Source organism: Bos taurus, chromosome 16 (assembly GCF_002263795.3).
Source record: "Bos taurus isolate L1 Dominette 01449 registration number 42190680 breed Hereford chromosome 16, ARS-UCD2.0, whole genome shotgun sequence".
In the NCBI taxonomy this organism is placed as follows: Eukaryota; Metazoa; Chordata; class Mammalia; order Artiodactyla; family Bovidae; genus Bos; species Bos taurus.
The window spans coordinates 38,864,021-38,936,109 of NC_037343.1; the positions used below are offsets into that span (position 1 = coordinate 38,864,021).

Below are 72,089 nucleotides of genomic sequence, written 5' to 3' on the forward strand. Positions count from 1 at the left end.
GGCTTAATATTTTTCAAAGTAAAAATTAGTTTGTTGCCAAGAGAAGATTTTATATAAAAATTTGAGGTTGTGATTTCTATTAAAAGGAATTTCAGTTCAGTTCAGTCACTCAGTCATGTCTGACTCTTTGCGGCCCCATGAATTGCAGCACGCCAGGCCTCCCTGTCCATCACCAACTCCCGGAGTTCACTCAAACTCACGTTCATCGAGTCGGTGATGCCATCCAGCCATCTCATCCTCTGTCGTCCCCTTCTCCTCCTGCCCCCAATCCCTCCCAGCATCAGAGTCTTTTCCAATGAGTCAACTCTTCGCATGAGGTGGCCAAAGTACTGGAGTTTCAGCTTTAGCATCATTCCTTCCAAAGAACACACAGGACTGATCTCCTTTGGGGTGGACTGGTTGGATCTCCTTGCAGTCCAAGAGACCCTCAAGAGTCTTCTCCAACACCACAGTTCAAAAGCATCAATTCTTTGGCGCTCAGCTTTCTTCACAGTCCAACTCTCACATCCATACATGACCACTGGAAAAACCATAGCCTTGACTAGACGGACCTTTGTTGGCAAAGTAATGTCTCTGCTTTTTAATATGCTATCTAGGTTGGTCATAATTTTCCTTCCAAGGAGTAAGCATCTTTTAATTTCATGGCTGTATTCTATTATTTTATTATTGCCAGTGCTTCTGTAATTATTTCTCTTCTTGTGCCCTAGGCTAACATCTAAAACCAATTTTAAGCTTTTTCAAACATGTTTTACCAGCTCCCTCTGCTGACATTTTCTGAAAAGATGAAGCTGCTTAAATTCCTTATAAATTCTGAATTTTGAAATCATACTTTTAGGGTTAGGGAACTAACCCTACTTGGGAGAACTTGATGACACAACAGTCACCTAATTGGCCTTCTTCTATGCACAGTTCCTGTAATAGTTCAAGAGACTAATTCTCAAGAGTCACAATTTGGTTAAGCAGAACGCCCAAGTCACTGGGGATTGTGGTTTGGGGTGATTTGGCGCCCTCTAAAGGCTACCGTGAGAAGAGCAGCCGCTTACCACGTGCTCCCCTTTAAGTTTAGAGCTCCGTCGGAACTGTGACGTTTAGGAGGATGGGCGAAAGGGGCAGAAGTCGCTTGTGGCTTTCCAATCCGACAACTCTATTCTAATTCGTCATTGAACGCTCCCTCGAGATCACGGAAGTTTCAACTGGTGCCCTACACAACTTCTTTTTTTCCCTCAGCGAGTATATTTCCTGTCATCAGCATGACAGGAAAAACGGCAGTTTTTGTTTTAAACTGAGAGCACTTTGATTAAAGTCAGCATTCCTTTTATTTTTTATCTTCTTTTAGAGCAAAGACTTTGGATTTGGATTTTTTTTTTTTTTTTTAAGACAAACACTGTCTTTGGCTATTGGCTTTGAGAAATAATTTGTAAAATTACCTCTCTGTGCCAACAAGGTAAGTGTCCTGGATTTTTTTTCTTTTAATGGGGAAATGTTTCCAGAAGCTGATTTCACAGAAGGTAAATATTCCCCTTGGTGAGTGCACTCCTTAGAACTAAGTGTGATCCTCTCTTTGCAGAGTCTCTTGATTAGGGTTAAGGCAGCAGAATTAGGGAGAAAACCAGGAAGCAAAGGAACTTCTTAAGGAAACAAAGTTATGCTGTAGGAAGAAGCCACCCAGAAGGAAGATGTGGAGAGAATAACAGAATCGTGGGACTGTCTGTGATTCCAGGCTCCTTTCTGATTTCATCTTTTGGATGAGATGGAATTGCCTGTCACTGAGAAACACAAAATATTCCACAAGTGTCAGGTTCGGAAATAGGGTAGCAAAGGAAGAACACTGGTAGAGTGAAATAATAAGAAATATAAACAGATCGAAGTCCAAATTCATATAAATCATATCAGCTGTATGATTTGCTAATCATCCAAGTCTCTCCATGTCTCAAAAATGACTGCTACATTTTATGGTGTGTCAGGTATGGGATAGGGTTTTCCTGTTGTTCAAAAATCCAACTCAGTTGATTAGGGCTTCTTCTATTAAGGAACTAAATATCAGCAACCTTTGACCTACAATGGACCTTACGATTATAGCACACTCTTACAGTTTACAAAGAGCTTAGCAGTACTATGTCCTCCTAGACCGTCAAACCTGCAGTATTCTCGCCTGCCTTTCAATTTATGTCTATTTGGGGCATCAATTATCTGGCACTTGGGTGTTTTTGCTCAGGAAAAACACAGCCTAGTACGTGTCTTTAGCTAGGTCTCCAGGCGTAGATAAGCAGCCCAAGAATGTCTGCAAGCATTTGTACCCAGAGCATGCTGCTGTTATAGGACATATTGCCTGATACCATATGTGTCAGCCCCTGTCTATATAGTGGCATCTTCTTGTGGACAGTCACTGGGTCTGTATTTATTACTGTTATTTAGTCACTGATTCTTAATTATTCTGGGGGCCCCCAAACTTGGCTCAGTATCTGCCCTTAGAGTTACATAGAGTGCATGTGTGGAGTGAATTAATTTGCTGCCAGTCTGTTCACTGCAGCATATTTTGCATTTTAACCAGATCACTTAACAACTATTTCTTTCATCTTATTATTGCAAAAACACAGCACAGCGAGATCTGCCAATTCCAGACTTCTCCCTTGTGCCCTGGAAGTGTATGTGTTCTTATCGGTGGAGGCCATTTATTTATGAATAAAAGCTATCTAGACCTTTTACTCGGAGAAGGCAATGGCAACCCACTCCAGTACTCTTGCCTGGAAAATCCCATGGACTGAGGAGTCTGGTAGGCTGCAGTCCATGGGGTCGCTAAGAGTCGGCACGACTGAGCGACTTCACTTTCACTTTTCACTTTCATGCATTGGAGAAGGAAATGGCAACCCACTCCAGTGTTCTTGCCTGGAGAATCCCAGGGACAGGGGAGCCTGGTGGGCTGCCGTCTATGGGGTCTCACAGAGTCGGACACGACTGAAGTGACTTAGCAGCAGCAGCAGCAGCAGCAGACCTTTTACTCTCCAGTCCAAAGGAAGCCATAGGTGTGTTTGCCTATGTGTTTCCAACTTGTTGATAAATTTTATCTGTGTGAGACGTCTTTTCCAGAAAGAAGAGAGGAAAAGAGGGAATGGTTAGGGAGGTGGGAAATGAATCCTGTAAATATTTGGTGCTAGGCAGTTTTGTGTAATTATTATCACAGTTTCAGACTCAAACGATCCTTCCGTGTGACTGTGTTTCTTATTTGCAAACAGTAAATCTTAAAGTGTGTAAGTGGGTTGTTTGGGGGGGCACATGGCTCGTCAGTTGCAGAGACAGAGTTCAAACCCAGTTCTGCTGCCTCCAGAGTCCATTCTTACTGCAGACTACTCAACTCTCCCAAAATCAAAAAGAGACTCCTAAATAAACCAAAAGTCTCGAGGGGGAAGAGTGTAAATTTTGCTTTAAATAATGAAGCCAGGCAGGAAGTTCTCAACCTTACAAAGGGCGGGATGGCAAGTAAGATTTTGAAACAGGCAAGCCTGGAAAAGCCCTCTGATGCTGCAAGTCCCTATGTCCTCCTCTGGAACCAGGTAAGTCTGAGGGTTCCAAGGGCTCAGAAGTCTTCTTCTGCCCCTGTAAAGTCACTAACTCCCTTTGTAATTGTGCCAAGGGGTTATTTTTTATTTTTTTCCCAGAGCTTTCCCCTTTCTCACTTGTATTAACTGCCGCGGTCCAGCCCCGGCTGATCCAGGGTATTCGAAGGGGAGACGGCTTCAGCGAGTTCACTGGATACAATAGCGTATAGCTTTATTTAAATATTAATTAGAGATATAAATAGTAACAAAATGAGGATAGCTCAGTAGGAAAATTCAGTGGAGAAAAGAGGCTGAATAGCTTGGTTTAGGCAGAAAATCAATATAACCTATGACATCAGGTTAGCTCTGACCACAGAGGCCGCAGGTGCCCTCTCGAATAGCGGAAGGTGCCCCACCTTAGGCACCTTCTCGAGTGGGTCCTAGAAGCCCAGGCAAATAAATGGTCGCAGAGGACCTCCACGCTCCAGATGGAGACTCAGCTGGAATGTGAAAAGAAAGAATGACATGGGGAGACCAAGCTTTGGTGAGCAAGGCCCGTAGCTTTATTTTCAACAGGGGCTTTTATACCATAAGTTGTACATAGAGGATAATAGGGGGTTTGAAACCATGCAAAGTCAGCAGTCTTTGATCCTTATCAAAACCAGGGTTTCTTTCCTGCAAATTTATCGTATACAAATGGTTTAGGTGATGTACATCATCTTCTGGCCAGAAGGCCTATTAACATTTTATGACTCTTGACAAAGGTTTGTCAACCATAAGACTTATTTTCTCTGAGTAATTATTTTAAGGTTTGGGGCCATCCTCCGGAGGTGTTACATAAAGTTGCATTCCTATAGGGCAGAGGTGTAGTGGGTTTACAACAAAGGAAAGAATTTATTACCTTAAGGGTCTAAAGTTGCTAACACCAAGGGCACTACTTATTTTTTCTACATACCAACTATATTAATTAATACACATTCAAGGATACAATACAGGGGATGTGGAAACTTGGCAGCAAGCATGGGCTCATCAATGAAATCTTACTAGTTTTATTCTGACAGTTTCTAACTCTCTGAGAGGCTCTAAGCTATTTGAATATCTTAAGCTTCCCCGTGCCGTGCCTCTCGAGGCTGAGAGACTGTAAACAATCGTATGCATAGCTGTAGGAGTCGGGGTAAACTTGTCAGGCGAGTTAGAGAGCTATCTAAGGGGTTTGGATTTAAACACTCCTAATGCCCAGGAGCTTATTAACTGGAGCTGTAAGTTAACTCTTTATCAGAGAGAGTGAGATGGTGGTGGGGGACAGCCCCCAGTAAAGTCAGAGGTGAGAGCACAAAGCAGTAAAGTAGGCAGACTCTGGTTTTGGGGGGTAGATGCTCGAGAATTTCCAGGGGGACTCCTGAGGCTCGATCCCGCCTTTGCGTATGCCGAGCCTCCTTCCTCATGACCTTTGCCACGGGTGGAGCTCCTCACGCTGGCTCCCAGCAATTAACCATACCTCTTTATTTTCTATATTTTGGTGCTTTGACAGTTAAGGCCTTGCTGATGCCAAAGGGGCTGCTGCTCCCAGGCTTAGGCAGTTCCTTGAGGTAGTAAACCACCCTCCTGGGAGGGTGACCTTTTGAATGCAAACCAACCAATCCTGAGCCCTTTTCCTCCAACCACCTCCTTTACTGACACTCACTCTTCTTGTGCCTGGGGATTCTGATTTGGCTATAGAGAAACTGCAAAGCCCTGAGGACAAACCCCCCACCACAAACCCAACCAGAAAGCATGGCAGCAAACCTGAGCTCAAATTAGGGAAGAGGCTCAGGAGCAGAAATCATGGGACACTTCAGACTCTCATCCCAGTGAGATGTGCACATCCAGACTCATACTCAGATATCTAGAGTCTCTCTCGACTCAGCCTCTTACTAGCAGACTGGCCTTAAGTCATGTTCAAAGACTCAGCAGTTACACCTGAGTCCACCTGACACTTCAAAGCCTTCCATGCGGCATAAACCTGATTCGCTGGAATTAACTTAGTGTTAACCCATCTGATCAAAGAAAAATGTATGTTGACATCTGCAGATGCCCAAAACTACAATTTTAAAAATCTGATATAAATTGTCATGACACCTTCATGCTTCCTCCAATCTTTCCTGACAAGGATAACATCCCCATTTCCATGTGATCTCATCTTGGTCTCTAGAATGTGCCATATGGATTTCCCTGGGGACTTAGTTCTGTATTACAGTCAGTCAAGCTTTCATTGTTCAAAGTTAAGAACTTCCCCTCAATTAATGTAGTATCTTTTTTGCTGGCAGGACATGACCCATAACTAGCTACTCTTTAGGACTTTAGATGCTTTAAATAAAAATGAACATTTTTGCTGGTTGCAGTTCCTAGGATTTTGGGAGGGTTAGGTGATAGCAAAGTGTTTTTAATACTGAGGGAATATAAAGTCTTAAGGGGATCAAGACCTTTTACTCCTCAATCCAAAGGAAGCAACAGGTTGTGTCTATCTATGTGTTCCCAAATGTTGATAAATTTTATCTGTGTGAGCTGCCTTTTCCAGAAAGAAGAGAGGAAAAGAAGGAAAGTCATTAGGGAAGTGGGAAATGAATGCTGATTAAGTATTTGGTGCTAGGTCTTGGCTTAACTAGCTAATAATAAGAGCAAAATTTAACTGAGTACTTACTATGTAGCAGACACACTTCTACAACTTTTCCAACATATCTCGGTCATTTAATTTCAGGACAATGCCTATTTTAGATAGGCATTATTATTTCCCCTCTCATTGTACTGATGAGAAAACTGAGGCACAGAAAGGATAAACAACTAGCCCAAGATAAATAAATGAAGCCAGCATCCTGGCTGAAACAGTCTTATTTCAGAGCCCTCATATTTAGCCAAATTATGATTCTGCCTTAGCTCAGAAACAAAAGGAGGGTATCTATATCATTGTGAAAGTTGAATTCTGTGACAAGGGCTCCCTTCTAGCCTTGTCAAACAAAGAAGCTCTGCTTAATCTGTATCATACAGAACACACCATGGCCAAGAGAGTTGCAGTGATCGGAGCTGGTGTGAGTGGCCTGTCCTCCATCAAATGCTGCTTGGATGAACACCTGGAGCCCATCTGCTTTGAAAGAAGTAATGACATCGGCGGACTATGGAAGTTTACTGTGCGTAGTTCATACCCTCCCACCTTCACCAACTATAATCTGGCCATTTGCTTTGTCCCTGCCCAGGCATGGTGGCTGTAGTCTATCTTGGTGATCATTAAGAGCTTCCCAGGTTGCTCAGTGGTAAAGAATCCGCTTGCCAAAGAAAGAGATGAGGGTTCGATCCCTGGGTCAGGGAAGATCCCCCAGAAAAGGAAATGGCAATCCACGCCAGTATTCTGCCTGGGAAATCCCACGGACAGAGGAACCTGGTGGGCTGTAGTCCATGGGGTCTCAAAAGAGATGGACATGAGTGAACACACATGCATGGTGATCATTAAGGGAGCCACTCATTGCAGCATCACAACTTTGTGTATGGTGTTGTGCTGACCCCACGCAGGACGCAGTCTGATAGGTGATGAACCTGAAGAATTGGCAGGGTAGGGGCAAGAGAATTTGGAGGAAAGAGGAAGAAAGAGTTAAGTCTGATACACAAACATAGGATTGAAAGTTATGATGATTTCTGCACCAGGAACATTCTAAGACAAAGTAGCAGAGTATCACATTGGGTAAGCTGAATCTCACTGGTGAATGTGAAGCAGATGGCACCTTAAGAAGGACAGAAGTTGGCAGCAGGGGATGGATCCCCAGCCCCAAGGCATTGTTCATGTCTTTTGGAAGAGAATTGGCAAGGAGAGGCAAGAATCCAGACCTTGTTAGGTCTAGGGGGTAGTTTTTACATTATCAGAAGAACAACAACCCAGGCACTATTTCTCTTAAGAGTGGAGTGTGCAGCCCAGGGTGTATGCTCAAGGTTCGGCCAGCCATTAGGTGACTTGAGCATCAGGAAGTAGGGCTGGAAATGACTAAATGTCACATGATAGGTTGTTGCTGAGTCGTGAAAGACACTGGAGATTCTTGGCCTTCATAGGAGAGGAATTCAATCCAGGGCCAGTGATGAGGCTTAATTGCTCAGAGCTTTTGTGTGATAAAGTTTTATTAAAGTATAAAAGAGAGAGAAAGCTTCTGACATAGACATCAGAAGGGGGAAGAAAGAGTGCCCCCTGCTAGTCTTTAGCAGGAAGTTATATAGCTACTAGCAGGTTGCTAGTTAGAGAAAGGAAATGTCTCAAAACTCAGAGACTGGCACCAGGCCCCTTACCCACAACATTCATTTTGAGATAACATTGGCACAAGGTGAGTTGTCCCAGGCCATAAAGTGATTGGCATGAATCTTGGAAGAAAGGCAAGCAAATACCTAGCAAATTCTAAGCAAATACATAGTCTCATTAACATAGCTTAAGAGAATATTTACATGAATAAAACATACTGGTTCTGAGCCTTAGGCAAACCTACTTGAAGAAAGACAGAGTCTAGGGTAAATATAGTTCATTAACATAACTTAAGAAAAATATTTCCATAAGAAAAACGCATTGGTTACCTCAAGGTTTGAAAAAAGTTGAGTTCAGGTGGAACCAGGTGTCGTCGTGGCAACACAGAATTTTAAAGGAACTCTTTCAATTTTGTATAGAGAAAGGAAAAAAATCTGACTTGTGTAGTTTGTTTCCTCCTACCACTTAAGAGAGAGATAAAAGACGTTTGACATTTGCAGCCTATTTCCTCCATTTGGAGACCCCTAGCCTTCCTACCTGCTACCCTCTCACACATGCCTCTGGCCAGAATTGGTCCTGGTTACTGGGAATATCAGGGTCTTCAGTGGGAATAAAGGGATCTGCCCCTGGTAGGGTATAAGGTGTCAAAAGATGGAGGCCCAAGTAGTAAGTGCTTCAGGGGGAAGGGAAGAGCAGCATTTGGCAGGAGCTCAGGGCTGGGGAGGTACTTCACACTGGTATGAATGAGGGAAGCTTGCATGGAGGAAGTGGCATTTGCCAGTCTTGGATGAATGGTGAAGAAAACAGAATAAGCAAATGTATGTAAATGATCACAACTCTAGGATTATAGTGTACTGTGCTGTGCTTAGTCATTCAGTCATGTCTGACTCTTTGTAACCCTATCGACTGTAGCCTGCCAGACTCCTCTGTCCATGGTGATTCTCCAGTCAAGAATACTGGAGTGGGTTGCCATGCCCTCCTCCAGGGGATCTTTCCAACCCAGGGATCGAACTCAGGTCTCCCGCATTGCAGGCAGATTCTTTACCACCAGGGAAAGAATTTTCTGAGCCATCAGGGAAACCCATAATATACTGGGGGGAAAAAAAAAAAAAAAATTTTTTTTCTGGTGTACTGTGGGCCTCATTAAGCCACCAAAGGTCAGTATGGAAGAAAATATTCGGTCTGGTTTGTGTACTTTTCTGCTATTTGACCCTATTGTTGCAGGAAGGGGGACCCCTTCCAGGGCCCAAAACTGGGCTCTTGCCTAACACTCGGAAATGAATTGTCCAAGGAGACACATCTACTGACAAAGCAAGAGATTTTATTGGGAAAGGGCACCCGGGTGGAGGGCTGTAGGGTAAGAGAACCCAGGAGAACAGCTCTGCCCCGTGGCTTGCAGTCTTGGGTTTTATGGTGATGGGGTTAGTTTCCGGGTGGTCTTTGGCCAATCACTCTAATTCAGAGTCTTTCCTGGTGGTGCACGCATCGCTCAGCCAAGATGGATGCTAGCGAGGATTCTTGGAAGTGGACGAATACACGGCGTCTCCTTTTGGGAGAAAGACTTCAGAGAGACTTGTAGCCAGGTAGCCAGTTGCCTAGTTTTATAAAAAGTAAGGTTGCAGTTACTAACTTCCAGCAGACATTGTTTTGAGAATGGTGGCATCCAAGCCTGACACGACTCAGCAACTAGGCAACTCTTCCATTTGGTGGTGGCTTATTAGTTCCGTATTCCTTATCAGTATCTCCTGTCATAAAACAACTCATGCAAATGGTTACTATGGTGCCTGGCCAGGGTGGGCAGTTTGAATCAGTGTGCTTCCCCTAACACTATGGTTGGCTTGGTTTCCTTCTCCTATTATAAACTAATGATATAAACTAGTGATATAAACTAATTTTAGAAAGTAATATCGCTACTGTATAGCACACAGAACTCTACTCAATGTTCTGTAGTGACCTAAATGGGAAGGAAATCGAGAGAAGAGTGGGTGTATGTGTATATATGACTGATTCAGTTTGCTGTACAGCAGAAACTGACACAACGTTGTAAAGCAACTATACTCCAATAAAAATAAATTTAAAAATAAAAAAATAATATTGAGTTAAACAAAAGAAAAAATACAGGACTTCCCTGGTAGTCCAATGATTCAGACTTCACACTTCCTCTGCAAAGGGCGTGGGTTCATTCCCTGGTTGGGAAACTAAGATCCCATATGCCATGAGGCCAGGCCAAAAAAAAAAAGAAAAGAAAAAATATAAATTAAATATAATATCAATACTCCTGAGCACTAAATAAATTAACACTATTTAAATTTTGATGTAATTTCTTTCAGTCATACACATATTTTTTTCCAAAAATGCAATGGTAATATTCATTTCCATTCATTCAAGTATTTGTGATGTCCCTCTCCCAGGACACACAGGGAACAAGATAGACAGGGCCCCAACCCTCCTTAGAATCTAGTGGGAACAGAAACTGTAAACACATCATTGTAATGCAGTGTCATCGATTCTGTGCTCAAAGTACAGGGTACTAGGTTGGGGCAGCAGGTACGATAGCTACCTTGTGAAGATCTATAGGGTTATGGAAGGCTTCTTAGAGAATGTGATAGCAAAGAAAGAGACTTGAAGAAGAAATAGAGATTAGCTTTGAACAAGTTCATTGGTGTCCTTAATATAGGTCTTTTCATTTTGTTTTTGGATGGCAAAGACCAAGATAAGACAAGGAGTTGAGGAGTCCAGGAGAAAACAGAGGCTGTCAGTGTGTGATGACCCCCTTCATGAAAATTGAGATGAGACAGAGAGAGACATGGTTGTAAGAGGATTTTGTTTTAGCCACACATTCCAGGAAACAAACTCACTCAGAAGGACAATGCAATAGTGGAGTGCAGTTTATTACACCGGCGGGCCCAAGGCAGAGTCTCCTCTTAGCCAAGGACCCCGACGAGTTTTTGTGAAAACCTTATATACCCTAAGTGTACGTGCCCAAACCCACCTCCCCAAATTCCCTGAAACTAGTCTGAACAAAGGAAAAGAAAGATACAATCAAAGTTAACCTGTGATTCGTATGCCTTAAGCCTAGGTAGTTAACAGTGGACAATTATCAATAGGCCTGTGGTCATAGCCCAGTAAGCATAATAGAATGTATGATTCTATTCAGTTACACAGATAATTAGGGTATTCTTTTAGGCATGGAAAATCTAGGTATGAGCCCTGGGACTCTTCCTTCCGAGGGTTTGGTTTTCCAGTTGGTATATCGTTTCCATAGATACTGGGCATATAGCTCAAGTCCACAGTCCTGCCCAAGATGGAGTCCTGCCTTCAAGATGGAGCCTGTTCTATTTCCTCCTTCAATATAAGTTGAAAGCGGGGGTTGTTTTGAAAATTTGAGTCTTCAGTATTTTAAGTGTGGATGAGAAAGAGTGGTTGAATATATACATAGACAATAACTAGAAAACTTTGTGAGGAATTCCTTAAGCAAAGGCAAGAAGAAGAGGCCCAGAACCTGAGAGGAGGGAGTAATCATGGCAAGGGAAGAAGGAGAAGACAAGGAAGATGGACCATGGGCCCACGTTCATGGAACTGTTTAAAGACACTGTTAGTCCTGCAGAGCCCTGTTAAATGTTGCTAGCTTCTTTGTAGTTTGACGAAGATATTATATTTAACAATTCAACCCCACCAGTGATTTTTTATATCTATAGCAGGGGGATCCAATGCTAAATTTTCCAGAAACTCTTTGGAATGACATGTAGAATGCTAGCTGCTGGTGATCTCTGTTCTCTTCCTCCTATCCCCCTCAGCCCACCCCATCAAGTTAACTGTGCTTGTACACAGGAAACTTCTAAAGATGGGATGACTAGGGTCTACAAGTCATTAGTGACGAATGTCTGCAAAGAAATGTCATGTTACAGTGACTTCCCTTTCCAAGAAGATTATCCTAATTTCATGAACCATGAAAAATTTTGGAACTACCTCCAAGAGTTTGCTGAGCACTTTGACCTTCTGAAATACATTCAGTTTAAGGTAAGATGGCTTGGGTTATGGAAGGTTAATGAATAGGGGCTGGCCCATTCACCAATCTAATTCAAATGGGATGCCTAAGAAAACTTCTTCTTAATTTTCTCTCTATATGAATAAGGCAGATAAAAATCCTGCTGTTCATGTTTTACTGAAGTCACTAAAATACTGAATTTCCTGGTTCTTTTTCTAAATCCAAAGTCTCATTCAGGATGAAATTTAGAATTTTTTTCAGAGGAAAGGAAAACTGGATTTTATTCATGAAACCCATTGGAAAGAAATAACTAGAAGTCTGAGCCACAGAAATTATAATGGGTCAAAACTCATTTTCCTAAATTTTTCCAACATTCAATATTTTAACTCGTCTTCTTCTCACCAGAAATAAAAACTGAATGTTTCTTCCTTGCAGTGAAATCATTCGGATGTTTTGGGTCCTAATCTTTATGACCACTTTTGAGACTTTGCACAAGTTATTTAACTTCTCAAGGGAGAAGATAAACCAATATTGAAAGGCCTTCTAACATGAGACTTACTAGACCCACTTGAAATAACAAACACGGTTACCATACAGTCATTGCATGAAGTCCCGAGATGACTGGTGGAAAACGAGTGTCTGTCTTTTGCTTTCAGACCACCGTGTGCAGCATAACAAAGCGTCCTGACTTCTCTGAAACTGGTCAATGGGATGTTGTCACAGAGACAGAGGGGAGGCAGGACAGAGCTGTCTTTGATGCTGTCATGGTTTGCACTGGACATTTCCTGAATCCCCGTTTACCTCTGGAGTCATTTCCTGGTGAGTCATTTCTACATGAAACCATGCCTGCTCTTCCAGGTTCTATGGGAAGTTACTGATTTGTAATTGGAAAAACTTTCTCATGATTCTAGACAACTTTATGTTTACCCTCAGAAATAATATGTACCAAATAACTTTGAAAGACTGAAGTACTATACAGGTGTCAGGGTTTTTTATGTACTTATAAATATAAATGCTGATGTTATCATTTAAGTTTTATCATGCCTATCTGATTCAAGTTTAGTGATCACATAGGGCTCAAAACCATCAGATCTGTCATGAAAAAGGATAGGATTTGAATTTTATCATTAAATTACAGGTCATTTGAATCAGAAGTGAACTGAAATTCAATAACTTAAAAGAAGTGACAGTATAAGGAAATTTGAGAGAATTTTTTTTAGGAACTAGCCCAGAAATGATACATATAAAGAAATATTGTCACCCTTCAAGATAATCATTTCAGACTTCCCAAGTGGTCCAGTGGTTGGGAATCTGCCTGCCAAAGCAGGGGAACGGATTTGATCCCTGCTCCAGGAATAGCCCATGTGCTGCAGGGCAACTAAAAGCCCACACACCACAACTACTGAAGCCCATCCATCTAGAGCCCAGGCTCCGCAACACGTGAAGCCACTGCAATGAGAAGCCTGCGCACTGCATCTAGATAGAAGATAGTACACTCTCACCGCAACTAGAGAAAGCCCACCTGCAGCAGTGAAGACCCAGCACAGCCAAAAATAAAAGTAATTAATTTTTTAAAAAATCATCACAATAATAATCCATCCACCTCCTAAACTATCCACACAAAGCAGTTCTAGAAATTCCCCTTTGTAAATGCTTTTGATTCAATAGCACATTCTTTTTAATATACTCACAATTGGCAAAACTCCATCTTTTGAGGTCAAATGAGGATTACTAAAATGTAGCAAAACTACTCTTCTTCTGTTACTTATAAGTGGCCCTAAAGGCAGTGGAGTATGAATTTTTGAAACTTCTCTGAGGAATGAAAAGAACTTTTAGGAAAGGAAGATGTAAAGAACAAAGTTTGCCAGCCTTAGCCAATAAAATATGAAATAAATCTGATGAACATAATCTCAAATTAACAAGATATTCTATTTTTTTAAATATTTTAGGGGTCGAGGGAGACTTCAATATATAATTTTGCAAAGAAGCAATGTTGTAAATTGTGGGCCAGCTTCAGGCTTGCTGTTAATCTAAGGGCTAAACAGACAATCACCTGGTACTAAAGGAATATATAACTGACTCATAACAATGTTTCTATGGGGAAAACTTTAATGACCTCAGAGAGGTAGGGGAGGAATTATTATAAGAGAAATATTGAGGCCCCCCTCTATTTTGCCCTAAAACCCAGTATTGGCAAAGGAAAAAACTCACACATACAGATTTTAGAGACTTATCCTGAGGGGGGTTTTGGTTTATGACCAGACTTTAGAAGAGTCTGTTGCATGGGACAGCAAGAAAGATAATCCCAATTTCCTCCATGTTTCCAGAGTGAGGTACCTTGGTGAGTGGATATGGTGTAAGGTTTCTGGGAAGTTCCAGTTTGCCGAGTCAGACACAACTCAGCGACCAAACAATAACAACAATGGTTCCCTGCAGACAATGGCCCTGGATAAGTAGCATTTAGCATAATGGTTATGAACAAAGTTCTGGATCCAGACCCTGGTGCTCTTTGCATAATCTTGGATAAACATAACCTGCCTAAGCCTCAGCAAAGTGGAAATACAAATTCCTATTTCAGAATATTGATGAGGATTAAATGTGAAATACTATGAAATATAGCCCCAAAGGAAAAAATAACCCAAAATATTGCACATAGTTGGTGAACGGCAGGCAGAAACAGAATGTAAATCTGTTTCCTGTATGAAGATTCTATGATTTGACACTGATACAACAGGGCCTCCTCATACTTGGGCTAGACCAATACAACCATGAGACCCTAAAATCTAATAAATAATTTTGGCTCCTTCTTGGGTCCTTCAAAACATTATATGACAAACATGATTGTTTCCCAGAACATTGGCTTGCTTTATTACTGTTGTTGCTTTTGTTTTATATATTTTAAAATACCAAAGGGGAAAAAAGGGGGTGGGATGAATTGGGAGATTAAAATGGACATATATACACTATTGATACTATATATTAAATAGATAACTAATGAGAACCTACTGCATAGCTCAGGGAACCCTCCTCTTTCTCTATGCTCTGTGGTGACTTAAATGGGAAGGAAATCCAAAAAGGAGGGGTATATGTACATGTTTAGCCGATTTGGGTTTCCCAGGTGACACTAGCGGTAAAGAACCCGCCTGCAAGTGCAGGAGACGTAAGAGACATGGGTTCTATCCCTGGGTCAGGAAGATCCCCGGAGGAAGGCATGGCAACCCACTCCAGTATTCTTGCCTGGGAAGTTCCATGGACAGAGGAGCCTAGCGGGCTACATACAGTTCATGGGGCAACTGAGCGACTTTCACATGACATGACATAGCTGATTCACTTTGCTGTAATGTAGAAACTAACAACATTGTAAAGCAACTATACTCCAATAAAAATCTTTACAAACAAAATTTAAAAATAAAACAGTATAACACAGAGCCCACAATAAACTCTCTGTAAACAACAGCTACTACTTTATGAATCATGACCTTTTTTGTAAGTTATTATCCACTATCTGAAAATTGCTTGAAAGAAACCTGTGATTCCCCAGATTAAGAAGTGTTTCTCCCTCTTAGTTAAGTTATAACCCTGGCCTCAGTTATAACCTCAGAGAGCTGAATCCTCCCAGAGCCCACACAGGAATCACAGGACAGGGAGCACAAAGTCCAGTTCTGCAGGTCACCACTCATCATTCTTCTCTCTCCCACACTCAGAAGTTGTGTAAGAGTGACTCTTTAAATACTAGTTACAGATTAATGATCACAAATGCCTAGTTATACTTAATCAAGTATTAACAAATGTCATCGAACTTTGTCAGTGGTGTACATGGACTTCAAATGCCTGGTCTTCCTTCTCCTAAGGTAGTAGCTAAGCATTTTCTAACACATAACATTAGGGGGATAAGTATAAGATGAATAAACCACAGTAGCAAAGTACTCCAGAGATATTTGGTGACAAGGCAAACCAAGCCTTACACCCCTGGGCAGACCCCCTTTTTCTGAATTAGTAGTTTTGATTTACCAAATAGATTCCTTTGGAGGGAAGGGCAATGCATTATTGACATAATCATTGATTTAGAATTACCTATGCATGCTACACTTTTTCTTGGGTGCCCTACTCAAATAGGCAGTTATGGAGAATCTATTATTTGAAAAGCATTGTGTTAGGTACATACAAAATCTATGAACCAAGGTCGAGCCTTCAGCAAGCTTCTCTCCAGCCAAACCCCAGTAAATGGATTGAAGCCCCACTCCCTAATGCATTTGGGGCACAGGCTTTTCCCTCTTCTTGAAACTATCTAGTGCTTCCCTTTTCAAATTCCTAATCATCTTTCTAATGGCATTCTTTGGAAAAAAAATTCACCTCCTCCAGGATGCCTGCCCTGGTTCAGTCCAGGCTGATGCCCCATTGGAGCCATTATAACACCTCCTGTTCTGTGAAGCAGTATAGTAGCATGCTTGTCAGCCAAGCTCCAGGGGCAGATGACTCCAGGGGCCTGACTTCTCCAGGCACTGCTACTTACTGTATGGCCTTGAGCAAGTTGCTTAACCTCTGTGTCTTTTTCTCAGCATTAGTAAAACTGAATCATAATATTGTTCACCTTGTAGGGTTGTTGTGAGGTTTAAATTAATTAACATATATAAAGTCCTTAGCAGAGTGTCTGGGACTTGCTAGTAAGGGCTGAGTAAATGTTAGTTGCTGCTGCTGCTGCTAAGTCGCTTTAGTCGTGTCCAACTCTGTGCGATCCCAGAGATGGCAGCCTGTTAGTTAGCTATTGTCTGTTTACCTATTTCTTGCTCAAGGATGAAGTCCTTGAGCTTAGAGACTGCCTTTTATCCTCACATCTCCTAAGCCTAAAACAGGAAACAGTGCCTTGAGTTGTACAATGTTGAAAGTAAAGGTCGTGTAAGGTACAGTTATTAACCAATTGTGTTTTGTCTCGTAATATGCCTGCAGGACTCATCTGTGGGGCTTGTCCTTCTCCCGCCCTTGGTTGCAATTGCAGGCCATTCCCACCAATTTTATGCTCACTCTCAAATAATAAAAAGTCCTCTGTCATCTTTTTTTTTTTGTCTTTGCCACACAGCATGCAGAATCTTAGTTCCTTAACCAGGGGCAGGGATCAAACCCATGCCCCCTGTTGTGGAAGCACAGAGTCCTAAGCACTGGACCTCCAGGGATTTCCCCCAACTTCTCATTTTTATAACTGAAATATTCTATGTTGTGTAATAGTAAAAACTTGCAGTTACCTGTAATGGTGAGAGGTTTCTCCCCTTCCTCAGCCGGTGCCTGCTTTGTGCTGACTGCGGCCATAGGAAAAAGATAGTGTACTTGGCTACTCTCTTCCTCTGACTGTTCCCTCTGTTCCTCTCTGACTCTCTTCCTCCTGCAAGTCCTTTGCCCACCTGCTCCAGTCTCTGGCACTTCCAGAATTGAAGTCAGGGGAAGGACATGAAGAAGTACAGGGGCAGGAAAGTTTTTTATTGACCGGCACCAATGAGGTGCTAGTTCTCTCAGGCCTCGGGGGTGTTTAAGATCCATGCTTTGTGGGGTTCTCTCCAAGGCTCTGCTCCAGAGACTAGCCAGCCCCACTACTAGGGATCTCTCAGTGCAGCCCCTGTTAATAGACCAAGCACTCTGGGGCTGCCCAGTTGACAAGTCCTTCAACCCTAGCTCCTCCCCAGGTCATCTGCATACAAACTAGGTTAAGGTCTCATTGCCAGTCCAGATGGCTACCATGTGCAAAGTCCCTTTAAACTGTCATCAGACAGGCTCTCTCCTACATAGCTTCGTCTGGTCCACAGGAAACATGCATTCCACACTGTCAGCAGTTAAATGAAAAACCTGCTACCAGCAAGTTTTTCCACCACCCCTTGCAGGCAATTGCTGTCACGACCTGTCAAACGTAGGCCACACACCATTCTCTGTGCTCCATAGATTCCAAGGGTCGAGGTCACACAGGGGTCTCCCGGAAGCTCCTCAAATCTGGCTTCATGTCAAGGGGACCAAAAATGCAACAGCGCTTTAAATCCTTTCCTGAAAGTCTCCTGTTTCCAACCTCTGGCCACTTCGACTCAATCCTTGAAAGTGAGTAAGGGGCTAAGGATGACAGAACTGGTCTGCATACACCTTTGCAAATTCTGCCTAGCTGGTTTAGCAGGGCCCTAGAAATGTGGCAACTATTGCATTTAGTTTTCAGCTTTGGGGTCCTCAGCAGGCAAAGACTCCCAATTAAAATACTGTGTTTTATATAGTAGCTCTTCAATAAATGTAATTGAGTAAATGAATGAATCAGTGACTGGAGATTGATAAGGTGAGACAGTTTTCATCTTTTTACATGAAAATTGCAAAAGTACTTGAAGTATTAGGGTGAGAGGCTGAGGAGTCCTCTAAAGTGCAGAGCCCCCCTTTCTGATTCTTTGTCGTCTTACCGATCAGTGGGTCTGAAGGTCGCTGGCCCCATAGCTCTTGTTCCCTCTGCCACCTCTCGTAATTTCCATTGTTGCATCTGTGACCACTGACCCTTTATAGCTGGTCCCCAAGAAGGGTCCTCCTGCCTGATGTTGCTTGGAGCCTAGAGACCAAATTCGGTTCAGAAGCACAGGAGGCTTTACTCTTTGATTGGAGAATGGAGAGGAGTGCCATCTGGCTGTAGAGAATAGCTCTCCTGGAACGATCGTGGGCGGGGCTGCTTTGTAGCGTTCTGTAGCGGGGAGGGGGCGGAGTTCTTGCCAGACAGGTGCAGGCGTGATGTTCAGGCTCCAGCTCCAGATTGCAGGGCAGAGCAGCGTTCCCGCAGAAGGCCCACCACCGCCAACATTTCGAATTCAGTGACGTCCACACACTTCTGCATACACCCCGGTGCTGAGGAATCTGTACAGTTTAGGAGTGTGTTAGTCACTCGGTCATGTCCAACTCTGTGTGACCCTCTGGACTGCAGCCCACCAGGCTCCTCTGGCCATGGGATTCTCCAGGCAGGAATACTGGAGTGGGGTGCCATGCCCTCCTCCAGGAGATCTTCCAGACCCAGGGATGGAACCGGGGTCTCCCACATTGCAGGCAGATTCTTTACTGTCTGAGCCACTGGGGAAACCATTTTCATACTAGGAGCTCAGGTCTAAAGGGCCAGGTGTGAGGCCTCTGCATGTGGCACCCTGTGAGCAAGTGACACTAGACTGAGCATAAAGGAGAAGAAAACAAGATTAGACTTTATCACCCAGAATGGGCTCTGCCAACCACACATCCCTCCTCTGTCTTTTGTCCTGTTCCTCATCCTTGAGGGGTATTAGGGGCTCAGGTCTGTCTTCTGTGATTCCGTTCAGTTCAGTTCAGTCACTCAGTCGTGTCCGACTCTCTGCGACCCCATGAATCACAGCACGCCAGGCCTCCCTGTCCATCACCATCTCCCGGAGTTCACTCAAACTCGAGTCCATCGAGTTGGTGATGCCATCCAGCCATCTCATCCTCTGTTGTCCCCTTCTCCTCCTGCCCCCAATCCCTTCCAGCATCAGAGTCTTTTCCAGTGAGTCAACTCTTCACATGAGGTGGCCAAAGTACTGGAGTTTCAGCTTTAGCGTCATTCCTTCCAAAGAACACCCAGAGATCTCCTTTAGGATGGACTGGTTGGATCTCCTTGCAGTCCAAGGGACTCTCAAGAGTCTTTTCCAACACCACAGTTCAAAACCATCAATTCTTCGGCGCTCAGCCTTCTTCACAGTCCAACTCTCACATCCATACATGACCACTGGAAAAACCATAGCCTTGACTAGATGGACCTTTGTTGGCAAAGTAATGTCTCTGCTTTTGAATATGCTATCTAGGTTGGTCATAACTTTCCTTCCAAGGAGTAAGCATCTTTTAATTTCATGGCTGCAGTCACCATCTGCAGTGATTTTGAAGCCCAAAAAAATTGCTTCCTGTTAATTCCAGGCATCCCCACAACCCTGAGTGGAGGACCAGAGCATCTTCCCAGCTGCCTTTAGATGTGTTGATGGTCACCAGGCTTCAACCCTAACTGTTCGTATCACTGAGTGACAGTTTGTCTAACCTTTTGGAGACAGAGGACACCAGACAATTTAACATACATGGCCCAAGTATTAGCAAGAGCAAATCTTTCCTAAAAATGCAAGTATCTAGGTCTTTTGCCTGTAGGCAAGCATCCCCCAATGTGGAGGCTCACTGCTGTTGCCTGTTTTCCTGGCCACACTTTGTTTTCCGGAAGAGAAGCTTCAGGTCAGAGAGGTTCAATTGAGTAGTCGGGGGCGGCGGGGGGGTTGTTGCCCTGGGGTGTCCTTCCACAGGTTGGGGCTCAGGAACCTCTTCACTCAAGGGTGATGTGCCCAGGGGGTAAACCCTGCAACTTCAGGGTAGAGTGTGGGTGTTAGGATCACCAAGTGGGGTCTCTTCCACTTAGAACTCAGCTGGTCTTCCAGGTTTTTAGGTGCACCCAGTCTCTTAACCAAAATGGGTAGAGAGCAAGGACAGGGGGTGGGGTAATCACTTGGTTACCTACCTGGGGGGCATACTAGAGTTGTTCCATTTCAAGTTAAGGTTTCCCTTCTTTGGGGCGGGGGTGGGGGGGTGGGGTGGGTGGTCAGTGGGGTAGTGGGTGGGTCTACCACACATGAGTTCAAATGCACTTAACTCTAACTTATCCCTTGGGGCTAACCACATAGGGAGTGGGCAATTGGAAGCTACCTAATCCAGTTTTCTTGAGCTTCCTGACACAGCTTGGCTAAGGCCCATTTCAAGCTCTGTTTAGATCTTTCTACCCTCTCCAACAATTAAGGCCTCCAAGCTAAAAGCAGGATCTACCCATGGCACTCATTATCCCTTTCATCATTTGAGACACAGTACTGGATCATTATTGCTTAGAAAGGACCCTGGGAGCCCAAACCTAGGAATTATTTCTGTTAATAACGCTTCTGTGTGTGTATGCTCAGTTGTTCAGTCATATCTGACTCTTTGCAGGCCCAGGGACTGAAGCCCGCCAGGCTCTTCTGTCCATGGAATTTTCCAGATAAGAATACTGGAGCGGGTTGCCATTTCCTACTCCAGGGGACCTTCCTGACCCAGTGATCGAACCCACGTCTCTTGCCTCCTGCATTAGCAGGGGGATTCTTTACCACTAGTGCCACCTGGGGAGCCCTAATAATGCTTCTATCCACCCAGAAAAAGAGTCTGCTTGCACCAAGAGATACCTGAAATTGCTGGGTACTCTCGCCATGGCAGTGAAATCAGCTTGCCAGTCTTCCCCAGGATATGTTCCTCTGGTCTGAACAGACCTGATCTGGAGACCTCTGAGAGGTCTGGTGTTGGGGTTGTTCATTGTGCAGATGGGGCAGGTCTCAACTATCTGACTGATTATACTTCTCGTGCCAGAAGTGACCATGAACTCAGAGAACCAATTATATACCCAGAGTGAGTTACTTGATGAGCCCCCCTGAAGATTGACAAGCTGCAGTTTGGGAAAAGAACTATTGCCTGTGTTCATTACCTAGCTACCCATGGCCTCCTAGATCTCTAGTGAATCCCCATTTCCAGGTGTGTCTAATTCTTCCTTTGTGCAGACTGAGGAATAATTGGATGGATCTGGCCTTTGAGGTATGGGGATGTGGGGGGATAGTTGCCAGGTTATTGGTTCTGGGGCCGCCCTTTGGGCAATTGCACTCGTCTTGTTGTTTCCCTTTATTGCCTCTGCATTCTTCTCTTGGTGACCTCTACAGTGAACCACTGCCACGTTTTTTGGAAGCTATACTGCTTCAATATGCTTAAGCCATTTTCACCTGTTTATTCTCTGCAGCAGACATGCCTTTCCTTCCAAATAGCCCCATGCGTGTAGAATGGCATACACATCCTGGGATTCTGTGTGAACATCAAAGATCTTCCCCATCCCAAAGGCTCCAGCAAGGCCTTTTTAACAGAAGTCCCTGGGGTAGGCTTCTCGCCTCTAAGACATAGGCCTGGGAGGTCTCTGCTCATCCTGCCAGGCTTTTTCCTTCTCTCATAAAACTGCTCCTGTCCATGAATCATTCCTCTTTGGCATGTGGGAGATGCTCATTTCTTAGGTCAGGACAACTGGAATAGATCATGTCTTCTATATAATAGTGCTCCAGGGGCCCTGTTTCTGTGGGTAGCAGGATTTAGCCTGTCAGTTTTTTATGGAAACCACTGGATTGTCTAAAAGCATAGCCTGAACTTGAATTGACTTTCTGGGGACTAGCCAAAGTCTAAATCTGGTATGGAGTTCATATAGTGATCAGCTGACCAAATGTTAACTTCTCAGCTTCCTTTAGCCAGGTTGTAGTAGCTGCCACTGCTGGGAGGCAAGAAAGCCACCTCTTAGCAGTTTGATCTAATTGTTTAGAGATATAAGCAACCACCTGAGTAAGGGGTCCCCAGTTTTTGAGCAAATACCCCAAAGATGATTCCCTTTATCTTATGAATGTAAAGGTCAAAGAGTTTAGCTAAATTTTAGAGAGCCAGAACAGGGGCCTGAAGTAATTGCATTTTCAGTTCTTGAAAGGTCTTTTTACATTCTGAATTGCATTAAAAAAAATCATCCTTTCTTTTTAATTTTTCATAGAGTCCCAGCTATTAGACCACAGTTAGGAATCCAGACGTGGCAAAACCCAGCCATCCCCGGACAAACCCCTAAGCTGTCTTCTAGTTTTAGGAGGGGCGAGGCTGCCAATGCTTTCTACACTTCTCTTACCTTCTGTAGGAATGAAGCCTAGGTAGGTCACCCTAGTGTGTGGTATTTGAGCCTTTTTCTTGGATACCTTATATCTTTTATCCCCCAGATGGTTCAAGGTGGTTACAGTATTTTTATCAAAGGCCTCCTCAGTAGGGCTGACGATCAGAATTTTGTCTACATTGGAGGAGGCTTGGTGTAGATCTTTTAGGTCTTTAGTTAAAGTCCATCCAAAGATGGTGGAGGAATTTTTGACCCTTTAAGGCAGGACTGCCTAGCAGTATTATTGTTTTCAATACATGTAAAGCATCTTTTAAATCTGATACAGAATTCCAGGTCCCAGGGGACAGTATAGTAACCAGCAGTGTGTAGTATTAAAGACTACTAGATGTATATCCTCGGTGGCTTCACTGATTACCCTGAGAGTCCTGTACCATATGTTATTTCCCACTGGGTGTCTTTATGAGTAGAATGGAGGTATTATATGCTGCTATACATGTTCTAATAAGGCCCTGGACAGTTAGGCCATGTGACAGGGCAGTACGGAACAAGACTTCCCAATGGAGGGGGTTCTGTTTTCTATTTGGCCATTTATATACACATTTTAGATGGATTATCATGAAACTGGCTCCTGCAGCTTATCCTACCCATCCCTGGGCTCAGACCTCAGATTTACTTCAAGGAGATTAACTTGCTCTGTCTGGGAAAGTTTGTCATCAGTCATTATTAACATTATTATCTTGTGCCCTTTGTCTAAGGGGACACCAATCTCCAATTTGTTTCCCATTAGGTGTATAGTAGCCCCCAATTTATTAAGATATCCCTTCCTGGCAGGAGTATGGGGTGTGTGGGAACACACATGAAGGAGTGGCTGAGCCTATGTTTGCCCACTTTACATTCTGATGGTCCTATGAATATCCATTCGTGAGCCTTTACTGACAGCCCCATAATTCTACATGTCTTGTGACTGAGTGTTCCTGATTTGATGTTCAGAACTGAGTAGGTAGAACCAGTGTCAACTAAGAATTTGACAGGCTTTCTCCCTCTGTCGAATGTCCACTGGGGCTCCTGGGGTCAGCTGGAGTGCCAGCTTAGCAGCTCCCTGCCCCCAACATTCTTTTGTCTGACATTCCCTTCCCATGACTCAAGATAAGTGGTAGTATAGATTTGGAGGCACTACCTGTAGCACCTGAAGGAATGCCAAAGATTTTCTGTTGACTCTTGATTGATTTCCCTAATCTTATTCCAATGCACAGGTTTCTTTCCTACAGAAACACTCCTGAGTCAGGGGGTGATACCCAGAAACTTCCAGTTCTGCAGAATGCACCCTAATGAGCTATCCTTCCATATGGCAGACATTTGGTTCCCCATAACTTAGATGTTCTGTTTTGGGTTTGTTTCAAACTATCAAGGGGAGCAGTTGAAGTGATTTGCTGGCACACAAATTCCACATGATTTGACATAAAAAGACTACAACTACTACTAAGACTTCCAGTTCAGGAAATTTGGAACCAGCACCCAACTGTTAATGGATTCCTCAAAAGACTAAAATGGGAGGTGTCAAAATGGCATGGACTCCAATCTAACTGGGGGTTAGACTGACCCTTTTGAGTCAGTCCCCAATAATATTCCTGCCCCAAATCATTCAAGCCAATAAGAACGAGACCAAGTTAGATCAAAAGCAAAAGTAAGTTTTATTCTCTCATCAGAGAATGGAGATGTGTGAGACTGTGCTCTCAAGAACATCTTTCCCCAACAGGCCTGCTTTATAGGTACCTCATCAGTAGGAAAGAGTGTGGAGTTCTTAAGGTCAGGCCCAGCCATGCTGCCCATGGCTCCAGATCGTGGTGCCAGGTGCAGCATCTCTGCCCATGGTACCCTGCCACCATCTCAAATTGAGGCATCCTGCACAGCACTTCTGCACATGTTCTGCTGAGCTAAAGGATGAGGCACAGCCTTTTCACACTAGGAACTCTAGTCTGAAATGCTGGGTACAAGGCCTCTGCACAGGATATCATATAATCAAGTGAAACTAGACTAAGTACAAAGGAAAAGAAAAAGGTTAGACTTTATTACTCAGATTCTACTTGTATTTCTTGGGAATTGTTAATGGACTTTGCCAGTGACAGCCACCACTGTAAATAGCTCTGCTTCCACTGTTACTACAATTCTTAGTTTTCTATGAACCCACAATTCATGTCTGTTATAGATGCCAATAAGATAACTACCAAAAAAAAAAAAAGATCAAGAGAAGAAATATTTGGTAGCCCTTTTCATATACAGTATATAAATATCATAATAGTGATACTTCTATTGACAGTGTTTGGAGCTTGAAAGATCAGTGAGAAATACAAATATAAATAACAAAAGAACAAAGAATAAATAAGCATGCTGCTGCTGCTGCTAAGTTGCTTCAGTCGTGTTCGACTCTGTGCGACCCCATAGACGGCAGCCCACCAGGCTTCCCCGTCCCTGGGATTCTCCAGGCAAGAACACTGGAGTGGGTTGCCATTGCCTTCTCCAGTACATGAAAGTGAAAAGTGAAAGTGAAGTCGCTCAGTCGTGTCCGACTTTTTGCGACCCCATGGACTGCAGCCCACCAGGCTCCTCCGTCCATGGGATTTTCTAGGCAAAAGTACTGGAGTGAGGTGCCATTGCCTTCTCCGATAAATAAGCATACATTATAATAAAACAGTAAGTGTATGCGTGCATGCTCAGTTGTGTTCAACTCTTTTCAACGCCGGGAACTGTAGCACACCAGCTCCTCTTTCCATGAGATTTCCCAGGCAAGAATACTGGAGTGGGTTGCCATTTCTTCTCCAGGGATCTTTCCAACCCAGGGACTGCACCCAAGCTGGAAGGTGGATTCTTTACCACTGAGCCACCCAGAAAGCTCAATAAGTATGTGATAAAACACAAAGTAAAATAAGTGCTAAGTAACAAGCCTAAATAACACGAATAATTATTTACATGAAAACATGCTACAAAATTTCTTTTTGCAAAAAAGGAGTTTTAATTCAATCTGTAAATATGTTATTAATGTATTCATAAATCAATTCTGACAGAATATACTGATGGGTAAAATAAAGCATCAACAATTTATTGGGTTGTCCAGTAAGTTTGTTTGGGTTTTTCCATACAATCATACAGAAAAACCCAAATGAACTTGGCCAACCCAATGCTTCTTGTCTAGGATGTTCAGGGTCATGCATGAGATGTTTCTTATTATCGTCTACAGTAAGCTTGATTTCCCTAAGTAATTGCTTTCAAATGGAACACACAGAAATATTTAAGTTCTCCTATGTTTTTAACAAGACATGTTGTACTATACCAATATCTGGGCTTACAGTATCCAGTGGGCTAGCAGATGGTATACTGATTCTACTTCCTGCAACTGGCAGCAGAAGCAAAGGGCTGCCATGTTTCTGAGACGTCCCTTTTCCCAAAGATCCTATGCCTACCAATTAAAGGAGTTATAACTCTAGATATTTCTGATCCCTCCTTCCCCTCAGGAATCCATAAGTTTAAAGGCCAGATCCTACACAGCCAAGAGTACAAGATCCCAGCAGGCTTTCAGGACAAACGCGTCTTAGTGATCGGTCTTGGAAACACCGGAGGAGACATTGCAGTGGAGCTCAGTCGAACCGCAGCTCAGGTACACCATCTCTGAATCTGCACTCCCACCCCTAGCATCACTTCTGGCATCCGGAAGGTGGTATTCAAGGGTATAAAACAAACTGGCCAAAATATGTGGAAATTATGTGGAACTGCTGAATTCCACATTTGCTAAATTATGTGGAAACAGAGTAAATGGGAAAAGAAAACCTTGAAAATCCATAAAGCCTTTCGTGATGCATGCGTTACAGAACTGCACCATCTCCAAGAAGGGTCGAGGAGAACTGTATGGATGCCAAACCACTAGGCATTTTTCAGAGGCGCTCCTGGAACAAGGTCAAAGGGGCAAATTGCTCCGCCCACACCAACTGTCTTTCTTTTACACACTCTCAGTATTCCGGAAAAACTCCCACATACAGAGAAAGGGGAGTTTGGTTTCTGAACATCTCTTCAATTAGGAGCAGATTTATACTTTGTTTTGAGGTAAAAGCACCTCTTACTTTGCCCAAGATGTATACATAATGATTTTAGAAATCCCAAGCATAGGTTCACCAATTAGAAATCTACTCCACTTTATCATAAGTTATAGGACAATGATTAGATGTGGAAATAGTAGATTTTTATTTAATTCAGCTAATATTGCTATCTTAAAACTCACTTGAAATTCCATGTTATTTATGTAAAAAATTGCCAGATAAACAGCATGTATCTACTATTCTTTAAACATGATGAGAATATTTAACTGATACATAGATTAGTCAAAGTGATTTATGAAAACAATGACAGCGGTTGGAATAACTAGTCATTTGTAGGTAGTGTTAGTCACTCAGTCATGTCCTACTCTTTGCAACCCCATGGACTGTAGACCACCAGGCTCTTTTGTCCATGGAATTCTCTAGGCAAGAACACTGGAGCAGGCTGCCATTCCCTTCTCCAGGGTATCTGCCTGACCCAGGTATCTAACCTGGGTCTCCTGCATTGCTGGCAGATTCTTTACCAACTGAGTCACCAGGGAAGCCCAGTCATTTGTAGATCTGTGTACAAATTCACTAGTCCTCTGTTGTTATAAGACTAGAATGTTATAAAACCATTTGAAATATATTGAAGAAAAATACTACAAAATGATGTACATGTATTTAGCCTTCTTGCCTTGTTTTTAGGTACTTCTCAGTACTAGAACTGGTACCTGGGTTATCAACCGCTCTTCAGATGGGGGCTACCCACTTAATATGATGGTTACAAGAAGACACCATAATTTTATTGCACAAGTTCTGCCCTCCTGTATTCTGAAGTGGATTCAAGAGAGGCACCTCAATAAAAGATTTGACCATGCGAATTACGGACTAAATATTACTAAGGGGTATTTGATTATATTTTTAATTAATGGTAAAGTTATTTAATCAATATTTCTCATTCTCTTTAATTCAGAACTTAAAATGTTCAATAATTGTGACTTTGCCTTTGTTTATCCTTTTCTAAGCTTATTTTCTTAAGACAATGTCCATCAGTACCACAGGAGGTCTTGAATTAGGAGTATTCTCTGTCTGGTAGCAGACTAGTAAACGAAGAAAATGAAGGATGGAAACTTTATTTCCATCCTTATTTCCAGTTTGAAAATCAGGATTAAATTGGCCTTGAGTGTTCTCAGGTTGGCTACCATTCACAAGTAAATGAGAGCACCAGTGAGTACACATGGCCAGTTCTCACTGACCTTTAATAAATGTCCACACTGGCTGAATGATTAGAGGTATGAATTGCCAAAAGGAATTCCTAGAATTATATATATTAATATACATCTGTATAGACCTACACATTGGCAAGGAAAAAGAAAACCTTGGAAATGCATATAAAGTTGTGATTTTTATTAAATGCTTGACCCAAATAATTTTTTCTTTGGTAAGATGGCTTTCACTTATAGAAAAAAATGAATAACAATGAATGATTCAATATATAAATTTTATAGACATCATGTCTGCTGCAATTAGGTAGAATGATGCTCATAATGAAAATATGAAAATGTTCATAATGAAAATATGTTCACTATGAAAATCCATTAGTAAATAGATATAATTTTTTTAATTCAAAAAGTTTTTTGCAATTTCCTCTTTGCCAAATGTCAATCTTTTGAGGGTTGGGTGATGTGAGATCCAAAAATGATTATCAAATGGATTGTCATATACTTGATCCTGACATTGCTCCAGAAATTAATTCCAAGAGAGAGAGAATTTTAAACCCCACAGGAAACAATAGGTTTAGTCAATTTCTACATGCCTTCTACTGGGAGCAGGAAAACAAAACTTGTTATAGAAACAGCAAATGACAACTTGAGAACTGACACTTGCTGTCAAGTGACAACTTAAGAACAGACAACTTTGAATTAGACATTGGTCAATTTACTCCCTTGACTTGGCAGATAATTATTTTGAACTGACTAAATAAATCATTTGCTAGTGTCTCATAAATATAGCTACAGTGAATAATTTTCTCCTCTGTGTCAAAGGAAAAAACCAAAAAAGATTGTGAATGATGAGCTGCCAACCTGTATCCTCTGTGGGACAGTCACTATTAAAACCAGCGTGAAGGAGTTTACAGAAACCTCTGCTGTCTTTGAAGACGGGACAGTGGAAGAAAACATCGATGTTGTGATCTTCACTACAGGATACACATATTCTTTTCCCTTTTTTGAAGAGCCTCTCAAAACCCTTTGTACAAAGAAGATATTCCTATATAAGCTGGTCTTTCCCTCAAACCTAGAGAAGACAACATTAGCTATGATTGGCTTCATCAGCCTTACAGGATCCATCTTAGCAGGCACAGAGCTCCAAGCGCGATGGGCCACAAGAATATTCAAAGGTACCTGGACTCCACTTAAAGCCCAATGTGAACAACTGAGTCTTGAAATCAGTCCCTTGAAATTTATCTAAAATCCAACAAATGTGAGCTAAAGTACCATAAAATATCCCAAAAAAATTTAATGAAGAATTAATTTTGTATGTGACTGTGCTTGTATCACTAATGTGAGTGGAAAAAGAGGATTTGACTCTGTGGATAGGATAAATCTGGAGAACAGAATAATCACACTTCTCAGAGTAGCTGAGGAAGTACTCAGGATCCCATTTTATTCTGCTGTAGTCGAATCAAATCTAGTCTAGTCTATTTACTCCTGTCTTTCCATTTATCACTAGCAGTAGAGTTTTATATTGCCTCTTAAGAAATATATTGAGAGTAATATACCCTGTGAATAAAGTTGGGGTCTCAGAAGATAGTGACTTTTAAGAAATGCCCATAAAAACTGTAGACACTGGGCACTAACGGCTGTCAGTTATCACTGTCAGAACACAGGTGACAGAGTCAGGGCTGCCAGAGTCCAACCCCAGTCCAATCCCAACTCACTAGCTTTGCAAGAACCTCTTTAAATCTCAGCCCCTTTGTTAAAATGGGAATAATAAAACCTCTTTCATAAGGGTTTTGTAAAATGAATAATGTCTACAAAGCAATTAACACAGTACTTGGCACAGAGTAAATGCTCATTAACTGATAGCTGTCATTCTTACTTTTCCTATTGTTATCACACCTCTCCAGGGCAAGTTTTAGATTCGTAAGCATTGTAAAGAATTGGGTTTGTATTATTACATTTGTAAAAATATAAACAATAATCACAGTTGAGCCAATAATTTGTCCTTTAGCAGAATTCTGCCCTTAATAATAAAAATCACCAACAATTTATAAATACCATATAATACAGTATCAAGTAGTACTGACTTCTCTCACGCTGCACAAATGTAGTGTATATCAACTATATTTTAAAATGTTCTCCTAAATTGACAGACATGGTATTTTAATGGGGTGGTGGGGGGAGGTGGAGTGAAAGGAGGAGAAAGTGATTAGGAATCTCATTTATTTGTATTACACAAAAAATTCCATGGCCTTTTATTAAACTATCCAAATGTTTATTTAAGGCAAATTAAAGTGCTTTTATGGCATTTTCCAATTATATTAAAAACACAGAAGACTCTTAAGTACCTGGGTTTTTTGGGGCGGGGATTAATTATTTTTTTTAATTGGAGAATAATTGTTTTACAATGTTGTGTAGGTTCCGCCATACAACACTATGAGTCAGCCATACTCATACTATGAGTATACGTATATTCTCTCCCTCTTGAGCCTCCCTCCCACCCCCCCAACCCCATCCCACCCCTCTAGGTTGTCACAGAGCACCAAGATGAGTGCCAGTTTCCACTAGCAAATTCCCACTAGCAATCTACATTTTACATACGGTAATATATGTTTCAGTGCTATTCTCTCAATTCGTCCCACCCTCTTCCCCTGCTGTGTCCACAGCTCTGTTCTCTATGTGTCCCTATTCCTACTCCAAAAATAGTTTCATCGGTACCATTTTTCTAGATTCCATATATATGACTTAATATATGATATTTGTTTCTCTCTTTCTGACTTACTTCACTCTGTATAACAGGTTTCAGGTTCATCCACCTGGGTTGGGATGACCCCCTGGAGGAAGGCATGGCAATCCACTCCACTATTCTTGCCTGGAGAATCCTATGGATAGAGGAGCCTGGTGGGCTACAGTCCAAGGGTCACAAGAGTCAGACATGACTGAAGCAACTTAGCATGCACACATGCACCTCACTAGAACTGATGCAAAGTCATTCTTTTTCATGGCTGAGTAATATTCCATTGTATATATGTACCACAACTTCTGTATCCATTCATCTGCCAATGGACATCTAGTTTGCTTCCATGTCCTAGCTATGGTAAATAGTGCTGCAGTGAACATTGGGGTACATGGATACATGTGTCTTTTTGAATTATATTACCTGGGTTTTTAAAGTATTTTATAATGAGCTCAAAAATGCTTATGAGAATGATAGAGCTGACAAAACAAACCTTGATTAGACCACACCACAGTAGTGACTTCATGCATCTCCAGAGACCCTGCAAGAGACCAGGTACCACCAAGTTAAGTCTTTACAGCTTTATACAGGATACAATGATCCCAGTGGCAAGTACACTCCAGGGCTAAGTCAGAGCTTTCTCATGTAGATTCATAAGTACCCAGGTTAAGTGAGTTCAGAGAGGGATTTTACCTCCAGAAAATTATCCTCTGTGCTCTATTCCCATTCTGTACTGTGTGCTGTGCTAAGTCGCTCAGTCCTGTCTGACTCTTTGTGACCCTGGGGACTATAGCCTGCTAGGCTCCTCTGTCCATGAAGTTCTCCAGGCAAGAATACCAGAGTGGGTTGCCATGCCTTCCTCCAGGGAATCTTCCGACCCAGGGATCAAACCCACATCTCTTGTGGCTCCTGCATTGCAAGCAGATTCTTTACCACCTTGGGAAAGCCCCAATCCTATTCTAAGCTTCTGCAATCACATGTTCTGAGGTTGGAGCAGTGGGAGGCCAGAAATGAGGGGGAAGAGAACTCAAAGGAAGAACCACATGTGACTTTGGTGATGTTTCTGGCTTTTCTCACAGGACTCTGTAAGATACCACCATCTCAAAAACTGATGGCTGAGGCCATGAAGAAGGAGCAGCTCATAGAAAGGTATGAAATATACCCTGCTACAGGGAAAATTTACCATTATATTCCATTACAAAACATTTTTTTTCAATATAAAGGCCACTCCTAGGGAAGCAGTGGGGCAGGTTAGAAATAATTGCATTATGAGCCAAAAGAATATATTTTTAGTGCTAACTCTTCCACCAGCTAGATTTGTGGTCCAGTGGTTAAGACTCCATGCTTTCACTGCAGGGGGCATGAGTTCAGTCTCTGGTCAGGGAACTGAGATCCCTGCATGCCACACAGTGCTGTCAACAAAAAAAATTGATTTTTGGCTTTAGATGATGTGCCTGGTGGGGACATCAGGTCACCTCAGCAGAACACAGAACCTGGCCCTAGACAATGGCCATCCTTTGTTTACTTGGCCCCAAACCCTGTTCTCTTTGTTCTCCTACTTCTCAGGCTATTCTTTCTCTGTATTTACAAGTGTCTCTTCTTCCTCACTCCTAAACATTGGTGAACCCCAACCTTAATTCTCAAACCTCTTCTTACTTCTGTTAACACTAGTGGGTGACCTCCCCAGGCCTATAGCTTTAAATGACATCATGTACTCATGGCTCCCAAACTTGGGTCTTTAACCCAGATCTCTCCTTGGAACTCCAAATCCTAAACCAACTCCCTCTAGGTATCTCCACTTAGATAGGTAATAGGTATCTCAAAATTTTTAAAAAACATTTTATTTATGTATTTGGCTGCCTCAGGTCTTCACTGTGGCACACAGGATCTTCATTGCATCATATGAGATCTTTTGCTGTGGCACGTGGGCTTTGTTGCTCTGTGACTTGTGGTATCTTAGTTCCCTGACCAGGGACTGAACCCATGTCCCCTGCTTTGCAAGGCAGATTCTTAACCACTGGACCACCAGGGAAGTCCTGGTATCTCCAATTTAACATGTCTAGAAACTAACCACCAACCTCCACCTGCACATGGGCTACTCTGAGACTTTCCCCATCTCGGTCGATGGCTACTTATTGCAGTTGAACGTCAAAAACCTTGGAGTGATCTTTTCTCCTCTTTTTCTTTCACATCCTCAGCAAATACTGTTAACTCTTACCTTCAGATAAATTCAGAATCCAGACCCCTCTCACACCCTGGCTTCTAACCACCCCAGAACAGGCCACTGTGGTCTCTCACCAGGACAAATATACAAAAATCTATTATAAAATTTAAAATGTATCAAAACTTGCACACATAAACACAGATCATACATTGTGCCATTCACAAGCAAGAGAAATATAAACAAGTGTAAAGCATGCATGTGTGCTCAGTCACTCAGTCGTGTCTGACTCTTTGTGACCCCATAGACTGCATCCCTCCAGGCTCCTCTGTCCATGGGATTATCCCGGCAAGAATACTGGAGTGGGTTGTCATTTCCTCTTCTTGGGGATCTTCTCAACCCAGGGGTCAAACCCGTGTTTTCTGCATTGGCAGGCAGACTCTTTACCACTGAGCCACGTGGGAAGCCCAAACAGTGTAAAGATGCAGCGTTAAATCATAGCAGCATCAAATTACCTGTAGCACTACTGCAGTAGTTTCATTGCTCCCCTCCTTTGCTATTGTGATGAGCCCAGGTGTTTCACCTAGCTGCTTAGTATGTCATATGACACTAATCATCCCTGCATGAACAGTTCATCTCTCCAGCAAATTTCGTATCACAGTAAAAAGTGATCTCTCACATTCCTCATGTATTTTCCATCGTGATTAGTGCAATAATGTAAACCTTGAATCACAACACGGGACCCATTAGAGTGCCACAAGTGATGCTGGAAGTGCTCCCAAGAAGCAGGAAAAAGTCCCGAATTTACAAGAAAAAGCTGAATTGCTTGACATGTACTATAGACTGAGGTCTGCAGCTACAGTTGCCTGTCATTTCACAATAAATGAATTCAGCATAAGGACCATTATAAAAAAGAATATTTGTGAAGCCATCACTGTACCTGTGCTAGCAGGCATGAAAACCTTGCACTTTTTCTGAAATACTTTTTTATCTTGTGTTGAAAATGCAGTTAGCATTTACCAACATGTATCTGTCTACTTTCTCTTGTTTAAAAAAAGAAAAAAAAAACTTAAAAAAATGGGGTTATAGAAGGTCAGCAAAGGGTGGGTTTGAGATGTTTGGGTGGGTTAAGTGGGCATTTTGACAACATGGCTTCTTCTTTGGCATGTTTAATTGTGATGTTTAACGGACATCCTTGCAGTTTAAGATGACACTTTTAAAATAAAATTCTCTCCTAATGATGACTTGAGCCCTGCCACTCATGGGAGAATCAGCAGAACCTGTAGGATCTTATTTGCAATTGACATTCTCTATTGTAATTTTGTTCCTGTTTATTTTTAAATTTTTCTTTTTGTTTCACTGGAAAGGAAAGATGATGCTCAGTTTTAAACGTTAAAAGTGTACAAGTTGCTTTGTTACAATAAAACTAAATGTGTACACACACACAAAAAAAAGAAAATGCAGCTTTTATGTGTGTGCAGGATTGCTATAAGAAAGGCATACTTATAGACTTTTATAGATTTGAAAAATAGTGAAGTCATTATATGACAACTGAAAGCAAAAGAAACGTGCAGAAGTGTTTAATGCTAGAGAAGGATGGTTTCCTGATTTTAGAAAGCAGGGTCTTTAAAAAAAAGTCAAGATAACAGGAGGAGCAGCTTCTGTTGACCAAGAGGAAGCAGACAGAGTTCCAAGATGCCGTTAAGACAGTCACTGGAGAAAAAGGATATCTGCCTGAAACGGTGTTTAATGCAGACAAAAGTGCCCTATCCTGGGGATGGCGGATAGCAGAATGCCACAAAGGACATTTATTATTAAAGAGGAAAACTGAGCATGAGAATTTAAGGCAGGAAAGCATAGGCTAACTCTCCATTCATGTGTAAATGCAGTCGGGTTTATGGTCATGATAGTTGTTCAGTCGTGTCTGAACACACCTGCCAGGCTCCTCTATCCATGGAATTCTCCAGACAAGAATACTGGAGTAGGTTGCCATTCCTTTCTCAAGGGGGGATTCACAGTCACGACTGCCCTTAACTGTAAAACTGCTAACCCCCCAGCCTTGAAGGGAAAAGATAAATACCAGCTACCCATCTTTTCATTGTACAACAAGAAGGCGTGGACAATGACAACCCTTTTTCTGGATTAGTTCCTTCACTGCTCTGTCCCTAAAATCAGAAAGTACCTTGCCAATAAGTGACTGTCTTTAAAAGTTCTTTTGATATTGGATAATCCCCTGGCCACCCAGAACACAAAGCATCTGAAGTGCTCTATGGAAATGATTGTCAGTGCTATGGTAGAGAATCCCAATAGAGAAAATATCATGAAAGCCTGGAAGGATTACACCTTTGAAGATGCCATCGTGGTTATATAAAAAGCTATGAAAGCCACCAAGCCTGAAACAATAAATTCCTGCTGGAGAAAACTACGTCCAGATGTTGTGTGTGACTTTGCAGGGTTTACAACAAAACCAGTCAAGGAAATCATGAAACAGATTGTAGATATTGGGGGGGGGGGGGAAGGTGGGAGTGAAGGGTTTCGGTTCAGTTCAGTTCAGTCACTCAGTCGTGTCTGACTCTTTGCGACCCCATGAATTGCAGCATGCCAGGCCTCCCTGTCCATCACCAACTCCTGGAGTTCAAGATAAGGATTTTAGAGAAATTTGAGAGCTAATAGACCCCACGCCAGAGGAATTAACAGAAGACAATTTGATAGGGGGATGAGTGCTTCCAAACCAGGGCAAGAGGCTGAGGAAGAAGACATAGGAGAAGCAGTGCCAGAAAGCAAATTGACATCAGACAATCTGGCAAAAGGATTCCAGTTATTTAAGACTGATTTTGACTTCTTTTACAGCATGGACCCTTCTATAATACAGGCAATGAAACTACAGCAAATGATGGAAGAAAAATTGGTATCATATAGAAACATTTTTAAGAGAAGTGAAAAAGCAAAAAAGTCAGACAGAAATTACAGTGTATTGCCATAAAGTTGGAGAAGGCAATGGCACCCGACTCCAGTACTCTTGCCTGGAAAATCCCATGGACTGAGGAGCTTGGTGAGCTGCAGTCCATGGGGTCGCTAAGAGTCGGACACGACTGAGCGACTTCACTTTCACTTTTCACTTTCATGCATTGGAGAAGGAAATGGCAACCCACTCCAGTGTTCTTGCCTGGAGAATCCCAGAGACGGTGGAGCCTGGTGGGCTGCCGTCTACGGGGTCGCACAGAGTCAGACACGACTGAAGCGACTTACCAGCAGCAGCAGCAGCCATAAAGTTACACAAGTATTTCCGTAAAGTCACACCACATGTGCCTGTCTCTGCAGCCTCCCCTTCCACCTCCTCACCTCTTTCCTCTCTGCCACCCTGAGACAGCAAGATCAACCCCTTATCTTCCTCCTCCTCAGCCTACTAAATGTGAAGATGACAAGGATAAAGACCTTTATGATGATCCACTTCCTCTTAATGAATAGTAAATAATCATCATGCCCCACTGTTAATAGATTTATCTGTTGTATATGTGTCTTAATGTGAAAATCTAAAACCTGCACAGCAAGAACTGAATGAGAAGTTTTTGTGTCATCATCGTCATCACTGCTTAAGTATTTATCATATAGAACTTCATGTGTGAGACTTGTAGGGAGTGGATAGCCCATCCTTACATAGGCATAAGGTGAGTGACATGTACAGTAATATAAAATTAATAATGTGTTAGCTTTCTTATTGGTTTCTAACTTTGCTTTCAAAGAATTATATTACTATACAATACGCCTCTTTCTTTCATATTTGGAGAAACAGTCCATCAGCACAGGTAAGTGGGTTTTTTTTAATGTAACAATGTTTCCAATACTGTACTATGAATATGACTATAATACCATATATCATAAAAACTTTATAATGATTATTCATTATTATGTAGGCTAGGCTTCCATGAAACAATCATATTGCTACTGCTTCTTCATTATCAATGTATGATTCATTATACTTGTAAATCAATATGAATTTCTTCTTCACATTATCTTTTCATTTTTGATGTCCAGTGTTAGGAATACAAATAACATCTACAGTGTTTTGTATCATATAAGACAATATTGATGTAGGTACTGATAGATGATTCATCTTATAAACAGACAATATAAACTTATGGTATTGATGAGTACAGTACGGTACTGTAAATAAATTTTCTCTTTCTTATGATTTTCTTAATATCATTTTCTTTTCTCACTTTAAGAATACAGCATAGGATCATATAACATACACAATATGTGTTAACCTGTTTATGCTATCAGTATGGCCTTTAGTTTACTAATAATTTATTAGTAGTTAGGTTTGAGGGGAATCAAGTTTCACTTAGATTTTCAACTATATGGGGGATTGATACCCCTAACCCCCTCATTGTTCAAGGGTCAACTGTACTCACATCTGTGTCATGTTCAGTTCTGCTACACCAAGTATGATCCTCTCAACTCACAATTAACATCAATAAAAATAATTCAGGTGGTTATATATGTGATGCTTTCTGATCATGTTTATTTGTTCAATAACTGTGGTATCTGGACTGATCTGATTTTACCCTCATATCAAATTCAAGAACCTGAAACATTGTTTAAAGCTCCTCTTCACATCATCTTCTTCTGACATCTCCTTTAACAAAATTAATTACACTCACAAATACCCTATGCAAATAAACTCCTTTTACTTTTTCTCCCCAACACAGGAAAACATTCCCAACTTGGTTTGACGCCAATAGAAAGAAACAAAATGGTGGGAGGTGGAGAAACTCATAACTTGAAAATCAAGTGATCCATCTTCTTCCCTCTCAGGGGTTTGATGAAAGATCCCGGTGCAGACAAAATTGACTACATTTCCTACATGGATGACCTCGCTTCCTTCATAGGCGTAAAGCCCAACATCCCACTCCTGTTCATCAAGGATCCCAGACTAGCATGGGAAGTTTTCTTTGGACCATGTACTCCTTACCAGTATCGCCTCATGGGCCCCGGGAAATGGGATGGAGCCCGAAATGCCATCTTGACCCAGTGGGACAGGACACTGAAACCCTTAAAAACTCGAACCATTCCTGGTTCCTTCAAACCTGCCTCCATGTCACATTATTTGAAAGCCTGGGGGGCACCTATACTGCTTGCTTCCTTTCTACTGATCTACAAATCTTCAATTTTTTTGAAATTGGTGCCAGAAAAACTACAGGACAGGTTATCCCCTTAATTAATAAGTATTTGGTGAGGATAAATCTGATGGGTTATGAGGATTGTACCCAGTCATATTAATTCTGTTCCCAAATATCTTGTGTTTTTCCCCTCTCCTCTCCAACATAGCTGTTATCATACAAGTTTAGGTCTAATCATCTCTTACCTTAATTACTGTTCTATCTTCCTCTCAAGTCTCAGTACCTCCTTTCTTGCCTCCTTTACTTAAGCAGTTGTTCTCAAATAAAAAATACTGTCATCGTTTCCATCAAGATCTTGGTAGGGACAAGACAGAACTCAAATTAGCTAATTTGTGGAAACTTTAATGTAAAGATTATGTCCAATGGTTTGAGCAGAGTGTAGGAAAATCATAAGTAGAATGAAATACTCCCAGACTAGTAACCGTGAGATGCTTTTACCATCCATAGTTTTTCTAATGAGGCAAAGGGAGAACAAATATGAATAAGAGAGTGAGATTATGTGGAGAGGACCACCTCTCAAGAGCTGTGATCTCCAGCTCACCACTGAAGGCAGTCCATGGTGACCCCAAAAGAACAGAGCTAGGGAAATTCATTGCCTAATCTTACGTTCTTCCCTCCCTCTGATCTGCCCATGTTTCTCAATGGCCTAACCCAACCAAAATTCAGAAGGCAAGGTTACTGACTATTGTGGATTTAATTGCATTCATTCCCCCCCAAAATATAGTCAAGTTCTAACCTCTGGTACCTGTGAATGGTGCCACAGGTAACTTACTTGGAAATAGAAAGTGAAAGGAAGAAAGTGAAGTTGCTCAGTCATGTCCGACTCTTTGCGACCCCATGGACTGTAGCCTACCAGGTTCCTCCATCCATGGGATTTTCCAGGCAAGAATACTGGAGTGGGTTGCCATTGCAAATATACATAAGTTGGAAATAAGATCTTTGCAAATGTACATAAGTTGAGATCATACTGAAATAGGGTGAGCTAGATCCAATATAAAAAGAGGATCCTTATAAAAAGAGGATAAAGCTACTTCCTGGCAGTGTGGTGACTAAGACTCCAGGCTCCCAATGCAGGGGGCCCAGGTTTGATCCCTGGTCAGGGAATTAGATTCCATATGCCTCAACTGAAGATCTCACATACTGCAACTAAGACTCAGTGCAGCCAAATAATTTTTTCATAGAGAGAGAGAGGAAAAGACACAGAGACACAGTTACAGTAGAGAATACCATGTGAAGACAGGCAGAAGTTGGAATGATGCATCTACAAACTAAGGGTCGCCAAGCAAGCAAACACTCAAAGAGACACAGAACAGATTCTCTCTCAAAATCCACAGAGGGAAAAAAAGCCCTGCCAACAACAATTCCAGAATCCTACCCTCCAGAACTGTGAAAGAATAAGCCACCCACTTTGCTGTGGCACTCCTAGGATACGATACACCAACTGATGTTTCCTGTGGAGGTCAGCCTCCTAGGCCACAGGGCAGAGCAAAAGGTGATGGAGAGTGTGTGTGGAAGGACAACCAGAAAGGATCCAGAGCAGACATGTTGCTTTCCAGTTTAAAAATCCTTCAAAGTTTCTCCCTGGATTCGAGGTAATAAATTCCTTAGCCCTGAAGAGGAGACTCTTCCTGATCTGAGTCCATTTGCCCAGGTCACCAGAATCCTGGGCTGTAGCTACCCCTCCTCTTCAAAATCCTACCATCTAGTACTCATACCTCCTCACTTTGGCATAAGCTGTTGCCTTTTCCAGCTACTCAAATTCACACCTGTCTTTCTAGGGCAAGCTTGATTATCTCCCTTTGTGAAGCCTTCTCTGAGTCCCCAGAGCAGAGCTGATTGCCACTACATAATGACTGGGCTTCCCTGGTGGCTCAGATGGTGAAGAATCTGCTCACAATGCAGGAGATCCAGGTTCAATTCCTGGATTGGGAAGATTCCAGGAGAAGGGCATGGCAACTCACTCCAGTATTCTTGCCTGGAGAATTCCATGGACAGAGGAACCTGGGGGGCTACAGATCATGGGGTTGCAGAAGAGTTGCACATGACTGAGTAACTAACACTTTCACTTTCTTTCACTTTTCATGACTGCCATCTCACATACTACTCCATCATTGTTCTGTTGTTACTATAACATTAATGTAATTTTCTTTTTGTGTCCATCTCCAAATAAATGGTGGTGTTTTGAGAGGAACCATCATCTTGTTCAGCTAAAACACTGCCTGATAAAAATACTGCAAAATAAATATTTGATGACTAAACAGTGGCTTCACTGGCTGACATTCCTTGTCTCTCTTCCACCCACATTCTTTTCTTCTGCCAACTTGATAAATTACTTCAGACTACTTCAGCTCTGCAAACGAACAAGGACTGTCCACCAACATCTAATTTTATAAGACGATCCATGTGGCAGTCAGAATGTATACAACTGATCAGCAACTGGGAGCCAGGGGTACTGATGGAAAGCACTAACTGGATTCAACCTGGATTATAATCCCAGCTCTGCCATTAACTGTGAAGCTTTGATCAAGTTACTTAGCCTCTGTGAGCCTCAAGTGTCCTCATTTGGAAAATGAGGTGACAAGAAATATCACCTACCTCAAAAGTAAACATGAAGTGAGACAATATAGGGTGTTACTTACATAATAAATTAACTATTAACAGCTGAAGAGTTTGAAGACATTTTTAATTCTCTGAATTAAAGGATTTGAAAACTATGGCCTGGCTCTATTCCGTGTTGCCTAATCAGGGAGTCTGGCCTCTGCTGTTGGTGGATCACCTGGTGGGCCCTCCAGCGAGGATCCCGCTTGTGTCCCTGTGTCCCCTCTCCCCTCAAGACCTGAGTCCATTGCTGTCATTGCCGTGGCACCACTCACATGCTTCTCAGACAGACCTTCCAGGATGCAGCAAGCCAGTAATGCCAAAGGAAGAATTACTCTCCATCATTAGGAGTGGACCTCCTGACATAACTTGTTGATTGTGTCTCTAGGGTTTTATTGACAACAAGCCCTGGTCAAAGAAGCACCTAATTCCAGATCTTCAAAACCAACTAAAACTGACCAATAGGAGCAGTGTTGTTGGAGGATGGAAGGAACAAAAAGTGCCCACCAAACCGAGAAGGTATCCTGAGACTGAAAAATGAGGTAGACAGCTCCGTGTACTCACTGGATCACATATTACAAGGCAGCTTACTCACCGGGTGGGATCTGGATCAAGCAGACAACGATCCCGAAGTGTTCACAGCTGCACTCCATACCACCAAGGGGTCTTGGAACAATTTTACAGTTTACCTAGAGTCTGAGCATATGTCCCTGGAAACAGGACATGCATTCCTAAATTAAGATTTTTAAACAAGTTAACTAGTCTCCTGAGTACCAGAATACATCAAGGAAGGTTTTCCTCACTGGGAACTATCAGAGCATAGAGGCCACCTGGTCCTAATGATTCTTAAACAATATCTATTAACTATAAAGCCCTTGGCAATGGAGAAGTGATCTGCTGCACAGTACAGTCCTGGGTAGGGTCAGCGAAAGGACGGGAGAAATTGTAAAGACCTAAGATGACCCTCCGGAGAAGGCAATGGCACCCCACTCCAGTACTCTTGCCTGGAAAATCCCATGAATGGAGGGGCCTGGTGGGCTGCAGTCCATGGGGTCACTACGAGTCAGACACGACTGAGCGACTTCACTTTCACTTTTCACTTTCATGCATTGGAGAAGGAAATGGCAACCCACTCCACTGTTCTTGCCTGGAGAATCCCAGGGACAGGGGAGCCGGTGGGCTGCCGTCTATGGGGTCGCACATAGTCAGACACGACTGAAGCGACTTAGCCACAGTAGCAGCAGCAAGATGACCCTCAGAGCAGCAGCTAGAGGTCCATCCACCTCCTCGACTGACAATGAAACACAAGTCCCAAGGGTGATTCATAGTCCCATAACATTTAGAAATATTATTAAAGTCATTTTAAGCTTTATCACTTATCACATAATTCATATTTTTAACATAAAAGTGTAATTTAAATGAAATTGACAATATTAAAGAAGCTTTAGGAGGCAAACCACATTTCCTAAATTCTTTCAAGGAAATCAAAAATAAGCCAGCTGTAAAAGTCTCTTGTTCAACAATAAAATGTGCTCAAAGCTCAGCATTACAATAAAGTACTTCTGTTATACAATTTCTAAAGATTTATCTCCCCCAAAAGAAATTTTTCAAGTGTAGGGGAAGTCTCTTTTTTGAAAGGACTAAGCTTCAGAGATTGCATTTTCTAGTTTAATAATGTACATACATATAACAACGTAAGAGGAAATAAGCCCCAAAACATTTTCTTGGACTCCTCTTATGCATACAAGTTCTAACACCCTCTCCACGTTGAGCTCACGCTAGCTCTTCAAGTCAACACTGAGTCTCCATGCAGGTGGTAATCAGAGCACCTACCATTCACTCTATAGGACAGAAATATCACACTCACACAATCCACTGCACTCAGTTGACCTCACTTTACCCATCCCAGGCAATCCGGCCTCCCTCAGCCACCTTCAGTTAACTTTCAGGTACCTGGCAAGTGAACGGTGGGCAAATAATCAGATGTAATGGTTCATTGGCAGCAGACAAAAGCAGAGAAGAGGAGTAACCAAGAAGGAAGACAGGAAGAGGCAGCTCTTTAGAGTCACGTGGGAGAAATAAATCACTCCCAATAACCTTTAAGAACACCACTAACTTGAAAGACAGAAAACCAGTCAACCACAGTACAGTTTTCTGGGGCCAATCAGCAGAGGGCGCCCAGTCTCTCCATCCGTGGTTCGGAAGGAACATGTTGAATTACAGCCTGAACTATACTAAAGCCTAAATCTTTGTGTGTGTGTGTGAGGGAGGAGGGGGAGATTATTTTGTTTTGGTTGCAGTGCACAACTTGTGGGATCTTAGTTCCCTGACTAGAGATCAAACCCTGGCCCTGTCGGTGAAAGCAACAAGTCCTAACCACTAAACCACCAGGGAATTCCTAGCCTGAACCATCTTTTGAGAGGAAATTTGGTTTCTGAAAGCAGCTAAAAATCATTTAAGACTCAGTATGAGTGTATAAGATACAAAAACAAACTGAGAAATTTCTTTTTGATTCAAAATGAAACATGATATAAATAATAAAGTTGATTTGCTTTTGTGATTCCAAACAATAAGTCTGAAAAATGGAGAAAGAGCAAAAGAATGAAGAATGAAAATCCAAAGAAGTGACCAGAGCAAGATGCTTTCATACCTTTTAGACAAAGAAACAATGCATTTGTGAAGACTTGACAAGGCAGGGGGGTTTGGGCTGGGGTAATAAATGGTGAAAATGTAACTGGGAAGGCAAGGGTTAGTGTGACATGCTTTGTTTGTAAAGATTTCTCAGCCCCAAATTTCCTATTTCTGGTGATAAGAATGTCTTCCTTCCTTCTGGTACAGGGAGGGTACCTTTCACATGGAGACTGGTGAGTGTCATAGTGACTTTTCTGCTCCTACTGTTGTCTCAAACTCTTTCAGCTTAAGATATTCAGTATGCTTAGTCGCTCAGTCGTGTCCGACTCTTTGCAACCTCATGGAATATAGCCCGCCAGGCTCCTCTGTCCATGGGGATTCTCCAGGCAAGAAAATTGGAATGTATTGCCATGCCTTCCTCCAGGGGATCTTCCTAACCCAGAGACTAAACTCAGGTCTCCAGCATCGCAGGTGGATTCTTTACCATCTGAGCCACCAGGGAAGCCCATTCAATATGGCTACATGCCATATTTTGGGCTAGCATGCCCTGAACCCTGTCATCATACTATGTACCACACAAAGTTAGACCACCACAGGTACACAGGATACAGCAAAAATTTCCTGCTCACACTTCTTAAGCAAAATCACACAAAAGAAGGTAACAAGTCCAAGATGATATCTGCCTGTTCTTTCAATGTCACACTGAAGCATTATTTAACAATCCTCTCAAGGATGATTTTATTTTCTAAGAGAAGTCTGAATGTTCTAATTAACTATTAGAGACTCAGAGTCTGTAAAGGTAATTTGTAGATTTATGTTTAATAAAGATGCAAATGATTCCTCTCTAGCAAAAGAGATAATCCCAAAGGCTATGATCTAATGCCCTGCTAAACATGAATCAGTTTGTTTCTAACCTAAGTAATTTATTCTAACCTTTCTTTATTAAACTGCCTATAAATACTCAGTTCCTTAAATGCTCTTTGAACCAGCTTTACATACTGATTCCCTCACCAATTAATGAGATAATTAAATTTTTGACATGGGTTCACAGTTTACATCTGCAAAAACAAAAAAGGTTATGTTTTTAACTTCTGAAAATCACACTTTCACATTGTACAAGTGAGTGAGCCATTGATGAGAACTCATCTAAGTAAGTCTTTTTCACAATGAAATCTGGTAAGGAAGTGCTTTCTTGGCACCTACTATTGCTCAGGTCATGAGCAGCATGATATGAGGAAAAGGACATGAACTTCAAAGCCAGACCTGAGCTCATATATGATCATGCCCACCAACTCAATGGACATGAATTTTAGCAAACTCTGGGAGATATTGGAGGAAGGAGCCTGGCGTACTACAGTCCATGGGGTTGAAAGAGTCAGACAAGACTTAGCAAGTGAACAACAACTGCCACTTTCTAGCTCAACAATCTGGGGAAATTCACTCTTTTTCTCTAAGTTCTACTCTATGTTCATGAAATGAGGATAAATATTTCTTCTACAGAATGTTACTGTTAGTGCTAAATGAAATAACACATCCTGCATTTAGCATAGTGTCTGAGTCCTAGTAGACGGTTAGTACATACATCACCTTCCCCTTCTCCCAAGGGGATGCTGGCAAATGTCTTAAAGAAAGTGTAGTGTGTGCAGATTCTCACAGTATAAACACTCCCACCATGACTGGTTTAAACCCACCAACCTGAACACAGAGTTGGAAATAAACATACAATTGGCCCTCACACTGCTATATGAGCTGGCTCTTTCTCCTCCTGTTCTCCACCTCTGCAATTCTTTCTCCTCTTTCATATCTAATTCAAACACTTCTTCATTAGAGGAGATGCCCTGACTCCCAGGTTAAGTCAAGTCCCCTATTATTTTTCCTCATAGTACTGTGTGCCTTTAGTTCAGAACTCTTCTCACAATTTGTAATTACACATTTGTAACTATTAGTTAATTAACCTCTATCACATTGATTTAGACTGTAAGTGCTAGAAAGACAGAGAATATGTCTGTTTTGCTCTCTATTATTTCCTCAGCATCTAGTTCAAATCTGGTACCAAAAAAAGGGACTCACCTCAATGAGTATCTGTTGAATGAATCAAGCAACCAAACAACTGAAGATGGATAGGTGAATGGATTGATAGATGCATGGATGGAAGGATGGATAGACAGAACTGAGTTTTTTGTCCCTTGTCCAAATTGTATGTAGTTATTTTCTCTCTACCAGATGCTCAGTCCTCCTGTAAATATTTAGGCACAAAGTTGGTCAAATCAATCCTCTTTGGAAGTAAAGAATTTCCTGATGGTTAGAGAAGTGCAGGACAGTGGCAAACTTTCTGAATGGCAGTCACCTGTAATGTCTCTGTAATTGAGACTGTTCTCCAGAGTCCACTTTGGAACTTGAGTCCACATCCAATTTCCTTCTCTTCTTCATATATTTATGTAAAAATAAAAAATTAATAAATAAAATAATAAATAGAACCTTCAATTATATAGAGTCAGAAAACCAGGAAAGGGAGCCCTCTTGTCCTTCAATTATAGCAGAACTCAACAGGAAGAAGAAAGACTTTTCTTCCCCCATAAGGACTGGTCATGAAAAGCCATGGATTCACTTTTACTATTGCCCTTTTCCCCACTATAAAAATGTTCTTCCTCTCTTGCCACATGGGGACCTTCACATGGCTTACCATGGTTGCAGACCCAGAATTGCCATTTTCTGCTGGGTGGTGCTAGTGGTAAAGAATCTGCTGGCCAGTGCAGGAGACACAAGAGACATGGTTGATCCCTGGATCTGAAAGATCCCCTGGAGAAGGAAATGGCAACCCACTCTAATATTCTTGCCTGGAGAATCTCATGGACAGAGGAACCTGGTGGGCTACAGTCCACAGGGTCTCAAAGAGTCTGACAGGACTGAAGGCAGTTAGCACACATGCATGCGTATTGACCCCAAACAAATCCATCTCTGCTGGAGAAATATCTGGCAGTCTCTTTGCTTTAGGTCCAACATTTCTTACCACTACTCATACAAAATGCCTTCTATCCAAGTTACAGATTAAGATCAACATTTACTCAGCTTGACTTTGTTCCAGAGAAATAATTTTTCATTCATAACTAGAAGTATTTTTCCATATTCAAAATTATCATCTCCACTATTCAAAGGCAACTTAGTTAAACTAAGTATACCCCCCAAGAAAAGAAACACTTATTTTGAAGTATTTTGTAGAGTGTTGTATAAAAAATGCCTTTTTAAAACTTCTGGTTAAACATGGCAGAACACGTGATAATTTTTATGTCATCTTTTTAAAACAACAGTAAAGGGGAAAAAAAGACAACAGCAGATGGGCAATGTCATCACATTTTCAGCAAATAAAAAGCATATGGAAGGGCCTTCCCTAGTGGTCCAGTGGTTAAAGAATCTGCCTGCCAATGCAAGGGACATGAGTTCAATCCCTGTTCCATAAAGATTCCATATCCAGCCAGGCAACTAAGCCCAGATGCCGCAAGTACTGACCCTGAGCTCTAGAGCCACGAGCCACAACTACTGAAGCCCATGCACCCGAATGAGAAGCCCGAGCCCTGCAACTAGAGGGTAGCCCCACTCACCAAACTAAAGAAAGCCTTCGCACAGCAACAAAGATCTGGCAGCCAAAAATAAAAAAAACAAAGATCTAAATTTTAAAAAACTATTCATTAAAAAAAAAAAAGCATATGGAAGAGACTTCCCTGGTGGTCCAGTGGTTAAGACTGTGCTTCTACTGCAGGGATTGGTTCGATCCCTGGTCGGAGAACTAAGATCCCACATGCATTACAGTGCAACCAGAAAAACAAACACAAATACACACACACAAAAAACACAAAAAGCATATGGAAGGTAAGTAACTGACTAACAAAGTAGAGGAACTTTATAGTTTAAATTAACATAAAGGCATCTAGCGTGGCAAAGGACGGGGATGGGGCACATAGATAAAACCAGGTGAGGTAAAGTCTGTATTCTGAAGGAGAAGCCCCAGATCCCATCTTCCCGCCCTTCATAAGTGTGGCACTCACTTCTCTGGAATGGCTTTAGCAAAAATTATCTGGATTCTAACTTTCAGGGGACCTCACACAAAAAAAGAGTGCCTAAAATCCCAGCCTGATCACATCCTAATCAATCCCAGTAGTAGAGAAGTCCCGCACGAGCATACAAAGTCACAAATTAACAGTTTGGTTCTGTTCTCTGAAATGTGAACAAAAGACAAGGGCCAATATACGTTTCAGGAAATCATCTAATACAGAACTCAGGGGCCAAAACAAACACAGAAGAACAGAACTTGGAGGAATAAAAATAATGTATGAGTTAACATCAAAAGAATTACAATCCAGGGAATGCCCTGGCAGTCCAGTGGTTAGGATTCCTCACTCTCACTGCTGAGGGTCTGGGTTCAGTTCCTGGTCAGGGAACCAACATCCCACACGCTGTGAGGCATGGCCAAAAAAAAATTATAATCCATCTTCTCTGAGAGATAAAAGATAGTATTGGGCCCTTGAAACAAGAACACAATATTATTGTAAGAAGAACAATAGAACAAGGAGTTTGTAAGGAAAAAAAGAATGGAAGATAAAATTCAGGAATTTTCACAGAAAGTGGGGCTGAAAAATAAAATGATGGACAATACAAAAGCAAAGAAAATGTAAGGACCCATCTAGGAAATTTAACATCTGAATAATAGGACTATCAGAAGAGATTAAGCATGATTAAATTATTGTGGAGAAGTAAAGTTTGCCACCCAAAATGGGTCTCTTTGGCATGAAGATTATTTTAGGCTGATTATTTTTAAGAAACAGAAGTCTCAGGAAGTTTTTGTTTTTACCTCTCCCTTAGTTGCTTAAAAAATAGATAAAGGGTCTGTTCCTGGAACTGAGCTATCACCAGAGACATCTACAAAAAACATGGGCTGGGCTGGTGGGGAACTTGGAAGGGCCCAGATATCAGAGCCCACTTGGTGTCCCGTTGTCTCTGCCTGGCCCAGCAAACCTCTGTTTACCAAACATTGTCTTTTCCATCTCCATGTCAGTTGCCTTCCTCCTCAAACTACTACTTCACTATCCTGGTTAAAGTCTCAAACTACTACTTCAATCCTGTTTGGTTTTCAGCTAAAGATGGTATTTAATGTGAGGGCTTCAGCCATTTTGATGAGTTACTCACTTTTCCTGTGTCTTTCCCATGTATCTGTGTTATTAAACTTTTGTTCAATTTTCTTCTGTTATCTGTCTCATGTCAGTGTAATTCTCATACCAGCCAGAAGAACCTAAAGGAGTAGAGGAAATTATTAAAGAATTAATATTAAAGAACATATTTAATAATTAACATAATTAAATAAATAATACAACCTCCCCTCCCTCAACTGAAGACCCAGTGGAAAAGCCCATTCATTTCATTCAGCATAATGAATGAAAAAAGCATGGTGGAGTTGTTTTAGACATGTGAGTTTTGAGCTGCTGTTACAAATAACAATGAAAATATATCACATAAATAGTTCAATATAGGAACCCAGAGCTTAGGGGAGAAATCAAGTTTAGAGATACAAATAGGAATCCATTAGCTTGTTAAAAAACAAGTATTTGAAGCCAAAATATTGAATAAAATAACCTACAAAGAGTTAAATAGAAAAGGAGAAACAGAAAAGAGAGAAGGGAAGGAGCAAAGCCCTGCAGAGGAGATAAATACAATGTCTCAGAGAATGAGAGAAAAGACTACTTCAGAGGCTTAGCAAAATCAACTGTATCAAAAGCAACCACGATGGAGGGAAATAGAGGAGATTTAATTGTTGTATTTACTGATTGGAGAGCACTAGTCATCTTAGTAAGAACTGCACATCTTTTAGAAGTATTAATTTTTTCAAAAATTATAGTTGGAGTATGGTGAGATAATGGAGAAGTGGAGATGCCCAGGAGGTAGGTGGATATTCAAGTTTGAAGCCCCCGAAAGACAGTGGGTTCTCATTCAAAGATATAGAACACTGCGTTTCTGTAATAAATGCAGGAGGAGCATTTCTTATAATGCTGTTGTATTAGTTGATGGCATAAGTCACTAAAAGTAATTTTAGGAGGGACCAAAATAGCCAAGTATGAGTAAGAGGCACCGGATAGTCTGGAAGGACTACCTAACCTTTAGAAATCTTCCTTGAACATTATTTTCCTCTCAAATGAGCTTTTGCCAAGGGTTTAGCTCCTTACAGATATGTGGCAAATTAAGGGAGTAACTCTCTGACAATCAACTCTGCCAGTATATACAGAAACATTTACACAACTCTGAGAATTCAGTCCTTTATACCTGCATTAACTATAGCCCAAAAAAACCTTCTTGCTCATATTACCAATTGCCCAACTGGTAAAAAGAGGAAAAGAAAATTTCAATGAAATGTTTTTATTTTAAATTTAGCAGTGCATTTTGCAGTGAACCCTTCAAGATATTACAGTTGCAATATGTAATCCTGGGTAATTAAATGAATTAATCTGTTCATTTCATATGAATTAACAGTAGAACATACTTCCTGAAAATGATATATACAGTGATATACAAAATAGGTGTAGCTCCTGCCCTTTTAGAGCTTACATTCAAGTGGAGAGATAGAAATTAAATCATAAGTAAATATGTGACTATAGACTGAAAGAAGTTTTGAAGGAGCAGTCTAATAAAAGGAAAATGACAGAGTGACCTAATTTAAACTGTGAAGGAATGTTATCAGGAAAGCTATCTAAGGAAGTGACATTTAAACTAAAATGTAAAGGATTAGTAATAACTTTCCAGCTAAAGACTGGAGGATTAAGGACATCTCAGGCAAAGGCCAGCAGGCAGGAAGTCCTTGAGGCAGAAGATGGTATAGTGCTGCTGGAAATCAGTAAGCAAGGTAATTGGCCAGGAGGTAAAACCAAACAAACCAAACAAAGCAAGACCTTACAGGTCATTTGAAGGATATTTGCTTTTACCTAGGTAAGTGTTCAGAGAAGGTGATGGCACCCCACTCCAGTACTCTTGCCTGGAAAATCCCATGGACGGAGGAGCCTGGTAGGCTGCAGTCCATGGGGTTGCTAAGAGTTGGACACAGCTGAGCGACTTCACTTTCACTTTTCACTTTCATGCATTGGAGAAGGAAATGGCAACCCATTCCGTGTTCTTGCCTGGAGAATCCCAGGGACGGCGGAGCCTGGTGGGCTGCCATCTATGGGGTCACACAGAGTTGGACATGACTGATCCGACTCAGCAGCAGCAGCGGCAGCAGCAGCAGGTAAGTGGTGTAAACAAAAGTACTACTGGACTTCCTTGATGGTGCAGTGGATGAGAATCCACCTGCCAATGCAGGGGGCACGGGTCTGAGAAGATTCCACATGCTGCAGAGCAACTAAGCCCATGTGCTACAACTACCGAGCCTGCCTGCTACAACTACTGAAGCCCGCATGCCTACAGCCTGTGTGCTGCAACAAGAGAAGCTATCACAATGAGAAGCCCATGCACGGCAATGAAGAGTAGCTGTGGCTCACCACAACTAGAGAAAGCCCTCTCAAAGCAACGAAGACCCAGCACAGCCAAAAATAAATAAATAAATAAAATTTTGTTTAATACTCGAAAGTTTCTAACTTTTCCAACTAAGGTCCATCTAGTCAAAGCTATGGTTTTTCCAGTAGTCATGTGACAGCTGGACCAAAAAGAAGGTTGAGTGCTAAAGAATTGATGCTTTTGAACTGTGGTGTTCAACTGTGGTGAGAAGACTCTTGAGAGTCCCTTGGACAGCAAGGAGATTAAACCAGTCAATCCTAAAGGAAATGAACCCTGATATTCATTGGAAGGACTGATGCTGAAGTTGAAGCTCCAATACTTTGGTCATCTGACGCGAAGAGCCAACTCACTGGAAAAGACCCTGATGCTGGGAAAGACTGAAGGGAGGAGAAGGGGATGACAGAGGATGAGCTGGTTGGATGGCATCACCGACTTGATGGACATGAGTTTGAGCAAGCTCCAGGAGATGGTGAAGGACAGGGAAGCCTGGTGTGCTGCAGTCCATGGAGTCACAAAGAGCTGGACACAACTTAGCAACTAAACAATGAACAACAGATGTATTAAGGTATAATTGAGACACCATACATACAATTAATCCATTGTGAGCATAGAGTTTGGTGAGTTTTATTATACAGTTGTGCAACCATTACTGCAATCATCCAAAAGTTCAGTTGTGCCCATTTGCACCCATTCATTCCCACCCTTACCTGAGGCCATTACTAATCTGATGCTGTTACTGAACCTAACTCATGCACAGCAAAACCAATCTACTGATGCTGGATCATGGTGAAGGAAAGCACAGTGTTAAGGCAGGGGACCGAGTAAGGAGAACAGGCAGTTCATGCTCAAAAGACCCAAACTCCCGAGAGGCTTTCAGGGAAGGGTTTCTAAAGGCAACACTGGGGTTGAGGGTGGTAGGGTACAGGATCACCTTATGGGTTTCTGATTGGCTGGTGGTGAAGTAACAGGGTGATGTTTCAGAAATCTTAATCATTTACCTTCTGGTTCCAACCAGTCTGGGGTCTACCTGCTTTATCTTCTACCTGCTTAAGTTTCTGTAGAACAACTCAAAGACATGTGTCAGGTTGTTATGTATATCTCCTGAGGAAAAACTAGACTCTGCTGTATCTCTAAACTATTGTTTAAACTATCATTACTTTTCTTGCTTGACTGCTTTTCTTTGTTTTTACATTCACTCATTTCTCTAAATAGTAACTGTTCTAAAGAGAATGCTCTTTGGAACTCAGGGAAGGCCTAAGAGACTAAAGCCTTTTTCTACAAATAAGAAATGGGGGACACAGAGGGGCTTTTGTACCCAGGAGGGCCCCAAAGGATCCTGTTCAGCTTCAGTGACTGTCTCCATAGTTTTCTCTTTTCTAGATTTATTAAATAGAATCATATGATATGTAGACTTTTGTGTCTGGCTTATTTCATCTAGCACAGTGTTTGAGATTCAGAGATGTCATTGTAGTTTGTTCCTTTTTATTGCTGAGTAGCATTCAAATGTGTGCATAAAACAGGTTTATCAATTCACAGTCAATGGACATTTGGATTATCTGCAGGCGGTGTCATTTATGAATAATAATGCTGTGAAAATTCATTAATCTTGGTCTCATAATATGTTTTATTTCTCTGAAGTAGAGAAGTAGAACTGCATGGTCCTATGGCAAGTTTCTGTTCAACTATTTTAAGAAACTGCCAAGTGGCTGCATGATTTTCCATTCCCATCAGAAATACATGTGACTTTCAGTTTCTCTGTATCTTCATCAACACTTGCTATTGTTTGATGAAATAAAGTTCATATTTTATAGCAAGATAAGAAAAATTGAAACATAAAATTTTTCTTTGCTGTTTCAACCACCTTCCTCCCGTTTCACAGGTATCATGCCTCTGCATTAAAAAGACCTCCTTAGGAGATAACATCCCTTCTTAATCTCATCATGGGTCACAACCACTTAGGAGATAACCTTCCTTGATCTTAAGAGGCCACAGTGTCCCATGACCCACTACTTTGTACCTGTAGATCCAGACTGTGTAATCTGTCAAGAATATATCCTTTAAGGTACAGCCCTCTATCTCAAAAACCTATATAACTGTGCTTTGACCTTTAATGGGCAGAACAGTCCTCAGCTTTCTGAAAGACTTCTTCCTGGGTTATGGTTCTCAATTTGGTTAGAATAAATTTTCCATTTCTTTCTTAAATTGACTGATTAATTTTTTTGTGGACAGTCTGACTTTTTTAATCTTACTCATTCTAGTGGACGTGTAATAGTATTAATATCACTTGTGGTTTTAATTTGTGTTTCCCTAATGAATAACAATGTTTGATATCTTATTTATTTTCAGTGTAACTGTAGTTGACTTAAAATATCATGTAAGTTTCAGGCGTACAGCTTCAGATTCTTTTCCATTATTGGTTATCACAAGATACTGAATACAGTTCCCTGTGCTTTACAGTAAACCCTTGCTGTTTTTCTGTTTTATATATAGTACTGTGTATCTGTGAATCCCATACTCCTAATTTATCCTTCCCCCTTTCCTTTTCCCTGTGGTAACCATAAATTTCTTTTCTATGTCTGTGAATCTGCTTCTGTTTTGTAAATTTGTGTATTTTTAGATTCCACATGTAAGCAGTATAGTATTTGTCTAACATTTCGTTTTCTTTAGCCATTCTTCTGTCAATAGGTCGGCTTTGACAGGTTGCTTCCATATCTTGGCTATTGTGAATAGTGCTGTTATGAACACTGGGGTGCGTGTTTCATTTTTAATTATAGTTTTGTCTGGATATATGCCCAGGAGTGGAAATGCTGGATCATAGTAAAGTTCAAGTAAGTCACTTCAGTCATGTTGAACTCTGTGCAATCCCAAGGACTGTAGCCCACCAGGTTTCTCTGTCCATGGGATTCTCCAGACAAGAATACTGGAGTGGGTTTCCATCCCCCTCTCCAGGGGATTTTCCCAATCCAGGGATCAAACCCAGGTCTCCCGCACTGTGGGCAGATTCTTTACCATCTTGGCAATTTAGCTTTCTTAGCTTTCTGAGGAAAATTCATATTGTTTTCCATAGTGGCTATACCAATTTACACTTTCACCAATAGTACAGGAGAGCTCCCTTTTCTCCACACGCTCTCCAGCATTTGTTATTTGTAGACTTTTTAATAATGGCCAATCTGATGGGTGTGAGGTGATATCTCATTGTGGTGTTTTTTTTCCCCAAATTTACTTATTTGTTTTATTTCTGGTTGTGCTGGGTCTTTGTTGCTGCACAGGCTTTTCTCTAGTTGTGCTGAGTGGAGGCTACTCTTTAGTTTTCGGTGCTCAGGCCTCTCATTGCAGTGGCTTCTCTTGTTGGGGAGCATGGGCTCTAGGGCATGAGGGCTTCAGCAGTTGGAGCCGGGCTCCAGGGCAGAGGTTTAACAGTTGGGGCACATGGGCTTAGTTGCTCTGCAGCATGTGAGATCTTCCTTGATCAGGGATGGAACCCGTGTTCTCCTGCATTGGCAGGCAGATTCTTTACCAGAGCCACCAAGGAAGCCCTCACTGTAGTTTAGATTTGCATTTCTCTGTTAGCGATGTTGAGCACCTTTTCATGTGCATGCTGGTCACTAGATAAATTTTTTATAATAGGGAAGAACAAGTCTGACTCCATATTGGATGTTTCCTTTACCTTGACCACTATACTCTACTGCCTTTACTGCAAGCTAGTCACAAAAGGAAGATTGCCTATAGCTTAAAACATACATTAAGATCCATCTCTGGGAACCCTGCCGCCATGTCTGAGGGTTACACTAAAACACCTTTGCTTAGCTCACAAAAAACATCCTGACCAGGCCCACCTGTAAACAGCTGCAGGAAAGACTAGCACATCTCCTCTGGAGTATGGTCAGAACCAGGAAATATCTGCAGCAGCTTACTGCTTTTTCACTTTACTTCCTCACCCCTCCACCCATCTATGTACTGTAAAAGAAACTAGCATCAAAACACAGACAGGATGGTTCTTATCGGCATTAGTCTGCTATAAAAATATTGGTCTGCTGGCTTTCCCAATGAAGTCGTTATTCCTTGCCCCAACATTTCACCTCTCCATTGACTGGCCTGCCATGTGTTGAGCAGTACCAGCCTGAACTCCATAATGTTTTGAAGATACAATTCATAGGACGTGGTGATGCATTAGATAATCAGAAGGAGCGGGTATTTTAATTCTAATTTTCTAGCATGAAAATAGATTCAACAGAGACACTATTTTCTGATACAAAGGAGACACAATAAAAATAAGATTTGAGAGCAGGAAATCAGGAGTTGAATTTAAGTACTTTTGAGATGTTTGTGAACTTTCACAAGGTTCATAAAAATTATTTAAATTGTTATGAAAAATAATTTTCAAAGGTAGATTCTTAAAAGCAGAACTGCTGGACCAACAGATAAAGCTGATAGATACTACCAAATTCTTTTCAGGGTCCTGTTCCTTAAACCCTTGCTAAATCTAGATGTATCCATTTTTTTTAAATTGGCTCCTTTATATAACATCTATATCCTATAATTTGGAAATTAACATGAAAAACCAAATTTTTATTCAAATTTCCATGATTCTTGATTGAAAAACTGCAATATTATGATTTTTAAGAAATATATATTTGGTCTCTCATGGAGGAAGAAATTTTCCTCTCCCCTTCTAGGTTCTTTTTGGCTGGTCTAAAAATTAAATTGACATGAAACACATTAACAGGAGAAAACCAAACAAAAGTTGAATACTATATATATATGAGGTAGACTCAAAAAAACTGAGTAACTTGCCAAAATGGCTGAAACTCTCACCTTAAAGAACATCCTCAGTCAAAGACAAAAGTGGGTGTTGGGGGTGATGACTTGAGATCTCAAAGGGGAGGAAGACAATTGGAATGGAGATGAAAACATAGAAGAATTTAACAAACTTTGCTAGATTTGTTAGCAAAAACTCAACACTTAGTTCATACCATAGTTGTCTATGGTGATAGCTTTCTTGAAAGAGGCCCTCTGTCTAAATTCTTGGGGTTGGGGTGTTGTTTTTGTTGTTCAGTTGCTAAATCGTGTCTGACTCTTTTGCAACCCCATGGACTGTAGCCTACCAGGCTCCTCTGTCCATAGGATTTCCCAGGCAAGAAAAGTGGAGTGGATTGCCATTTTCTTCTCCAGGGGATCTTCCCGATCCAGGAATCAAACCGGCATTTCCTGCATTGCAGGTGGATTCTTTTACCACTGAGACACCAGGGAAGCCCCTATCTAAATTCTTTAGACAGAGGAAAGGTCAAAATTTCTTCCTCAATCTTCTCAGTCTTGATTGTTTTCAGTTTGAAATAATCTTCATGTCAAGGAGACATTTTGTGGTGGCAGATTTTGCCCCTCTACAGGTCACTCAGATGACCAAAATATATTTCTCTTATAGTATATTTGGTTTTCATCCATGGATCCTGACTCACAGCTGTCATAACTGTTAGAGTTTCCTCAACAGTAATAGCATTGGCAGCAACTTTTATCATAATATTTGGTCTCCTGTCCTCAGTTCCTAAAACCACTTCAGACATAGAGTGAAATGGTGTCTCATTACTCATAACAAGACCTTTTTCACCATAATTGGGTTTATGTTAATGATGCTATTACCTTAAAACTGGGTTCACATCTTGGTGGGTATCAAGTCAAAAGACACAACTAAGCAGGGTAGGGAGTCTCTGGAGAAAGAGAATCAGGCATGGCTTACTTGACATAAGAGAAGCCCTTTTTGGCCTTAAGCCATTTTGTGGTCTAAGATGGGCCACAACGCTTGCCCTTAAACAGGTCTCATTAACTAATGACCTCAGTTCAGTTCAGTTCAGTCACTCAGTTGTGTCCAATTCTTATGACTCCATGGACTGCAGCACGCCAGGCTTCCCTGTCCATCATCAACTCCCAGAGCTTGCTCAAACTCATGTCCATCGAGTCAGTGATGCCATCCAACCAACTCATCCTCTGTTGTCCCTGTCTCCTCCCACCTTCAATCTTTCCCAGCAAAGGGTCTTTTCCAGCGAGTTGGTTCTTTGCATCAGGTGGCCAAAGTATTGGAATTTCAGCTTCAGCATCAGTCCTTCCAGTGAATATTCAGGACTGAATTCTTTAGGATTGACTGGTTTGATCTTCTTGCAGTCCAAGGTACTCTCAAGAGTCTTCTCACCACAGTTGAACACCACAGTTAAAAAGCATCATTCTTTGGCACTCAGCTTTCTTTATAGACCAACTCTCATATCCATACATGACTACTGGAAAAGCCACAGCTTTGACTAGATGGACCTTTGTCAGCAAAGTAATGTCTCTGCTTTTTAATATGCTGTCTAAGTTGGTTATAGTTTTTCTTCCAAGGAACAAGCGTCTTTTAATTTCATGGCTGTAGTCACCATCTGCAGTGATTTTGGAGCTCAAGAAAATAAAGTCTGTCACTGTTTCCATTGTTTCCCCAACTATTTGCCATGAAGTGATGCGACAAGATGCCATGATCTTCGTTTTTTGAATGTTGAGTTTTAAGACAGTTTTTTCCACTCTCCTAGTTCACTTTCATCAAGAGGCTCTTTAGTTCCTCTTCACTTTCTGCCACAAGGGTGGTGTCATCTGCATATTGAGGTTATTGATATTTCTCCCAGCAATCTTGATCCCAGCTTGTGCTTCATCCAGCCCAGCATTTCGCATGATGTACTCTGCATATAAGTTAAATAGAGGGTGACAATATACAGCCTTGACATACTCCTTTCCCAACTTGGAACTAATGATCTTAGGGGAATGAAAGAATGAAGAAACAAAACTGTTTCTTCTCTTCAGACAAAAGAAGTAACAACAGCAAAGATAATATATCTGTGTTGTTCCAAAGGTAAAGATTAGCCTGAAGTGCTCAACCTACAGATCAACTGGAACCTATGGGGTGATGATGTTGACACTTTCTGACTCTAATGACTTGAGTCAACAAAAGCTTGGACTCTGTCAACCTTTGCTCGGATTCTATTCTGAATTCTCCACTGCTCAAGCCCCTTCATGAATATGCATGTACCATTAATTTAAAACTTCCCTAGTTCCGCTGTCAGGGAGACACTGCTTTGCGAAAGATGCCCAGTGTTGTCTTTATTTGCTGCAAGCAATAATAAATCCTTCTTTCTTTCAATCTCTGGCTTGGTTTTGTCTTTTGACACCCACCAAGAGTCAAACCCTGGAGAAGGCAATGGCACCCCACTCCAATACTCTTGCCTGGAAAATCCCATGGATGGAGGAGCCTGGTAGGTGGCAGTCCATGGGGTCGCACAGAGTCGGACATGACTGAGTGACTTCACTTTCACTTTTCATTTTCATGCATTGGAGAAGGAAATGGAAACCCACTCCAATGTGCTTGCCTGGAGAATCCCAGGGACGGGGAAGACTGGTGGGCTGCTGTCTATGGGGTCGCACAGAGTCAAACATGACTGAAGTGACTTAGCAGCAGCTTAGCAAGAGTCAAACCCAGTTTTTGGGTAACACAACCAAACCAAGGGGAAGGAGAAGGAAGGATGTATTACTTGCAGTAAATAAGAGAACACCAAGAATATTTCTGAAAGCGATGTCTGCTTTTTTTCTTTTTCCTACCATATTCCAGTAGTAATAGACATCTATTTCATATCTCAGGATGTTCCAGATACTCACTGCAAACTCCAAAAGATAACAGTAGGGGGGTTTCCCTGGTGGCTCAGTGGTAAAGAAGCCACCTGCCGATGCAGAAGGCATGGGTTCGATCTTGATCTCGGAAGACTCCACATGCCTCAGAGCAATGAAGCCCATGCACCATAACTATTAAGCTTGTGCTCTGGAGCCCAGGAGCTGCAGCTACTGAAGCCCACACACCCTACAGCCCATGCGCCCCAACAAGAGAAGCCAACACAATGAGAAGCCCGTGCACTGCAACTTACTTTTTTTAATGTTAGAACATTTTAAAATGTTAACATTAAAAAAAAAAAAAAAAAAAGATTAGTAGGACTTATCACTCCCACCTCCCAACTGGCTGAGGTGGACTTTAGGATTTTTAATAATTAGGACATGGCAGAAAAAGAAAAAGAAGACACTACTTTAGGAAAGATCCGAGGTGTTCTCCTTAGTTGCTACAAGTAATAAATCCTTCCTTCTCCTCCTTTTTGACTTGGTTGTGTCTTTTGGCTTATCATCCACCAAAAGATCAAGCCAGTTTTCAGGTAACAAGATGGCATCTGGAAATCACCTGTGAATGGAGGCTAGCTGCCAAGGGAACCAACCTTGAATAGAGGAGTGGAAAGTTCAGTCCCACCCTCTAATTTCCAGGAAGAATAAGGAACTAAAGGTTGAAATAGTCACCAATGCCCAATGATGTAATCAAGCATGCCTTTGTAATAAGGCCTCCATAAAACCCAGAAAGAGGTGATTTAGAGAGCTTCCGGGTTGGTGAGCATATGGAGATTCAGGGAGAGCAGTTCACCTGGAGAGGACATGATGTTCCACACCCTTCCCACACACCTTGCCCTATGATTCTTTTCCATCTGACTGTTCCTGAGCTATATCCTTTTATATAATAAACTGATAATCTAGTAGGTAAAATGTGCCATTCTAGCAAATTAATCAAACTGAAGGAAGGGGACTATGGGCACCTCTGATATCTATAATTTATAAACAATAGGTCAGACAGGCAACAACCTGGGACTTGTGATTGGCATCTGAAGTTGGGGGCAGTCTCATGGGACTGAGTTCTTACCTGTAGAATCTGATGCTGTCTCTGTGTAGACAGTGTCAGGTTGAATCGAATTTTACATCCAGCTGGTGTCAGAGAATTGCTAGTTGGTGCTGGTGTGAAAAAGCCCCTTTCCATACACATTGGAATTGGTCCCACACATCAGAACTGGGTGCAGAACCTTTAGCAACTTTTTAAGTAAAGAAGCCATTTGTATTTCTTCCTTTGTGGTTTCATAATTCCTATTGTTTCCTGTCTGCTTAATAATTAATGGTTATAGGAACTCTTTTATGATTATCCTCTTGCCTGTTACATATGTTGCACATATTTTTTTCTCCCAGTTTTTCTATCTTTTGTTTATGATAACTTTCATCACAAAAACATTTAATTTTACAAGAGAATCTTTGTTTATCTGTTTATTTGTAGCTTCTGGGCTTGGGGTCTTGCTTGTGCCTTTCTCTCTCCCAAATTACTAAAATAATCTTTGCTTTATTTGAGCGCATCATAGTAGAGTTTCTTAAGCTTAATCCTCTAAACAATTTGAAACTTATTTTATGATATGCTGTGAGATAAAAATAAGCTTTTTCTTTTTTTAAATAATGACTGATATTCTCAGTGGCATTTATTCAATACCTCATTATTCCCCTTTGATTTGAAATATTACCTTTAATATACTAAGTTTTCATAAATACACAAGTGAAGCCAGATTCTCTAAAGTTGATCTAAAGTTTTTTTTTTTTTTCACAATAAGAATTACAGTTATTCCTGATAATAAAATCATGGTATCAGCATATAGGTGTGCTTATCTCCTTAGCAAGCAAGGGATCATGTAACCAGCTCAAAGGGACAGGATGTTAAGACATTATGAAAGACCTACTTTAAAAGGAGGGCATATGGGCTTCCTTGGTGGCTCAGCTGGTAAAGAATCCGCCTGCAGTGCGGGAGACCTGAGTTTGATCCCTGGGTTGGGAAGGTCCCCTGGAGGAGGGTAAGGCTACCCACTCCAGTATTCTGGCCTGGAGAACTCCATGGATTGTTCAGTCCATGGGGTAGCTAAGATTCAGACATGACTCAGCAACTTTCACTTTCTTTTTTCCTTCCTTCATTTGTATTTCTTTCAATACAAATCATCAGACTATATCACAATATAAACTACATCACACTACATTTTACTTCCAACTGAATTAAATATCTATTGACCTAGATTCTCCTGATGCTCTAAAAGTATAAGTTCTACATTAGCTTCAGCAGTTCTGGGGACTATATGCAGCTAAGTAGTTAAGTTCAGAATAGATTCCTGACCACAGAGACAAAGGCCAAGGAAAGATCAATAAGAGCTGCACATAATTTTATGCTATTTTTAAGAGATTTCATCACAAGGTGATACTTGAGTAAGACAATGGTCAATAATGGAAGAGCAGTGCAAAATTTTCTGCTTGTCCTATAAACTATTTACCTAAGAGATTTCAAATGGAGTTTGTCCAGAATAGACTTACTGGCAAGCATTTTAGATTTAACAACTGATGAATTAAAGGTCTATAATCTGTGAGGAATGAAGAAATGACCTTAAAAAAATGGAATAGACATTTTAAGGCCTACCAGATTGGACTTCCAAATAGGGCTAAAATACAAATAACTGCTACAAATGAGAAACTATTATTCCACAGGGCTTGAATATCCTAGAGGAAGGAGATTTACACCACACATTTTGCTTACTTGTGGCTGTGCTGTGTGAACGTGTGATGTCAGGAAAAGACTCAGGGTTGATTTCCTGACTTGATCTTCCTGTATGGATATAACCCTAAGAAAATAAGAATGAGGATTTTTAGTTTGTCCTTCTAATGTTCTCATTCAAACAAGAGCAATTTACTAAATACCTGCTTCTCAAACTCCATGAAATCAAAATAGTATTTACTGAGCAATTTCTTTTTATGTACCAGTCAGCATCCTGTTATACATTAATTCTCACTAATATTTAGAGCAATCCTATTAAATAAGTGGGCTTCCCTGGTGGCTCAGCAGTAAAAGAATCCACCTGCAACTCAGGAGATGCAGGTTTGATCCCTGGGTCGGAAAGATTTCCCTGGAGGAGGAAACGACAACCCACTCCAGTGTTCTTGCCTGGGAAATCCCATGGACAGAGGTGCCTGGTGGGTTACAGTCCATGGGGTCACAAGAGTTGGACACAACTTAGTGACTAAACCACCACCACCATTAAATAAGTCTCATTGTCCCCCTGTTATAGAAAACTGAGGTTCAAAGAAGTTAAGTAACTTAAAACTAGTATATGGCGTGGACATGGTTCCAATCCAGTCCAGCTGATTCCAGAGTGTAAGTTCTCAACCATTGTACCATACCAGCTCAAAGGGAACAGATGGAGGACTAGGGCTATGGGTGTGAAATAAGTATGTTGTCGTCCTTGTGTAGCAAGAAGACTACTAGAGAGTGGATTTTATCTGATTTCTCTAGAGAGAAATTAGAGGAAGCAATGTCGATTTTCAATAAACCAAAGTACATGAATTATCCTACAGCTATGGTGTTTAAGAAGTTGATCTTTAATAATTTAGATAACTTTTAATTTGTTGTTATTCACTTTGTGCAACAAAAGGCAGGCTCACTAAGCCAGCCTGCACTGCCAACAATTTGGCGAAAATTTTCATCCTCCTACCACAATCAAATGTTCAATTTAATTTCAAACTGTAATTAGAAAGTGTTACTTTTTAATGATTATTATTTATTGCTGGCATAGGCTCCAAATAAGTCCATTTTATGCATGTTTTCTTATTTTGTGTTATTAAAGATAGTGACATCTATCAAACAAAGTTGGTTTGTTATTACACAAGCAGCAATTATTAATATAAGCAGCAGGCTTTAGCCAAATCTGCTGAATAGATCAAGTCAGATTAGGTGGGTCAGAGTAGGCCACAGGGAAAATACTCAGTATCCCTGATAAAAATATAAATTAGAAGTCACAATAAGTGAAAAAAGAAGTACTTTGTTGAATGGGGCAATTTTTAAAAGACAGGATAAAATTTAGGATGCCTCATCGGCCATTTCATCTTTCAAATAAAAGGGCTAGGAGGGTTTACTCAAGGCTATGGTTTTTCCAGTGGTCATGTATGGATGCCAGAGTTGGACTGTGAAGAAAGCTGAGCGCCAAAGAATTGATGCTTTTGAACTGTGGTGTTGGAGAAGACTCGAGAGTCCCTTGGACTGCAAGGAGATCCAACCAGTCCATTCTAAAGGAGATCAGCCCTGGGTGTTCTTTGGAAGGAGTGATGCTAAAGCTGAAACTCCAATACTTTGGCCCCCTCATGCGAAGAGTTGACTCGTTAGAAAAGACTCTGATGCTGAGAGGGATTGGGGGCAGGAGGAAAAGGGGACGACAGAGGATGAGATGGCTGGATGGCATCACTGACTCGATGGACGTGAGTCTGAGTGAACTCTGGGAGTTGGTGATGGACAGGGAGGCCTGGCGTGCTGTGATTCATGGGGTCGCAAAGAGTCGGACATGACTGAGCGACTGAACTGAACTGAAGAGGGTAAAGGAAATAAATCAACATGCCAAGGCAGTTCAGCTTCCATAAAGTGGCTGGATCAGTTGCCCTGATTCCAAGTCACATAACTGAGCTATCAAAACTATAGGTAGGGGCGTCCTTGGTGGTCCAGTGGTTAAGATTCTGAGCTGCCAATGCAGGGGACTTGTGGGTTCAATCCCTGGTTGGGGAACTATGATCCCACATGCAATGTGGTGTGGCCAAAAGATTTTTTTAAAAAAGAAATACTGCAGGTAAATCCCACTATGCAAAGGTAAATCCCTACACCATGAGAATACCCCTTTTCCCCTAAAGAACAGTCTAAACTTGTCTAAGAGGAGGAGATTTGGACTTACACTCCTATTAATAAACTAAGATTCAGTTCAGTTCAGTTCAGTCACTCAGTTGTGTCCAACTCTTTGTGACCCCATGAATTGCAGCACACCAGGCCTCCCTGTCCAACACCAACTCCCAGAGTTCACTCAAACTCACGTCCATCGAGTCAGTGATGCCATCCAGCCATCTCATCCTCTGTCATCCCCTTTTCCTCCTGCCCCCAATCCCTCCCAGCATCAGAGTCTTTTCCAGTGAGTCAACTCTTCACATGAGGTGGCCAAAGTACTGGAGTTTCAGCTTTAGCATCATTCCTTCCAAAGAACACCCAGGACTAATCTCCTTTAGGATGGACTGGTTGGATCTCCTTGCAGTCCAAGGGACTCTCAAGAGTCTTCTCCAACACCACAGTTCAAAACCATCAATTCTTCAGCGCTCAGCTTTCTTCACAGTCCAACTCTCACATCAAAACATGACTACTGGAAAAACCGTAGCCTTGACTAGACAGACCTTTGTTGGCAAAGTAATGTCTCTGCTTTTGAATATGCTATCTAGGTTGGTCATAACTTTCCTTTCAAGGAGTAAGTGTCCTTCAATTTCATGGCTGCAGTCACCATCTGCCGTGATTTTGGAGCCCCCCAAAATAAAGTCTGACACTGTTTCCACTGTTTCCCCATCTATTTCCCATGAAGTGATGGGACCAGATGCCATGATCTTTGTTTTCTGAATGTTGAGCTTTAAGCCAACTTTTGCACTCTCCTCTTTCACTTTCATCAAGAGGCTTTTGAGTTCCTCTTCACTTTCTGCCATAAGGGTGGTGTCATCCGCATATCTGAGGTTATTGATATTTCTCCCAGCAATCTTGATTCCAGCTTGTGCTTCTTCCAGCCCAGCGTTTCTCATGAAGTACTCTGCATATAAGTTAAATAGAGGGTGACAATATACAGTCTTGACGTACTCCTTTTCCTATTTGGAACCAGTCTGTTGTTCCGTGTCCAGTTCTAACTGTTGCTTCCTGACCTGCATATAGGTTTCTCAAGAGGCAGGTCAGGTGGTCTGGTATTCCCATCTCTTTCAGAATTTTCCACAGTTTATTGTGATCCACACAGTCAAAGGCTTTGGCATAGTCAATAAAGCAGAAATAGATGTTTTTCTGGAACTCTCTTGCTTTTTTGATGATCCAGCAGATGTTGGCAATTTGATCTCTGGTTCCTCTGCCTTTTCTAAAACCAGCTTGAACATCTGGAAGTTTATGGTTCACATATTGCTGAAGCCTGGCTTGGACTAAGACTAGTTGCAAGTAATTTCATTAATCCTTTATTTTTCTAAACCAGTCCAGTATTTGATTAAAATGTATGAAATCATGCTCATCACTTATTCTAACTAGAATTGTTTTTCATGTATCAAATATGTTAGATTGAATGATACCTTGTACTCATCTTGCTTAAGAACTATATGATTCTACAAGTATAGAGTTGTAGGAAGAATAGGCACAACATCAGTTTCTGAGGGGGAAAAAATAACTGTCCCAGAATGATTATTCACTATGAGCTGAGAAATGCAAACAAGTGGGTGAATGTAACAATAGCACCTAAATCAAAGGAGGTTACAAGTTAAGGGCACTCTTTACTTACCAGCCCACTGTCAGAATATCATATTCAGTTCTAAAAAACACATTCTAACAATCATGCTAATAAAGTAAAATGTAACCAGTAGAGGGTGATCAGGATGGTAAGGCATCAGGATATCCAGGCTAGAGATAATACCAGGAGGAAGCTGGGGGGTTATGGAATATTTCTTTCCAGCTCCTGGAAAGATTGTTCCTCCCACAGCCTTACCACTAGAACCATCTAGGAATCCAAACCAGAGCAAGAGGTTATAAATGAACTGATAGAGCTCACCTTCTCCCTAGAGTTCACCTGGACAAATGTCCACATGCCTCACCTCTCTGTTTACCTTAGTCACCCACAAAAGCCCAAGCTTCCAGATCATCCATCATCATTGGGTCTTCTCATAGGACACTGTACATACCTGACTGACCCAATTTTCTTGAGGCTCCCAAACCATTCTGTCCTATGGAACTCCCATAAAACTCCTTTTTCTCAAATAATTCTCTGAGTGTGCCCTACTCCATGCTTCCCAGTAGCCTCTGTGAATATACTGCTGCCTCTGCATCCTTTCCGAATGACTATTTTTTCCCACATTCAACATATCACAATGTCTGGAGATGGTATAAATATCCTTGTTCTTCATTCTCATGTACAAACCAATTCCCCTCCCTGTGCCAACAAAAATTCAGCTCTTTAAAGAGCACAGTTAGACTCCAGAGACTATTAACTCTTTATTTTCCAACCATCCATCAACTTCCCATCTTCCACCCTCGTTCTCTGCAGATCAGAAGCCTTGGATTTTCTATGTTCCTTTTTAGCACAACTGTTGTCATCACTCTTGGTTGATTCCACAACCAAGCCAAGAGCCAACCAGTTTACATTCCTACCAACAGTGTAGGAAGTTTCCCTTTTCTCCACCTCCTTTTCAGCATTTATTTTCTGTGAACTTTTTACATACCACACATACATAGCCTTTCTGACCAATGTGAAGTGATACTTCACTGTAGTTTTTCTCTAGTAATTAGTGATATTGAGCATCTTTTCATATGCCCACTGGCCATCTAAATACAGTGTTTTTTAAAAGATCAATTTAGTTGTTGTGTTAAGTAAAGCCAGTAAAGTGTGGGATGGAGAGTCAACAATGGATAGAAACAGGAGCAGAGAGATGAGTTAGGATATGTCAACTTAAAAAATATTCACAACCTAAAAGTTGAGTTTTGTTTTATTCGGAGGGAATTTTTAGGACTTCAAGCATGAGAGACAGCATCTCAAGTAACTGTGAGAGAACTGCTCCAAGGAGGCAAGGGGAGGAATCAGGTTACATAGAAGTTTTGCAAGAACAGGTAGTCTGAACATCAAAAGATCTGTTGTTGTTGTGTTGCTATTGTCCTTCAGTTGCTAAATTGAGTCCAACTCTTTTGCAACGAAGGTTCCTCTGTCTTCCACTATTTCCTGGAGTTTGCTCAAATTTATGCCTTATTGAGTCAATGATGTTTTCTAACCATCATATCCTCTGCCACCTCCTTCTCCTTTCCCAAAGATTATTGTTACTTAAAGAAAACCAGATATCTCAAGTTAAGGAATTTATTAGCACTTTTCTATGTATGGAAGGATGCAAGAGCCTGGGCTCACTGAAATCATTCCTTTCATATGAACCTCAGCTATCTGGGGTCAGTATCCTGTGTTTTCATATCCTGAACTTCCTTTCCTCGGGGCTCACCATAGAGAGTGGTTGTAGTCTGGTGGCTGTTAGACAGCAGGTATTCTCCTTCTTGAGTTCCCTTAGGGCTCACCAGCTCACATTGGAGGGCTGCAATCGCTGATAATGGTGACATCCTTGCTTACTGATATGGAGGAAATATTCCATTTCTCATTACTGACTCAGTGGACACGAATTAGACCAAACTCTGGGAGATAGTGGAGGACAGAGGAGCCTGATTTGCTGCAGTCCATGAGGTCACAAAGAGTCTGACGTGACTTAGCAACTGAACAACACAATTCCATTTCCCAGATGCCACTGCAGAAGAGAAATGATAATAATTAGGACCAAAGTCACAGCCCAGTAGAAGGAAGAGAGTCTCTGATTTTGGATATATTTTGAAGGCACTTGATGATGTGTAGTATGAAAGAAGGAAAAGAATACAGGATAATTCCAATATTGTTGACCATGATAACTAGGATAGAAATACCACTCCTTAAACATTCAAGGGAAATGGTATGGACCTACCAGAAGCAGAAGATATTAAGAAGAGGTGGCAAGAATACACAGAAGAAATATACAAAAAAGGTCTTCGTGACCCAGATAACCACGATGATGTGATCACTCACTTAGAGTCAGACATCCTGGAATACAAAGTGGGCTTTAGGAAGTATCACTATGAACGAAGCTAGTGGAGGTGATGGAATTCCAGTTGAGCTATTTCAAATCCTGAAAGATGATGCTGTGAAAGTGCTGCACTCAATATGCCAGCAAATTTGGAAAACTCAGCGGTGGCCACAGGGCTGGAAAAGGTCAGTTTTCATTCCAATCCCAAAGAAAGGCAATGCTAAATAATGTTCAGACTACTGCACAATTGCACTCATCTCACATGATAGCAAAGTAATGCTCAAAATTCTCCAAGCCAGGCTTCAACAGTAAGTTAAACGTAAACTTGGAGATATACAAGCTGGATTTAGAAAAGCCAGAGGAACCAGAGATCAAATTGTCAACATCTGCTGGATCATAGAAAAAGCAAGAGAGTTCCAGAAAAACATCTACTTCTGCTTTATTGATTATGCCAAAGCCTTTGACTGTGTAGATCACAACAAACTGTGGAAAATTCTGAAAGAGATGGGGATACCAGACCACCTGCCCTGCCCCCTGAGAAATCTGTATGCAGGTCAAGAAGCAACAGTTAGAACTGGAAATGGAACAGACTAGTTCCAAATTGTGAAAGGAGTATGTCAAGGCTGTATATTGTCACTCTGCTTATTTAACTTAAATGCAGAGTACATCATGCGAGATGCCAGGCTGGATGAAGCACAAGCTGTAATCAAGATTGCCAGAAGAAATATCAATAACCTCAGGTACAGAGATGACAACATTCTTATGGCAAAAAGTGAAGAGGAACTGAAGAGCCTCTTGATGAAAGTGAAAGAGAAGAATGAAAAGCTGTATTAAAACTCAACATTCAAACAACTAACATCATGACATCCGGTCCCACCACTTCATGGCAAACAGATGGGGAAACAATGGAAACAGTAAGAGACTTTATTTTGCGGGGCTCCAAAATCACTGCAGATGGTGACTGCAGCCATGAAATTAAAAGATGCTTGCTCCTTGGAAGAAAAGCTATGACCAACCTAGACAGCATATTAAAACACAGAGACATTACTTTGCCAACAAAGGTCCATCTAGTCAAAGCTATGGTTTTTTCAGTCACGTATGGATGTGAGAGTTGAGACTATAAAGAAAGCTGAATGCCAAAGAATTGATGCTTTTGAACTGTGGTGTTGGAGAAGACTCTTGAGAGTCCCCTGAACTGCAAGGAAATCCAACCAGTCAATCTTAAAGGAAATCCGTCCTGAATATTCACTGGAAGGACTGATGCTGAAACTGAAACTCCAATACTTTGGCCACCTGATGCGAAGAACAGACTCATCAGAAAAGACTCTGATGCTGGGAAAGATTGAAGGCAGGAGGAGAAGGGGATGATAGAGGATTAATGGTTGGATGGCATTACCAATTTAGTGGACATGAGTTTGAGAAAGCTCTGGATGTTGGTGATGGACAGGGAAGCCTGGCATGCTGCAGTCCATGGGGTCGCAGAATTGGACACAACTGGGTGACTGAACTGAACTGAAACATTCAAGTGCGTGGTCTCAACTTTGCCACTAATCTAAATAATTTTAGACAAACTATTGCCCTTCCCTGATCCTCACTCTTATCATTTGTACAATGAGAAATTTAAACTAAATTAGAAGTCCTCCTACTGTGTTTGGTGCATGCACCTCAGTAGGCTGTTCAGGAGATGGGAAGAAAGTCAGGAGAACTGAATTGCGGGCTTTGTATATTAAGGGTCTATTTAAGGTCTTATTTGAAACAGGAATCTGGGGAGTTCCCTAGCAGTCCAGTGGTCAGGACTCCATGTTCTCACTGTAGAGGCCCCAGTTCAATCCATGATCGGGGAACTAAGATCCCACAAGCTGCATGGCAAACTAAACAAAAACAGAAATCCACTAATAAACTTTTTAAAATCTTTTTAATTTGGGAGGTAATTAGATCATGATGATGGTGCCCTCATAATGGGATTAATGCCTTTATAAAAAGAGATTCTTCTCTCTCTCCCTCTTGTTCTTCCCCCTCTTCCCCTCCCCCTCTCTGATACAAGAAGATGGTGGTCTCCAAACCAGAAAGAGAGTCATCATCAGATCACCAACAGGTGTCTTTCTCTTGGACTTCCCAACCTCCAAAGCTGTGAGAAGTAAATGTTGCATAAACTTCCCAAACTACAGTAATATTTTATAGCAGCCCAAGCTAAGATAATCATTTTACCTAGGTGACTTATAAAACTCCTTTCATTCCAGCTCTAAAGTTATGTCAAGAAGTTAAAAGTAAAAAAAAAATTTAAAAAAAAAAGAAGTTAAAAGTGTTGATTTGTACAAGTGGCATTAGTCCAACTCTACCACCTCACAGCAACAGCCAGCAGAAAGACTGAGTGGGTTTTGTTGTGACCATAATCTCTATCAGTATAGTAGTGGTCACTGACTAAGGAACCTTTGTATGTGCCTAGTAGGAGAAAACCCAGACTGGGATTGCTCAGACAATGAAGCACTGATTATTTCAATGGTGTTTTATTACTTACCTTTCCTTGGAATAAAGTTTTAAGTTTCAGCAGCTGATCTCCTTTTGAAGGCTCTTTCAGGTTTCAGTTTCTTTCATTCCTGACTTGAGCCTTCTGGTAGTAAAGGCTAAATTCTAAGTTATCTGAGTGACTCACCTCAGGTAACTGAGAGTGAAAGAGAAACAGGAAGTAACTATGATAAGAGCTAGAGACAATTGACTGAAAGCAAGCCAATATCTGTCCAGGACATTAATTTCTCCTAAAACTACTGGATCACTTTCTAGTCCATCCAGTATTTTAACACAACGTTTTACTCTGGCGTGGTCCATTCTTATTATGTGACTAAAGAACTTCTGACTCCTCTGTTTCTGCTGTTTCCCATAAAAGGAAATGGGGTGAGAAATGCTGAAATAGCTCCACCCAGATGGTTAAAGCAATACAGAGTTGGACAGAATTAAACTCACCTTAAAATAACTCCCTTGAACAAAATCCTGGAAGTGAGGTTGCTGGATCATATGGTAGTTGCATTTTCAATTTTTTGAGGACCCTCCATGCTGTTTTGCACAGTGGCTGCACCATTTTGCATTTTCACCAATAGTGCACAAGTGTTCCAATTTCTCCACAGCCTGGCCAACACTTGTCTTAAGCGGTTTTGGGGGTTTTGTTTTTTCTGGCTGTTTGTTTATGGGCTTTGGATAACTCAGCTTAATTTTTTAACACTTTTTATCTGTTTATTACTTTTGATTGCATTGGACCTCCATTACTGTCCATGAACTTTTCTCTAGTTTCAGTGAATGATGGCTACTGTCCCTTGCGGTGCACGGGCTTCTCATTGCATTGGCTTCTCTTGTTGCTGGAGCACAGGCTCTAGGAGCATGGGCTTCAGTAGTTGCACTTGGGCTCAGTAGCTGTGGTGCATGGGCTTAGTTGCTCCGAGGCATGTGGAACCTTCCCGGACCAGGGATCAAACTCATGTCCCCTGCATTGACAGGTGTATTCCTATCCACTGTACCATCAGGGAAGTCCTATGTGTTAGTTTTTGAGATCAGCCATTCTAACAGATGTGAGGTGCTATCTCATTGTGGTTTTGATTGCATTTCCCAGATGATTAGAGATGCTGAGGATCTTTTCATGTAACTCTTGACAAAATCAGGATCTTGAGGAGATATTAGCACTCTGTGTTCACTGCAGCACTATTCACAACAGCCAAATGGTGGAGACAAGTGAAATGACCATTGACAGACAAACGATTTTCTAAAATACAATACACACACACACAATGGAATATTATACAGCCTTATAAAGGAAAGAATCTTGCCATATGCAACAACATGGATGAACCCTGAAGACATTTTGCTAAGTGAAATAAGTCAGCTACAGGGGTACAAATACTGCACAATTTCATTTACATGAGGTATCTAAAATAGTTAAACTTATAAAGTGAAAAAACTGTGATTACCAGAGCTAGGGGAAGGGGAAATGAGTTGCCGGTCAATGAGTATAAAATTTCAGTTATACATGAGGAATGAGTTCTAAAGATCTGCCGTACAACACTGTGCCTAATAGGTAGCAATACGGTACTGTACACTAAAAATTTGTTAAGAGGAAGATGACATGTTAACTGTTCTTATCACTATATATATATATATATATACACACATATACACACAATACATTATGTGGTATATATTTATAATTAATTTTTATTGGAGTGCAGTTGATTTACAATGTTGCATTGGTTTCTGCTGTATAGCAAGTGAATCAGTTACACATATACATATATCCGCTCTTTTAAGAATCTATTCCCATATAAATATATATGATTGAGTGAGTGAAAGTTGCTCAGTTGTGTCTGACTCTCTGCGTCCCCATAGACTATCCAGTCCATGGAATTCTCCAGGCCAGAATACTGGAGTGGGTAGCCTTTCCCTTCTCCAGGGGATCTTCCCAACCCAGGGATGGAACCCAGGTCTCCTGCACTGCAGGTGGATTCTTTACCAGCTGAGCCACAAGGGAAGCCCATAAATACATATACATGCATATATTTTTTAATTTGCTTGGTATTGACATATTCTTTGAATGACATAATGATCAAGAGTATAATCTTTGGACCTTGGGCAAGTTATAAAACCTACCTGTGCCTCCATTTCTTTATCTATAAAATAGGGCAATAATAGTGCCTACATGAGATTAAGTGCTTGAAATAGTGAAGATCATGAGATAAGGAGTACATATGTGTGTTAGCTTTTATTGTTATTGTTATGTTTACCTGGAGGCATCATTACTAAGATAGAGAAACATCTCCAAAAAAATAAAAAAACTTCTCCCAACTACCTGTGAGCAAAATTGCCACTTTTGTCTCCACTGAAGCACTATGCACCACTTCCAGTGCACCTGCGCCCTTATTAGAATTACTGATACAGGATATTACTCAGTGATACATCATTACAAAGGCATGACTTTTCTTTG

General features: G+C 41.4%; 1 protein-coding gene and 2 long non-coding RNA genes across 4 annotated transcripts; 1 reads left to right on the forward strand and 2 right to left on the reverse strand.

Annotated features, from left to right (window-relative positions):
- Positions 1–1,174: 1,174 nt before the first annotated feature.
- On the forward strand, positions 1,175–40,092 carry FMO4 (flavin containing dimethylaniline monoxygenase 4). 2 transcript variants are annotated; one of them, NM_001192230.1, is made up of 10 exons: positions 1,207–1,444; positions 6,561–6,700; positions 11,623–11,811; positions 12,436–12,598; positions 25,976–26,118; positions 27,239–27,438; positions 27,718–27,726; positions 28,579–28,931; positions 31,570–31,639; positions 37,470–38,063. In NM_001192230.1, the coding sequence occupies exons 2-10, from the start codon at positions 6,569–6,571 to the stop codon at positions 37,870–37,872; spliced, it is 1,662 nt and encodes a 553-aa protein (NP_001179159.1). In that variant the 5' UTR covers positions 1,207–1,444; positions 6,561–6,568; the 3' UTR covers positions 37,873–38,063. The 2 variants fall into 2 exon arrangements, with proteins under 2 accessions (XP_010811522.1, NP_001179159.1); XM_010813220.4 differs by lacking the exon at positions 27,718–27,726 and having other exon boundaries at positions 1,175–1,444; positions 37,470–40,092.
- On the reverse strand, positions 9,095–17,850 carry LOC107133234 (uncharacterized). Its single transcript, XR_001502062.3, has 2 exons — positions 17,020–17,850; positions 9,095–9,386 (listed from the first exon to the last, which is right to left on the reverse strand). It is a non-coding gene; the product is annotated as an uncharacterized lncRNA (long non-coding RNA).
- A 3,926-nt stretch (positions 40,093–44,018) lies between the features above and the next one.
- On the reverse strand, positions 44,019–66,722 carry LOC101902371 (uncharacterized). The gene is made up of 5 exons (XR_003029720.2): positions 66,518–66,722; positions 61,035–61,119; positions 48,245–48,347; positions 45,411–45,487; positions 44,019–45,299 (listed from the first exon to the last, which is right to left on the reverse strand). It is a non-coding gene; the product is annotated as an uncharacterized lncRNA (long non-coding RNA).
- Between the last annotated feature and the right edge of the window lie 5,367 nt (positions 66,723–72,089).

Coding starts and splice junctions, on each gene's coding strand:
- FMO4 (NM_001192230.1), top strand. CDS start 6,569: ATGGCCAAGAGAGTTGCAGTGATCGGAGCTGGTGTGAGTGGCCTGTCC. Junction 11,812..12,435: donor TGAAATACATTCAGTTTAAG/GTAAGATGGCTT, acceptor TTTTGCTTTCAG/ACCACCGTGTGCAGCATAAC. Junction 31,640..37,469: donor AAGGAGCAGCTCATAGAAAG/GTATGAAATATA, acceptor CTTCCCTCTCAG/GGGTTTGATGAAAGATCCCG.